We start from the raw sequence: 60,948 nt of genomic DNA, 5'->3' as shown, positions 1-60,948 counted from the left end.
GTAAGATTTACACCCTCTCCCCCGGATTTTCCCCCGGATTTCTCCGGGATCGGTCGCGTTAACGTACTGGATGCCTTGCGGCGCCCGTCTCCGCCAGTCCGTGGACATTCTGAAAGACCAAGGAGCTATTGAAATTAGAAACATTGAAAAACATTGAAAATTCATGTCAAATTGTGTGAGATGAAAATGGACAGACTAAAGGGTGTGCAATGTGTAGGCCCACTGAGTGAACATTCTGAACTTTGTTTGAAGTCAGTAGGTCACATGACCAAGGAGCTATTGAAATTCAAAAACTTAAATAAATAATTTAAAAGTGCGAGATGTAAATCGACAAAAATAAGTGTGTGCAATGTGTGTCTTTTCCATCGGGTTAACTAGAAGCAGCTTTGAAAGTTTTAGGAGTAATGGTTAAAGAGCTATTGAAATTTGAAATGTTTTATTTGTCACTATGTTGACGGTCCCTAACTGCTGTTGGTGGATGTAGGGAAAACTACAGGCGAATATCCGTTGAATATCCAACTTTAATCTGTCTTTACCTCGGTGAATTCAAATGGGTACAAAAGTTGATAGCTATTTAACTAATTTCTGAAGTTGACCCAGGCTGTTGCATGACTTGCAATTGACAAACTTGCTAGCAAGCTAATCGGTGACTTCTTCCTAAGAAACCACAAAATCTATTATTGTACATTTAAAAAATGTATACATTTCTTCTAGGGCAACACATGTAGTCCCATCCATAAACACACATATCGATCTAGCTCGCTCACTTAGGATGTCATTGTTCATTTCGACATCCAGCTGTTATCAAGCTAGACAGCTACTCACAGCTGGATGTCATACCTCATCAATGTTATGATCACACAAGTGACCTTATGGCTCTGTCAAACTACTGATCAAATAAACATTTATAAATCTAATGTAGATTGTTGTTTTCCATACATTAGGGCACAGGTGTCAAACTCATTCCACGGGGGGCCGAGTGTCTGCGGGTTTTCGCTCCTCCCTTGTACTTGATTGATGAATTAACATCACTAATTAGTTAGGAACTCCCCACACCTGGTTGTCTAGGGCTTTATTGAAAGGAAAAACCAAAAACCTGCAGACACTAGGCCCTCCGTGGAATGAGTTTGACACCCCTGCATTAGGGTAATCCTGCTGACAATGTAAATAAAGACAATAAAAGGTTAATCCAGAGAGAATGAACATGCTGAGAAAACAAAACAATCAGCCCACCCATTTTCAGCATGTCCGATGCAGTCAGGAGAAACCCACTGTAATTATTTTTGTGCCAGCACAGCAGAAGCATATTTCTATTGTTTTGATTTTGCAACAAGTATAATGGTTTGTCTGTCAAAACAGAGGAATTTCTTAGGCAGCAAAATACCAGGCTTTAAGGCATTCCCTTATGTAGCTATTGCTTGTGGGTGAGGATTAGTCTATGGACAGATAATCTTAAAGTTTGAAACTCTGCCATTTTACTGTTCACATAGGGCCCGATTCAGACTTAGGAAACGTCCTATGCATGCCTTTGCTACACACATCCCAGTAGTTGGTATTGGGCACATGAGTGGAAAGGCTAAAGCAACCGACAGTAGACGAAAGTTGAGGGGTGAGGTCCGGGGAGGTGCAACTGCGACAGCTGAAAGTCGGACTCTAATGTGGTTTTCCAACACCAAGGCTCAGATCAATCCTGCAGTCAGTGGTGATTTTAGCATGTAAATCTTGGTGGGGCAAAAAAACTAATATATAGTAGAAGTAGGAAGTTTACATACACCTTAGCCAAATACATTTAAACTCAGTTTTTCACAATTCCTGACATTTAATCCTAGTAAAAATTCCCTGTTTTAGGTCAGTTAGGATAACCACTTTATTTTAAGAATGTGAAATGTCAGAATAATAGTAGAGAGAATGATTTATTTCAGCTTTTATTTCTTTCATCACATTCCCAGTGGGTCAGAAGTTTACAGACACGCAATTAGTATTTGGTAGCATTGCCTTTAAATTGTTTAACTTGGGTCAAACATTTCGGGTAGCCTTCCACAAACTTCCCACAATAAGTTGGGTGAATTTTGGCCCATTCCTCCTGACAGCTGGTGTAACTGAGTCAGGTTTGTAAGCCTCCTTGCTCACACACGCTTTTTCAGTTCTGCCCACAAATTGTCTATTGGATTGAGGTCAGGGCGTTGTGATGGCCACTCCAATTCCTTGACTTTGTTGTCCTTAAGCCATTTTGCCACAACTTTGGAAGTATGCTTGGGGTCATTGTCCATTTGGAAGACCCATTTGCGACCAAGCTTTAACTTCCTGACTGATGTCTTGAGATGTTGCTTCAATGTATCCACATAATTTCCCCCCCTTATGATGCCATCTATTTTGTGAAGTGCACCAGTCCCTCCTGCAGCAAAGCACCCCCACAACATGATGCTCCCACCCCCATGCTTCAAGGTTGGGATGGTGTTCTTCGGCTTGCAAGCCTCCCCCTTTTTCCTCCAAACATAATGATGGTCATTATGGCTAAACAGTTACATTTTTGTTTCATCAGACCAGAGGACATGTCTCCAAAAAGTACGATCTTTGTCGCCATGTGCAGTTGCAAACCGTAGTCTGGCTTTTTTATGGCGGTTTTGGAGCAGTGGCTTCTCCCTTGCTGAGCGGACTTTAAGGTCGATATAGGACTAAATTTACTGTGGATATAGATACTTTTGTACCTGTTTCCTCCAGCATCTTCACAAGGTCCTTTGCTGTTGTTCTGGGATTGATATGCACTTTTTGCACCAAAGTACGTTCATCTCTAGGAGACAGAACGTGTCTCGTTCCTGAGCGGGATGACGGCTGCGTGGTCCCATGGTGTTTATACTTGCGTACTATTGTTTGTACAGATGAACGTGGTACCTTCAGGCGTTTGGAAATTGCTCCCAAGGATGAACCAGACTTGTGGAGATCTACAATTTTTTGTCTGAGGTCTTGGCTGATTTCTTTGGATTTTCCCATGATGTCAAGCAAAGAGGCACTGAATTTGAAGGTAGGCCTTGAAATACATCCACAGGTACACCTCCAATTGACTCAAATGATGTCAATTAGCCTATCAGAAGCTTCTAAAGCCATGACATAATTTTCTGGAATTTTCCAAGCTGTTTAAAGGCACAGTCAATTTAGTGTATGTAAACTTCTGACCCACTGGAATTGTGATAAGTGAAATAATCTGTCTGTAAACAATTTTTGGAAAAATGACTTGTGTCATGCACAAAGTAGATGTCCTAATCGACTTGCCAAAACTATAGTTTGTTAACGAGAAATTCGTGGAGTGGTTGAAAAATGAGTTAATGACTCCAACCTAAGTGTATGTAAACATTCAACTTCAACTGTAAGTGGAATGCATGCCAGCAATGCCACTACACAACACTAAACAATATATTAATTACACTATAACGGTGACAAAAGGTGCCCACAAACTGTTAGGGCCTACACATAAAGCTGTCCCAACAGCAGTCCCAACATTTTACCACCGCTATACCTGGTTATCAGCGGAGCCTTATCTGGCAGTGAAACAGTTCATTCAGCCTCATTTACTACCATTAAAAAAAACATAGCTAATATGGATGACTTGCTTAAACAAATGTGGTTTCTAATGACAATTGAGATGGACAAACTATGGCGGTAAGGGGATGACAAGCGGATAAGAGGTTAGTTAGTCAATGTAACTATTTGTTCAGCACTTTTGAAATGTACAGCAGCAGAATTCAGAACATGGGTCGTTCTTACAGTGCTCTCCCTGTACACCAAGTTAGAACCGTATAAAGGGAGCATATAAGCAGACAATGAAAGCTCTTACAGTATTCAATGATTACATTTCTCTAAAACAGGTTATAGGCTACAGTAGAACAGTCAGAACAGTATGCAAAATGAAGAGGGGTAAATAGACTAAATTATTAGGGTGAGGCACATGGGCTACTAACATCTTACTACACAACATACACTTAGTATTACATTCTTAGCTACAGTATAATATGCCCGGCTAAGGGCATATTACATCATTTATGAAGCAGCACACAATACATTTTTGGACTCACATTGTTGTGCTTGGCTCACTTGAACAGGAAGGTGGCGGGGCGGTCCTCCGAGTTAACATTGACAGCATGGTCAATGTTGAATGTTTATCATTTTAAACTTGGAAAAGAGCCCCTTAATCCCAGATCTGGGACCACACAGCTAGTCACTGATTCCTTCCAAACCACTCTTTATGTAATGTTAATGTCCAATGGCCAATGAGCACTGATACACTTATCTATAATTTCTCTTCATATGACAAGGATTAAAAAGGATTTGCCAGTAGATTGTCGACTTGATTCATGATGACTGCTAGCTAAGATTTTGAAAGTATGACGTTGACATGATCAGTCCAATCAAAGCTACTGTACATATAACGTGATTTGACGTCATTTTATCTCTGGCCAATGACCTTGAGCCTTCTTTAATGGGCACTTCTATGGCAGCAGCCAAAGGGCAAGAATTTTCAAGGTTTCCTCTTACACTTGGCAGTGACGTTAAGTCCCCATGAGTGACAGAACACTGAGCCAATCACTGCGCAACGCTCCGTATTTTCTGCTGGCTTGCCCCACCATCACAGAAAGCACTGAGCTAGGCTGAAACACCTGCATTTTGGAGCTGCCTTACTCAAGAAAACAAAAAAAGAGACCATCTTTGTATGCGGCTTTATTAACTCAATAATATATATTATTTTTTACATTGTTTGCAAACTGATATGTGATACGTATTAATGCCAAAATAACAGGCAAGCCCAAGCCCCCGCAAAAATGTTATAATTATTTGTAGTTATTTTGGCTAAAAATGTGGGGCTCAGAACAGGTGTGGTTCTGTCTGTACAATGTACAATCAATTAGTGAGAAAGAACATCAACTCCATGTAGGGGCAAGTCGGACAATTTTATTCCCATCATGCACCACACTTTGAAAGGCGGTGACCAACGATGGTCATCGACATGACAAAAGTGATCCGTTTGAAGACGCCCAATCAGACTTACCTTACGCAGGCATGTAATGTGCTCTACATGTGTGGCTACCTTGCGGGCACTGAATAAATTCAGAGGAAGAGGTGAAGTGTGAGGGATAACTGGGCCCAAAATCTGGCTTCACCAGCTGGTGGAGTCTTTCATTTATTTTTTTGCTCACCAAGCAAGGAGTTTTTGTATAGAGGGCAATGCGTGTCGAATTTGGTTTGCAAAATGTAAAGGTTTATTTGCTATGTGTGGCTTATTTGGTTGATTAGAAGTTTCGTAGTGATTAGGTTGTTACAAGTGTACTGATACAACTAGGACACGAGACATCCCGACAACTTTCAGAATAAAAAACTTCTATATCGGAGTTGTGTCTGGTCACCACAACCACAGTCATAAATCCCGCCAAGTTCAATTTTTTTCTTGAAATATGATTTTAAACTTAACCCTAACCACACTGGTAACATTATGCCTCAAGCTAAATTCAAACCAAAAAGCACGTTTTTTTCCCATAAATGTTTACAATATAGCTAATTTTGACATGGTGGCTGTGATTACTAGTGGAAACCATTGTGATGGGCATTCAATCGCATATCTGCACTCTCATTGGCTAGAATGGTCCCACCTGATCTTGCCTTCTCCAGACTGCCTTCCATTTTTCAAGACATTTATTTTAATTGTTAGAGTGGCCACTTGAGTAATCTGTGACAAATATGTTATTATAAACTGGGTGGTTCGAGCCCTGAATGCTGATTGGCTGAAAGCTGTGGTATACCACGGGTACAGTATGACAAAACATTTGTTTTTACTCTTCTAATTACTTTGGTAACCAGCTTATAATAGCAATAAGGCACCCCAGGGGTGTGTGGTATATGGCCAATATACCACGGCTAAGGGCTGTTTTCAGGCACTCCACGTTGAGTCGGGTGGTATAGCCGTGGTATATTGGCCATATACCACACCCCCTCGGGCCTTATTGCTTGAATCAACCGCTAAAAATCCTCCCACTTGCCGGCCAACAGATTCTCATTGGGGTTTCAATTTCATCTTAAAGTTGCACTATGCAGAAATCGTGCTGCCATTTCCTGGTTGCTAAAACTCTAATAGTTTTAAGATGGTACAAAGATTCAACACTATACTGTCTAAACCACTGTGAAATATTTTCCATAACCAAAAACATTGTGTCTGCTGTTTAAAGCTGCTGTACAAAACCGAAAGTAAAAGATGAAAAAACAATTGACGTCGCTCACATAGAACAGATCTACAGCTTCTTAGACTTGATCTATAAATCACATTTCAAAAAGCCATCCCTTTAAATGTGGTGTACCTTTATTAATTAGAATTTGTTGACAGACTCAGTAGAATACATGGAGAAAACGGGTTTAGAATATACAGTGCATTCGGAACGTTTTCAGACCCATTCTCCACATTTTGTTACCCTACAGCCTTATTCTAAAATGGATTAAATAAATAAAAAAAGACCCCATAAGTTTTTTTATTTTTTGCAAATGTATACAAAATAAAACAGAAATACCTTATTTACATAAGTATTCAGACCCTTTGCTATTGGACTCAAAATTGAGCTTAGGTGCATCCTGTTTCCATTGATCATCCTTGAGTTGTTTCTACAACTTGATTAGAGTCCACCTGTGATAAATTCAATTGATTGTACATGATTTGGAAAGGCACACACCCGTCTATATAAGGTCCCACAGTTGACAGTGCATGTCAGAGCAAAAACCAAGCCATGAGGTCGAAGGAATTGTCCATAGAGCTCCGAGACACAGATCTGGGGAAGGGTACCAAAAATGTCTGCAGCATTGAAGGTTCCCAAGAACACAGTGGCCTCCATCATTCGCCCGGCGAAACTGAGCAATCTGGGGAGAAGGGCCTTGGTCAGGGAAGTGACCAAGAACCCGATGGTCACTGACAGAGCTCCAGAGTTCCTCTGTGGAGATGGGAAAACCTTCCAGAAGGACAACCATCTCTGCAGCACTGCACCAAAGCAGGCATTTTTTAGTAGAGCAGCCAGACGGAAACCACTCCTCAGTAAAAGGCACATGACAGCCCGCTTGGAGTTTGCCAAAAGGCACATAAAAGACACTCAGACCATGAGAAACAAGATTCTTTGGTCTGATGAAACCAAGACTGAACTCTTTGGCCTGAATGCCAAGTGTCACATCTGGAGTAAACCTGGCACCATCCCTACGGTGAAGCATGGTAGTGGCAGCATCATGCTGAGGGGATGTTTTTCAGCGGCAGGGACTGGGAGACTAGTCAGGATCGAGGGAAAAATGTATGGAGCAAAGTACAGAGAGATCCTTGATGAAAATCTGCTCCAGAGTGCTCAGGACGAAGGTCTACCTTCCAACAGGACAACAACCACCATCGATAAAAAACAGTACTGTGCAGCCGTCTTCATCAACCTGGCCAAGGCTTTCGACTCTGTCTATCACCGTATTCTTATCGGCAGACTCAACAGCCTTGGTTTCTCTAATGACTGCCTCGCCTGGTTCACTAACTACTTCTCAGATAGAGTTCAGTGTGTCAAATCGGAGGGCATGTTGTCCGGACCTCTGGCAGTCTCTATGGTGGTGCCACAGGGTTCAATTCTCGGGCTGACTTTCTCTTTATATATCAATGATGTCGCTCTTGCTACTGGTGATTCTTTGATCCACCTCTACGCAGATGACACCATTCTGTATACATCTGGCCCTTCTTTGGACACTGTGTTAACAAACCTCCAAACGAGCTTCAATGACATACAACACTCCTTCTGTGGCCTCCAACTGCTCTTAAATGCTAGTAAAACTTAATGCATGCTGTTCAACCGATCGCTGCATGCACGTGCCCACCCGCCTAGCATCATTACTCTGGACGGTTCTGACTTAGAATATGTGGACAATTATAAATACCTAGCTGTCTGGCTAGACTGTAAACTCTCCTTCCAGACTCATATTAAGCATCTCCAATCCAAAATTAAATCTAGAATCGGCTTCTTATTTCGAAACAAAGCCTCCTTCACACGTTGCCAAATATACCCTCGTAAAACTGACTATCCTAACGGTCCTTGACTTCAGCGGTCATTTATAAAATAGCCACCAACACTCTACTCAGCAAATTGGACACAGTATATAACAGTGCCATCCGTTTTGTCACCAAAGCCCCATATACTACCCACCATTGCGACCTGTATGCTCTCGTTGGCTGGTCCTCACTACATATTCGTCACCAAACCCACTGGCTCCAGGTCATCTTTGCTAGGTAAAGACCCGCCTTATCTCAGCTCACTGGTCACCATAGCAACATCCACCCGTAGCAAGCGCTCCAGCAGGTATATTTCACTGGTCACCCCCAAAGCCAACACCTCCTTTGGCCGCCATTCCTTCCAGTTCTCTGCTGTCAATGACTGGAACGAATTGCAAAAATCACTGAAGTTGGAGACTTATATCTCCCTCACTAACTTCAAGCATGGGCTGTCAGAGCAGCTTACCAATCGCTGCAGCTATACACAGCCCATCTGTAAATAGCCCATCCAACCAACTACCTACCTCATCCCCGTATGTTTTTTTCTGCTCTTTTGCACACCAGTATTTCTACTTGCACATCCTCCTCTGCACATCTATCACTCCAGTGTTAATTGCTAAATTGTAATTACTTCGCCAATATGGCCTATTTTTGCCTTTCCTCCTTACTTCATTTGCACACACTGTATACAGATTTTCTATTGTGTTATTGACTGTATATTTGTTCATCCCATGTGTAACTCTGTGTTGTTGTTTTTGGTCGCACTGCTTTGCTTTATCTTGGCCAAGTCGCAGTTGTAAATGAGAACTTGTTCTCAACTGGCCTACCTGGTTAAATAAAGGTGAAATAAAAATAAATACAAAAATTGAGAGGATCTACAGAGAATGGGAGAAACTCCCCAAATACAGGTGTGCCAAGCTTGTAACGTCACACCCAAGAAGACTCACGGCTGTAATCACTGCCAAAGGTGCTTCTACAAAGTACTGAGCAAAGGGTCTGAAAACAAGCATTTAAGATTCATTTAAATAAAATGTGCAAAAAATGTAAAAACCTGTTTTTGCTTTATAATTATAGGGGGGAAAAACTACTTCATCCATTTTAGAATAAGGCTGTAACAAAATGTGGAAAAAGTCAAGGGGTCTGAATACTTTCCGAATGCACTGTAGGCCTCAATAAAGGAAAGCCATCTAAATGTATCCATATTAGTCAGTTTAAGCACCAACTTGTAGATTGAAAAGTACTCTGATCTTGTAGATTATTTAGGCACATTTTAGGGTTATGAAAGTGTTTGGAGACGCTTTACACACTAAATATATTGATGAATTAAAAATAGTGGTTTGATTCATCCTGAACGTTGCCATATTCATGTTCAATATTCATGCTTGAGAGAGAAATGTCAAAAATACAATGTCTAGTTATATAGAGCTCAGTGATGAGGCATAGGAAGTAGTATACTTAGCAACAGTATTCAATGGATATCTTTATTCCATGTAAAACAGGAACACCGCTCACTAACTTTACAAATTAGATTTTTCGAATGCACTCACAAATACTAACACTTTGACAGTGTCTCTGTTCCACAGGTTGGGGACACTAATGACCATGATGGCTGTGGGACTGGGGTGAAGCCACTTCTAGATGCTTATCTACAGTCAGTGTACCGCTGTTCCCCTCCTAATGGTTATAGTTAGGATGCGAGGGGAGTACTGATCCTAGATCTTTGCCTATGGGCAACAGAGGCCTTCTCTCACCCTTTGCATTCCATCTAGTCCATCGTTCTCATGGAACTCCCAGGAGCAGCATATGTCTAATGTTTAAACAGAAGGGTTTGAGGCTATAGTAACAGTACATTTCAGATCTAATCTGACACCACCCTATAAGAAACATTACTTTCATTAACAGGGTCAAACTCCAATATATAAACTTTGCTCACATAGTACACTCTGTATAAAACATATTCCAGGACTGCAATAAAGTCGTATCAGTTATCCATACCCCTTGGCTGCTAACCCCTTGTGAATGTCAGTCAGTAGAACGTTGTGCCAGGGAGAGAACACCACATTTACAAGCGTACATTCCGTTTAGCGCATGGTTGGCATGGTAACTGCTGCAGCCTTAGTCGTGGCGTCCTCAGCCTTCCACTGTGAAGTCACCGTCTTGATCTGAGTGTAGAACTGAATGCCCTGTAGCGACAACACAGGAGAGGAGACAGTCAACCACAGAAAATTCCACCTCATATATAGTTGTCTGAAACAAAAACGTAGGATCAATATGATCGTATGATAAAATCGGTGGGTGAGAAAAAATTGTGGGCTTGTGCTGGTCATTTCCGGTGTTGAGCTAACCTGTTTTCCGTAGAAGTTGGTGTCCCCCCTGAAGGAACCCCTGGAGCCGGTAAAGGAGAACATGGGCAGGGGGACGGGGATGGGCACGTTCACTCCAATCTGACAGACATACAGATCACATTATGAATCAAGGAGATAAATGTCGACAGAGAAATTACAGGATCCATGAAGAAGCCTTGTGCATTGTTGCAAAATAGTTCTGTGAACAATAGATGGTTGTCCCTCAGAATCTTAAATCCCATTAAAAGCAGATTAAACCCCCACTGAGTAACCACAAGCTATGAATCACCAATTTATCAGGAAATGAAGTCATCCAATGATCAATGGGAAACTACTTGCAATGCTTGACATCAAATCACACAGGTCTTACTTTCCTAAGCACCTACCGGAATTCTCTGAACGTTGAACTATGGCTCACCTGTCCGACATCCACCTCGTGTGTGTACTTGCGGGCGGTAGCGCCGTTGGTAGTGAAGATGGCGGTTCCGTTGCCATACTGGTTGTTGTTGACCAGGGAGATGGCATCGTCCAGAGTGTCAGCCTCCAGAACCACCAGCACCGGCCCAAAGATCTCCTCCGTGTAGCACTTCATCGCTGGCTGGGGAGGGGAGGGGGAGGAGGAGTGGGAAAGCAGGAGATTAAGCTCCCTGTCAGTGTTCTACAGGATATTATGTCAAGAATAGAGATTGGGTGGACTATCATGTATTATTATTGCAGGCCTTCCAAATGAGTTGAAGGCAAATCAGCTTTGAAAGGAAAGATCCAATATAATAAGTGAAGTGGTATGACTTGTGGAAGGGGATACACAGAACTGTATGAGCTGAAGATTCACACCCGAAAACCTCAAGGATAGTGAACGTGAGAAAAAGTGGAAAGTTGCAGTCAGGTTGACAAAGGCACTGTGTTATCTTCCCTCCATATAGACAAGATTACACAACCATCAATGTGACTAATTGTTTATCAGCCAAGATCTCCATATAGCAGGCAGACGTCGCTGGTCAAGTCAGGCCTCTTAACTCCAGCCAGACATTAACCTACAAGCAGGGGTTGGAACTGTTTCAGGGAACCGAACCAAAAACAAGAAGAACATTGAGGAAAGGAAATGGATCTCTAGTATTCCAGAACAGAACCATTATTTTCAAATCTTGAGAACCGGTTAATAATGTTATTTATTGTTCCAAAAATATTCCTAATGTCTAGTGTAATATAAATATATTTCAGTGCTAGTAATAGCCTAAACACTTTCCAATTCATGACATGATGCCCAGCGCTTCAAGCATGCCCCCTCCATGTCCACCCCTCTCGCTCTCCCTACCGGTAAAATTTCAGTTGCATTTCACGCCTGCACTTATCTGTCCATCAAACAACGAGCTTACCGGTTCCATAGTAAGCTGCTCTATATCTGCTAATTAGTGGATTTCACCAGATTAAAAAATATATATATACACGTAAATTAACTATTACTTTTCTGGGGTTCGAACCGGTTCAGAACTTTATTATGCTGGTCGGAACAAAATAAAATAGGGATTCTGCTCGGAACAGAACAGTTGCAAAATAAATCATTTGGTTCCAACCTCTGCCCACAAGAGGGGCTTTGGTTAGCTAGTACTGCAGGATAAGGGTTAAATACTCTTATCTACTATAACAGTGAGTTACAGAGCTACTACAGGCATGTCAGAAGTTTGAACGTTAATCTCCTTTATGTGAAAGTGTCATTCCCACTGTACCAAGGTTCAGCGTTGTTGTGAGATACTCCAGTGATGTAAACCCAAATATAAACTTGGTGGTTTTAGCCTTCCAATGCTGATTGGCTGAAAGCTGTGGCATATCAGACCGTGTACCACAGGTATGACAAAACATACATTTTTTCTGTTCTAATTACGTTGGTAACCAGTTTATAATAGCAATAAGGCACCTCGGGGGTTTGTGGTATATAGCTAATATACCACTGCTAAGGGCTGTATCCAGGCACTCCGCGTTGTGCCTTGGATGAGAACAGCACTTAGCCGTGCTATATTGGCCATATATCACACCCCTATTGCTTAAGTATAGAGGTGCGGTGGTTCACTAAAAGTTACATGATGTAATGTAATAATGTAGCCGGATTACTTGTAGATGAGGAAACCTTGGCTTTAGCTCAGCTACTGAAAGTCAATCACTCAGCTGACCAAAATTCATAGACCCCGCCCCCCTTACCGTTACGTTGCCGATGATAGTGGGTCCTACGAAGTTTCCATTCTCGTATCCTTTGACGTGGACATTGCGTCCATCCAGCAATAACGTAGCTCCCTCGTCCACGCCACTCTGGATCAACATCTCAACACGGGCCCTGGCCTCAGGGGAGATCAGTGGACCCACGTCAGCACCTGGCTGGTCACCTAGATACACCCACACAAAGGAAGAAAACATGGAATTAGAATTCATATGATGGACATTCCAATTCTGAGCAATGTTGCATGATACGGTATGTGGACTGGAGCTAGTGGTCCTATTGGATGTACTGTTTCAAATGGGGGAAAAACACTAGCAAGTCTTAAATTCACACCGGGGTTAGTGAGTCTTTTAGGTAAAAGGGTGAGGTACCTGCATTGACACGCAGGGCTTTGGAGCGCTCCACCAGCTCTGGGAGCCAATCACGAGCTTCGCCTACCAGAATGGCAGTTGAGAGAGCCATACAACGCTGTCCTGCTGCGCCGAAGGCCGCGCCCACCAGCTGGTTCAGAGTGTTCTCCTTGTTGGCGTCAGGCATCACCACACCGTGGTTCTTAGCTCCCTACAAGCCAGAACACATGGGTTGTTACATTTACTGCAATACATTTTAGGAACGTGCAAAGACATACAGTAGACCTATGCAATAAGTATCTCAAGAAAAACTCAAGGATCGACAGCCATCTATTGTCTCAGTCTTGATAGAACTATTCATCTTGCAGTATGGTTAAGGCCACAGTAAACTATTTAAAAGCTGCTATGTAACTTTTTGGGCGACCCAACCAAATTCACATAGAAAAGCGAGTTATAGATCTGTCATTCTAATTGAAAGCAGGTTTAGTGGTAAATCTTCTATGTGCGCTATTTCTATGTTTTGCATTCTGAAGTTTCGTTATTTGCGTCTTTCGGTTTTGAACACTACAAACAATTGAAAATACAATATTTTTGGTTATTGAAAATATATTTCACAGTGGTTTAGATGCTACAATGATTGTCTACAAACTTGTTTTGTCACAAACAAAATATGTGAATTATTCCATTTTTTTCAACCGGGAAATGGCGGAGCGATTTCAGCATTTTGCACTTTTAAGGCAGACATGTTTCTTAAATGCGTAAGGGATTCTTCAATGATTTAATCCCCAATTGACCCCATTCATAGAACGGTTGCTGGTCATCATATTTACCATGTTGGACTGCACTCTCTTGCCGTTCTTGGATCCTCTCTCGTAGATGTACTCTCCTGCCTGGTTGGAGCCCACAAAGCTGATGGCCTTGATGGCTGGGTGGTCACAAATGAAGTTCACAGCTACAGAAAGAGGTCAAAAGTCATCTAATTTCACTCATCAGCATCATCCCATCATCATTACATGGCACTGTAAGGGCACAAGATGGGATGGTGTAATCACCTTGGAAATGAAACAAACAACCTTTCTTATATGGACTCCTTTCCCCTAAAGCACTTAAATACATTACCTACACACATTATGCAAAACGTTTAACATAATGCTTGAGGTATATCAGTAGTCTGAATGGTCTTGTAGATGCAGCACTAACACACATGATCAGCATAGCCTGCTTCATTGCATCCTGGGAAACAGGACACACACTTCAATAGCATGTTTTATAAAGACTAAGCACACACACAACCCCGTCTCACCAGCGTGCTGTCCATGGATGATGTTCAGGGTCCCGTCGGGCAACCCTGCATCCTGCAGCAGCTTGGCCAGCAGCATGGTGCACCCTGGGACACGCTCGGAGGGCTTCATCAGGTAGGTGTTGCCACACACCATGCCAATGGGGAACATCCACAGAGGAATCATGGCAGGAAAGTTGAAGGGGGCGATGCCGGCACACACCCCGATGGGCAGGCGGTAGGTGTAGGTATCCATGTCTTTGGTGATGGAGGGCAGGGTCTCCCCCAGCATCAGGGAGGTGATGCTGCAGGCGTGCTCTGCCACCTCTAGGGGGCAGAGAGGAGCAGAGACACGTGAGAAAAGCCAGTGAGCTGAAGGTCAAACAGTACATGTGGAGGTAGAGATCAGAGTAGGGGTGAAAGAGGGTAGGCAGAGGGTCAAATACGTGTGTTGCTAAAGGAGATCAAGAGATCAGAGATCAAGAGACTCCGATACAGAGACTCCGATACAGAGATCAGAGATACAGAGACTCTGATACAGAGATCAGAGATACAGAGATTCCGATACAGAGATCAGAGATACAGATTCCGATACAGAGATCAGAGATACAGAGATCAGAGACTCCGATACAGAGACTCCGATACAGAGATGCAGAGACTCCGATACAGAGATCAGAGATACAGACTCCGATACAGAGACTCCGAGACAGAGACTCCGAGACAGAGACTCCGAGATACAGAGATCAGAGATACAGAGATCAGAGATACAGAGACTCCGATACAGAGATCAGAGATACAGAGACTCCGATACAGAGATCAGAGATACAGAGACTCCGAGACAGAGACTCCGATACAGAGATGCAGAGACTCCGATACAGAGATCAGAGATACAGAGACTCCGAGACAGAGACTCCGAGACAGAGACTCCGAGACAGAGACTCCGAGACAGAGACTCCGAGACAGAGATCAGAGATACAGAGATCAGAGATACAGAGACTCTGATACAGACTAGAGAAGACTAAAATAAGCATTTATTGGACAAGTTCTTGTAGTAGCCATCTCCCCGTTTCAATTAAACATTTTCTCCCGTTTCCCATGCCAACTTAAGGGGACTGTCTACTCACGCAGTCCTCTGAAGACGTCTCCCTCCGCGTCGGCTAGAGTCTTGCCTTGCTCCAGGGTGATCAGCCTGGCCAGCTCTTTCTGTAAACATTAATGTTTTAGGACCTGGTTATTGTTAAGAAACATGTATGCAGGCCCGATTTCAGACCAGGGGCTTTCCTTACAATGTTTTCCTTGATGAGCTGCTGGTATCGGAGGAAGATCTGCTGGCGGGTGAGGATGGAAGTCTCGGACCAGGAGGCATAGGCCCTGGAGCAGGAGTCTACTGCAGCCAGCATCTCCGTGTGGGTGGCTTTGGGCACACGACTCACCACCTCATTAGTAGCCTGAAGTAGGGAGAGAAGAGGGACAAGAGATGACCAGGTCATTGTGAACAGAGACCAACTACATCTGGGGCCTGTCCAGAAAGGTGTAACTTTTAAGAAACTTGAGATAAAAATGAACTGTGTACAGGGATAAGTGTCATGACATGTAGAATAGAGTCCGATAGCATTTCAAAATGTTCTATTTGTCAGGGCAAGCCTGATGACGAACAAGATCGGCAACCACCACATCCTCAAATGTTTGGTTATAATCATATGATTTGCCTGCTTAATTGCCTCCACAACTTAAAAACGGTCTGAAGTAAAATGTATACAAGTGTTTTCAATCTATATGACTCAGGAACTGACAATCTAATCTTGAACTTACTAAACTGCTGAATTTTCACTCTGTACCCAAAGTATCAGATGTCTCACTGTTCAATTGAAAGTTTTACAGGTTTATAAAACAACCAAAATCTGTAATGATGCATGTATACGTAATTCAGAATGACTATATAATGTTTAGACTCAGGAGAATTTGCCTTTTATGCCATGCTCTACCACCATGCTATTGCCTTGGCTTTTTTAGCCACTTGCCTTTTTATGGAAAATATATTTCGGTAACCAAAAATATTGTATTTTCAGTTGTTTGAAACTGGTGTACAAAACCGAAAGTAAAAGACGCAAAAATGAATCTTAACGGGAAGCATAGAAATAGCGCACATAGAACAGATCTACCGCTTCTTAGACTTGCTTTCAATGAGAATGACAGATTTATAACTAACATTTCTATGTGAATTTGGTTGGAAATGTTGACAAACTTTAAATTAAAAGCTGGATTGTCTTGAGTCAATAAGTATTCAACCCCTTTGTTATGGCAAGCTTAAATAAGTTCAGGAGTAAAAATATGCTTAACAAGTCACAAGTTGCATGGACTCACTGTGTGCAATAATAGTGTAACAATTTTTTAATGGCTACCTCATCTCTGTATCCCACACATACATTGTAAGGTCCCTCAGTCAAGCAGTGAATTTCAAGCACAGATTCAACCAAAGACCAGGGAGGGTTTCTAATGCCTCGCAAAGAAGGGCAACTATTGGTAAAATAAGCTAACATTGAATATCCCTTTGAGCATGGTGAAGTTATTAATTGCACTTTGGATGGCGTATCAATAAACCCAGTCACTACAAAGATACAGGTGTCCTTCCTAACTCAGTTGCCAAAGAGGAAAGAAACCGCTCAAGGATTTCACCATGAGGCCAATTGTGACTTTAAAACAGTGACAGACAGGTCATAAAATTTACTTTTTGGTTCACCAGCCACTGTGGCGGGTAGATGTAAAAATCTACCAGGCACACATTTTTACCAGGCAGAATATTTTTTTTTACAAAGATGAACATGCTTTGTAATGTTTCTAAAACAATACATGCATTACTAGTAAGTAACTAACTAATGTGGTATATTGTTTAGATACATTTTTTGTGACCTGAGTCTTTTAACCAAATTACAGTATCAGATACAAAAACGTTCACCTGCCCCTTTAAGGGCGGAGGTGACTGTAATAGCACGACTAGAGTCATGTTTGTGCATGTGAGATTGAGTCTGACTAGAACCATTGTCTTCTCTTCCCTAGCAGTTGAAACTCAAATAGAAAAACAACCTAGCTTGTGAACAAAATGTAAATAGCCAAGAAACACAAGGACAAAGTCTCACTTCAGTAGACTTTAGTTTCAAGTAAATTAGACCAACTTTTACGCCTGTGCGCAGCGCTTCTAATAATGAATCTTTCACTAAGCTCTTCACCTCCGCACGGGAAGCATTATTCATTCGTAGTGCTTTGACTGCGATTAATAGCTATGAAACAAAAACAGCATCAATTCTTTGAACAGCTACTGCAGCATTTATTTTACTAGAAATGTGATCACACTTGACTATTTGTATTCACAATTGCGAGTGAAATGCTTGCAATGTGGATCCCTGACCACCCGCCAACGAGGCTGGTGAAATAGATAGATGTTAGATGTCCTAACCGACTTGCCAAAACTATAGTTTGTTTACAAGAAATTTGTGGAGTGGTTGAAAAACGAGTTTTAATGACTTCAACCTAAGTGTATGTAAACTTCCGACTTCAACTGTATGTAAGATAGTTAAATAAAAAGCAAAATTATTGATTATTATCATTTGTGCCCTGGTCCTTCTTTGTCACTTCCCACGAGCTGGGTTGTGACAAAAACTCACACTCATTCTTATGTTTAATAAATGTATAGTGTTGGTGTGGGGCAGGCTTACAATGATGGCAAAAAACAACATTTGAGAGTGCGCTGACCCTGGTGCTAGAGGGGGTACGCAGCTGGAGCTTGAATGTTTGAAGGGGTATGGGACTATAAAAATTTGGGAACCACTGTCCTAAAACACAAGGCCAATTCTACACTGAAGTTGTGGACCAAGAAGACAGTGAATGTTCCTGAGTGGCCAAGTTACAGTTGTCTTAAATCTGCTAGCAATGATCAACCACCAATTTGCCAGAGCTTGAAAAAAAATTGTAAGAATATTGGGCAAAATCTGCACAATCCAGGTGTGGAAAGCTTTTAGAGACTTACCCAGAAAGACTCACTGCTATAGTTGCTGCCAAATGTGATTGTAACGTATTGATTCATGGGCTGAATACTTATCTAATCAAGATTAGTGTTGTATTTATTTTTTTAACAAATGTTTGAATTTGTCCCTTACTTTTTGAGACTATTTTGCATAGATCATTGACAACAATTAAATCAATTTTAATTCCACTTTGTAACACAAAATGTGGAAAAAGTAAAGAGGGTGTGAATACTTCCTGGAGCAAGACAATGACAAGTTTACATGAAGTAGATGCAGACAGGCCCCCCAGGCCTGAGTTAGTGAATGTGAGTGCATAAACATGTCAAGGTTCAATTGAACTGGCTACGAAGAATAGGCTCCCATTTCTTCACTTTCCAAATCATACATATTAAATGACACCCTAAAGAGTTCTTCATCTCCAGCTCCCGACCGGTTTACACATTGCTTTTTAGTGTTTGCATGAACTCCCGTTGTGATGTGTGTGTGTTAATGTAGAAATACTTACAGGGTTGTGAATGTCCAGCCATTCTGAGGTGTTTGACTCAACAAACTTGCCGTCAATGAACAACTTGGTGGTGGGCTGCAAGGTTGCAAAAGCACAGGGGGACAATGCGGTCATCCACCATATCAAATCATCATATCTGCACATGTCTAGATTGTATGAGCATGTATTCTAATATACAAGTCTTCTGTAGTTACAAACACTCATAAATGTAGTTATGATTGCATGATGTTAACTCACCACGGATGATGAATAACACATGCGACCCATCTGAAGGGGTGCCTGTAAACGAGAGAAAACGATAGTTATCGGAGTTGTAACTCCAGTTTTACAGTATGAGTGGAGCGGAGCCCCATAGGGGAGCTCTGCTCCTAGTAGTTTTCCACACTGCCTAGGCAGCAAATAGCCGGAGAGAAAAAATTATGCACACATCTGCAGCCAATAGGAGTATAGGTGTCCCTATATAAGGGGACGCTTCCCCTCAATCAGCCTCCCGAAAAATGATCTTCAGCGAGACTGGGGGTCGGCAGGGCCTTAAGTCCTATGGGACTCCGCTCCACTCATAGAACTGGAGTTACTACTCCGGTAACTATCGTTCTATATCGTGGAGCTCCGCCCCATAGGACTCCTAGTGGTTTAAGGTGGAGCGCAACGCTCCAAAATATATTCCCTGCCGAACCGAACACTTCCCAAACTTTATGAAAAGGTCTGGTCCAGTAATGGCTGCAACCAAATCCCGCAACACTGTAACACACTGTGAAAACAGACTGTGTCACAATGTACTGCGTCCTCGGTCTAATCCGCACTACTCAGTTCAGAGGCACCGCCAATGACTAGTGGGCAGAGAAAGCAGAATATGAGCCATAGAAATCTGTAAAAGCAGATAGATGAACTCAAAACTTTGTCGGCATTCAAAATTGGTCAAATAGTACTGTAACACCTGTTACAGGAACTATATCCCTAATCCATCCGCCCAAACACAGTCATAGACTTGTGGGCAGGACAAAAAAAACATGACTCTACTGTGCCATCCCAGCCAGGAGGAATGTCATGTAGTCATTCTAATAGGAGAAAGCGGACCTGATGGAAACCATGTCCATTGATCCTGCCTTTTTTGTCTTAATTCTAGCCTTCTCATCAGCAAAGCTGAGTACAGACTGAACCGATTTAGAAGACCTACTCACCGATTCCTCAGTGTAACCCGCCACACTCAATCTATAGGCAAAGCCAATGATTCGTGGGCAGATAATAGAATATGGGCCAACTACTCTGCCTCAGCAGATACATGACACCTCAATGTTCCATCAATTCCAGTGACCGGTCTAATAGTAAAGTAACACCAGTTACAGCACTATTTCCCTCATCACTCCGCCCCTATACAGTGATACACTGGTGGGCAGTCTAGACATTCTCTGCTGTACTGACAGTGTCAAACAAAGGTCATGTGGCACGTGTCTTACTCTCTGACAACTAAGAGAGCGGACCTAATGGGAACCCTGCCCAATAGTCCTCCATCTTTTCTTAACTCAAATTCTCCCTTCAGCCACACTGAGTACAGAACGAGCTGGAGAGTTAGACGACATGTCTAAACTAGAGGTCGACCGATTAATTGGAATGGCCGATTAATCGGGGCCGATTTCAAGTTTTCATAACAATCGGAAATCGTTATTTTTGGGCGCCGATTTTTTTATTTTTTTTACACCTTTATTTAATAATCTTTATTTAACTGGGCAAGTCAGTTAACAACACATTCTTATTTTCAATGACGGCCTAGGAACGAGGCAGAACGACAGATTTTTAACCTTGTCAGCTCGGGGGATCCAATCTTGCAACCTTACAGTTAACTAGTCCAATGCTCTAACACCTGATTACATTGCACTCCACGAGGAGCCTGCCTGTTGGTGAATGCAGTAAGCTAAGGTAAGTTGCTAGCTAGCATTAAACTTATCTTATAAAAAAACAATCAATCAATGACTGTCATTGCTCCAATGTGTACTTAACCATAAACATCAATGCCTTTCTTAAAATCAATACACAAGTATATATTTTTAAACCTGCATATTTAGCTAATAGAAATCCAGGTTAGCAGGCAATATTAACCAGGTGAAATTGTGTCATTTCTCTTGCGTTCACTGCATGCAGAGTCAGGGTATATGCAACAGTTTGGGCCGCCTGGCTCTTTGCGAACTAATTTGCCAGAATTTTACGTAATTCTGCCACCCGTTAGATAAAATACGGAACGGAATAAACGTTTTGTTTTCGAGGTGATAGTTTCCGGATTAGTCAAAGGTATATGGTTTAGAGAGAAATAGTCGACGCATTATAATTCCTGTAATAACTTGCGGCTGAATTTGAAAGGGGTTCCTTCGTTATTTTACCGTTCATGTCTTCCATAGAGAATGTCTTGATCTACTTCAAATAAGGTCTGTTTCGTGCAGGCTTAAACCGCCTCGACGTTTTGATACCCGTGTAAATCTCACTAGGATAAGGTAACGTTTGTCAACATATTTTCATAAATCCACTCTACAATTTTTTTAATCTTCGCTTATATTTAGCCAATATTGATCAGAGTTACCTTGTCCTATGGATATCTACACAGTTATAAAATTGGCACGGTGATGTAAGCCTACAGGAAACACAGACCTTATTTTAAGTGAATCTAAAAATATCCTATGCAATAAATGAAGGAACCGCTTTTCAGATTTTGCTAGGTGTCATGGGAATTATGACTCGCACTTTGGTTGTCAATTCTTACCCTGCCCATTATTAAAATAGGATTTCCTGCATATAGAAATTAAGGTTTTTGTTTTCAACATTCATCACAGGTAACTTAAACTCTATTTTTATTCAAACAGTTGAGAATATTTGTCTCCTAAGCAGACTCTTCAGTATCATTGTCACTTCAGAGCTGTGTGCGTATTTATGTATTATATTAAGTTAAAATAAAAGTGTTCATTGTTCATTCAGTATTGTTGCAATTGTCATTATTATAAAAATGTGTGTATGTGTATGATATATATATATATATATATATATATATATATATATATATATAAAAACATTTTTTTTTTTTTATAAAGATCGTCCGATTAATCGGTATCGGCTTTTTTGTCCTCCAATAATCGGTATCGGCATTGAAAAATCATAATCGGTCGACCTCTAGTCTAAACAGGTAGAATCGGACAAAAGGAGACATGACGATCAAGACGCCGCTGCACAAATATCCTCTACCCCTGTTCCTCTGAAAAGGGCCGCAGGCGCCGCTACTCCACGAGTGGAGTGGGCTCTGACGCCATGAGGCAGTGGCCGTTCTGCCGCCTCATAAGCCGTCTCAATTCCTTCGCAAAGCCAATGAGACCGCAGCTGTTTTGAAAGTGGTCCACCAACTGTACTAGCACCGTGACACACAAACAGCTGAGGGGATGACCTAATCATTGCCGTGCGCTGCACGTATAGCACGCCAAGGCGCGCACCGGGCACAAGCAATGAAGCCTCTCCTCTCTCCGCTTCGCATGGGGAGGCGGGGGCGGAGGGAGAAAGCCCATAGCTCAACGGTCTGTGACTTATATGAGCTCTTAATAACCTTCTACATAAATGCCGGGTTAGGACATAACACCACTCTGCTCAAGTCGCCATTGATGGCAAGGCAGTCGGGTCTCATCGAAAGAGCACACAAATCACTGACACGCTTGGCTGTAGTCAAGAGAGAACATTTTCAGAGACAACATCTTGAGGGAGATTTGATTCAATGGCTCGAACGGCATGTCGCAGAGCGCCTTGAGTACCAAAGTTAAATCCCACTGGGGCAGCATGGCTCTAACCGCTGGCCTAAGCCGCCGCGTTCCCAATAGAAACCATTTCACTAGAGGGTGGCTGAAGACGGTGACTCTGCCAAACCCCTCATGAAATGCTGAAATTGCTGCCGCGAATACCTTAATGGTGGCGGGTGAGCGCTGCTTGTCAAACATGAACTGTAGGAATGAGAGCACGCTCTCAACCTGACAGCACAAGGGGTCCACATTCTCTTTGGCACACCATTGTGGAAACACGTTCCATCTCCTGGCATACGTCCTGGATGTGGAACTGGCACGCGAGCCCTGTATCGTTCTGATTACTGAATCAGATAACCCAATGCGCTCTACGCAATTGCTCTATCATGCCTGCCACCTGAGACATCGCGTCCTCTTGATGTGGAATTGGCCATGATGGCACAATCAACATTTGAGTCATCTCCGCATACCACGGAGTCCCTGGGCGATCGGGGGCTATCAATATGATTGACAGCCCTCCTGTTCTCATGCGGGCTAGCAATGGGAGAACGCAGGACAGCGGTGGCAATGCATACAGGAGAACATCTGGCCACTGGTGCGCAAAAGCGTCTATCCCTAGTGGCGGTTCATCCTGGGCTCGTAGGGAAAACCATAGGGGACACTGCGTGTTAACACGTGACGCGAACAGCTCCACCTCGGAACAGGTCCACCCCAAACCATTCCCATATTTGGAGAACAATGTCGAGGTGCAGCTGCCACTTGTCGTCTTGGGGACCGCCTCGAGACATGAGGTCTGCACCGACGTTCTGATAGCCTGGAATGTGTGTTGCTGTCAACGAGCGAAGGTGCTCGTGAGCCCACAGCCACAATTCCTCCGCCAGCCGGTGGAGTGCAGGAGACTCCTCCTTGCCGATATATGTAGGCTACTGTGGTTTGGTTGTCCGACCAGAGCAGCACGTCCTGACCCCGTAGGGTAGACAAAGTGGGTCAGAACCAGTAGAACTGTCTCCAACTCCAGGAGGCTGATGTGGTGTTCCGAGGGAGGTCACACACCTACCGCCAGAGCCTGACATGTCCCTCCCATCCAGTCAGACAAGCGTCTGTAAAACATTGGAATGTAGGAGGACACTGCCTATTGGGACCCCTTGCGTCAGGACGCACGTCTCTCCAACAGTTCAGGTCCGCTCTGAGCGAGAGGGGAACTACCAAAAAAAACAAAACGATGACGGTGCCTCACTGGGTCCAGTCATAGTTGGGCAAACCCTTGCTGTATTCTGTGCATGTGCAGAAGTCCCAGATGAACCACGGAGTGGGCAGACGACATGAGTGTCATGACGGAATGCGCCGTCACCATGTGATTCGGATAAAACCTTCGTAGGGCTAGCAACAAGGCAGCCCGCCGAGGATCTGACATTCGAGCCTTCATAGCCAGTGTCTAGCTATAAGCCCAGGTAGACAATCCGATGACTGGGCCAAGGCGTGCTCTTTTCCAAATTCACAGCGAACACCAAACGTGTGAGATGAATCACTGTCTGTGTCGTGTGTATGATCGCCAGCTCTGCTGGCGGGGCAAGAACCAGTAGGTCGTCTAGGTAGGCTAGTAGCCTTAGCCCTTGACGAAGCAACGGTTCCAATGCTGCCTCCGCGCATTTGGAAAAGTTGCGAGGTGCCAGGGCGTACCCGAACGGCATTATCGTACGCCACCCCTTGGAAGGTGAAACGCAGAAACTTCCTGTGACGCGGATGCACCGGCACATGAAAGTATGCATCCTTTAGGTCTATGCTTATACAAAAGTCTTTGTTGTGGATACATTTACATTTACGTCATTTAGCAGACGCTCTTATCCAGAGCGACTTACAGTAGAGTGCATACATTTTATTACATTTTACATACTGAGACAAGGATATCCCTACCGGCCAAACCCTCCCTAACCCCGGACGACGCTATGCCAATTGTGCGTCGCCCCACGGACCTCCCGGTTGCGGCCGGCTGCGACAGAGCCTGGGCGCGAACCCAGCCCAGCCTGGGCGCGAACCCAGAGACTCTGGTGGCGCAGCTAGCACTGCGATGCAGTGCCCTAGACCACTGCGCCACCCGGGAGGACACATTAGAGCAGACGTTGTCATAAGCATTCAAAAGGGCCATTTGGCTACGCTCTCGTTGAGAGTGCGTAAATCCAATATTGGCCTCATTCCCCCCATCTTCTTTGGCACTAGGAAGTAGGGTGAGTATAGCCCGCTGTTCCTTTTCTCTTGGGGAACTACGGTGACCGCCTCCTTCGCCAAAAGTTCTGTAATCTCTTTCACAAGAGCGGCTACTTTCTCTGGCGTCTCCATCACCGTCTCCACCACGCCCGAAAACGGGGGAGGAGTTCGGTGGAATTAGATGGCATAACCCTTCTCCAGCGCACGACTTAGCCAGGAGGAGAGGGTGCAGCTTCGCTGCCACTCCGAGTAATGCTCTGAGAGCGGGAGAGCACGAAGCCGTAGGAAGGACCTGTATTCCTCTATGGCCCAAGCCGTCGCTGTCCCTCGACACTGAAGTGGTGGGACAGCCCAGGGTGGGCCCCGCACGAAAGGGGGAGGAAATATTGACGCATTCTGTGAGAAACGGGGGCGCCGACCCTTTGGTTATACTCGTAACCTTGTGGTTCCAGCCCTCTGTGAACGCAGGATGGGTCTGAGCTACACTAACTGGGACGCCTGCCTGAGTTAATGTGCCGTCTCCCAACAGCGATTGCGTCATCGGCCCAACATGGGGCTGTGTACGCAGACTGTTCTTTAAACCCCTAGCCACCTCACTCCTGAGAGTGTGTAGGGTTTTGTATGAGGTATAGCATGACGGCTTATTAAGAGTGTCCGTCTCGCTTCCCTCATGTCATTCCCACTCACAACGTCCTCCTGTGTGTGCTCAGCTACGTACTTGTAGTGGGCTGTGCTACACACAGTGGTGAGAGGAAGAGAGAGAGATAAATTGAGACCGCTCAGGTTCCTTCTTGTTATGGAAAATAGGTTATCTTGTGACAAAGTCAGAGGGAACACATTCTTTATTAACAAAGGACACATTGGCTCCTCCAACCCTGTTGGGGGATGAACAGTGGGCGTTGTCACCTGAAGTGCTGCGCGCTCTCCTGCCCTCTCCCACTCGTCCCATCATCGTCTCTTCTGACTGCCTCTTCTGACTACACCAGGTGCTGCCGCTCGACGGGCTCTCTGTCTGGCAGTAGACCCAGGACTACTGGAGACGGTGGAGCGAGGGGATTCCTTTGAAGTTGCTCGAGACCCTCCTGCTAATGGCAGGTGTCTAGACAGCTGCTTTTTATCCTCCTCAAGCTTCCCGAAACGCACCGTCGCATCTTTGAAGGCTGCTCCGAAGAGACCACTGTCAGAGATGGGAGCTTTCATTAGGGCGGCTTTGTCAGTCTCCTTCATAGCCGTCAAAGACAGTCAGAAGAGTCGCTCCACGACCACCGAAGTGGCCATGGACCTCCCCGCACATAGAGCCAACGCCTATGTGAGATGGAGGATGGCACCGGAAATCTTCAACGCTTCCTCCATCTCCTCTCCCGACAGCTCAGTCCTACCCGTGGTGAGACAGGATAGAGGCTCCCAGGAGGGCAACATTATTAGCTGCTGCTATTGCCTGTACACCTAGAATGAATGACTTCTCTACCAGCTGTGCTGTGAGTCGGTCCTTAGTCGTAGGTAGTGTGGGTTTCCTGGACGACGGCCAGGAGCTCGAACCTGGGGCGAGGTACGCGGCTAGGGCGTCCTCGAGCCTAGGGATCTCCTGAGGCCATTTCCCGTCCACTTTGGTGAACGGGGTGTACGCCTTCGCCAGTGCTCTGGCCATTAAAGGCAACTCCCATGCACCCTACACATATTTAGTGAGAGAGGGCATGGCCAGTGCCGAAGGCACAGCCACCAGTCTTTGTCTAGAGTAAGGGCCGCCCACCATCATATCCACTTCCAGAACGGAGGGAATGGAGGGGGGCAGTGTAATCTCCAGACGGCTCGCGGCCCGCTCAATGAGCCCTGTAAAGTCAGAGTGCAGAGAGGGCGTTGCATAGGAGGCGGCTGCTGAAAATTCAGAGCCTGTCTCTTCCTCGCCCAAGGATGAGAAATTCCCCTCGCTCTCCCTAGGGAGGGGGGGGTCATTTCAGCTTTGGTCAGTAGACAGGGTTTTTCCGGAGAAAAACCCAGACACTTCCCAACGTCCTCGTCATCTCCGGAGACACCGTCGTCATATGATGCCTCAGAATCTGAGGCTAGCACAGACGTAGCATCTTCCAGAGGGAGATCTCCCTTGAAAAATGCCCACCGCTGTTCCCTCTCCTTTCTTTCTCTCCTTTAAAGAAAGGAGGGTGCAGCTATGGCAGTCCGGGGATCTGTGTGGCCGCCCCTAGCGTGCTGCAAACCCAAACACATGAAACATAAGTCGTGTGGGTCCGTAGCCGCCATAGTGGCGCAGCGACACTGAGCTCTTAAAAGAGCTTTTGGGGTGGAAAAGGCATGCTCATGAAGGACAACGTGGAGACTAGGAAATTGACAGCGGGTTTGTCCTGAGTCTTCTCTCTAGGCGTCTTCAGTCCAGTCCTGTCGCTGAAGATAATGGGAGGCTGATTGGGTCACCTGTGCTCCTATTGAGTTTTTTATTTATTTAAATTTTACAGGGACAGTGCACATGAATCAACGTTTCAGTAAAAGTGCCGGTTTAAGCCAGCCGGCTAATTTTCAACCACAGTCCCTGGGCAGGTTATTAAAAACAATTACAATATAGACAATCATTGAGCAGTGTTCACATGCAGAGCAACATAGGACAAGCAAGACATAGCATACAGCCAGAGCAACATAGGACAAAAAGCAGCAAGACAAAATTCATAAAAGCAACAAAGTGTTTCCACACCTCACAAGCTACAGACAACAGACAACATAGAAAGCGGCAATACACAGCTAGGGATTATGTTCACAAATCTGATTGACCTTTAGCCATGTCTTCATGCATTTTGTGAAAGTGTGATATGTGGTGCAGTTATGTGTGTCTGATGACGGTGTATTCCAGACATGGGAAGCTCTCACAGAGAAAGGTGCTTTTCCTTAAGGGAACTATACAGTCACCTCTCATGGCAGACCTTGTAGATCTGCTGCCATATGTTTGGGTTTTCTGTTTAACAAAAATACTGTGTGGAGGGGGAGCCAGGCCATTTTGGATCTTGAATACAAGACATGCGTCGGTGTATTGCACAAGATTTTCCCAACTCAGGAGCTCATGCTTTCTGAGGATGTAACAGTGATGATGGCTATTTGGCTTCCTATCAAGCACTTTGAGAGCCTGTTTGTAGACAGACTGAATAGGTTTTAATGTTGTACAGCAAGCTTGGGCCCAACTAGTCAAGCAGTATGCTAAGTGGGGGAGTATCATAGATTTGAAGTACAGTTTTGCTACCTCTGTAATCAAACAATTTCGTATAAATCGGAAATTAGCTAGGTTGAATTTGGTTATCTGAATTACCTTTTTCACATGATTTTTAAAAGAGAGGTTGGAATCAAGTATGATGCCAGGGTACTTAATCTGATACCACCTGGAGCTTCTCCCCTGACACGAAGACATCTGGCTCAGTAGCATCTGTTGCCCTCTTTGTGAAGAACATGCAAACAGTTTTTTTTCACATTGAGAAGCAAACATGAGTCACTGAGCCACTTTGTAACCTGGACCATTACAGTAGTGAGTTCTTGTGCAGCTTGTTGTTTGCTCTTTGCATGCACATATATCACTGTATCATCTGCATACATTTGAACTTCAGACCCAGTACAGACAGAAGGCAGATCATTAATGTACAGACAGAAGGCAGATCATTAATGTACAGGCTGAACAGGAGGGGCCCCAGTATTGACCCTTGGGGCACGCCCACATCATAGCTAAGAGTGGGCGACAGCTCATTGCTCACTCTGACACACTGAGTTCTGCCTTCAAGGTATGATTTCATCCATCTCAAGGCATCGGGGGAAAAGTTGAACTTGGACAATTTTGTGATGAGAATCTCATGGTTAACAGTATCAAAAGCCTTCCTTAGGTCCAGAAACACAGCCCCAACAACGCCCCCTTTGTCCATCTTGGACTTCACATTTTCCAGAAGAAAGCAGTTGGCCGTTTCTGTGGAGTGTTTCGCTCTGAAGCCAAACTGCATGGAGTGTAATGTGAAGGGGCTGTTGTTGAGGTGGGCAATCAGTTGTTCTGCTACACACTTTTCAACAACCTTTGACACCACAGGTAGTATACTAATGGGCCTGTAGTTACTCACGTCAGCAGGGTCGCCCGATTTAAAGATGGCCGTTATTATTGGCTGCAGGTGTGTACATAATTTTTCAGGCTATTCGCTGCCTATGCAGCGGGGTAAACCACTAGGAGCAGAGCTCCACGATATAGAACACATAAGGATCACTTTTCAATGTTTAGTTTCCATTGGCTAAGATCCAAAAGCCTAACTTTCTGCAAGACGACTAGCTAAGCTAACTATGTGGCATTGTAGCTAGCTAGTTGAACTCGAGAGCTAACGTTAACTTGCCCAATTGCATGCTACAGAAAATAGCTATATGTTGCAATGCCAAGGGGGGAAATAATTATAAGTGTATGTTTCGACATCGAAAAGTGTGGCACCAACTAGCGAGCTAGCTAACGTGCCATTCTAGCAAGATAGCTAGTCAGCCACTCAAGCTTCAAACAATGCATTTAGAAAAGCTGCACGAGGTATGTGGTTTACCTTTTTGCTCCATAACGACCTTGCTAGTATCCCTGCCATGGTTGAAGCAACTGTGATTGCTTTTAGCCCAAAAGTACGCACTCCCCAGCTGGTCAGACCCAAAATACAGACACCTCTAGACACTAGAAAAGGTTAGCAGACTAACAGTCACACAATCATGGCGTCAAACTGGCTGAGGACGTAGAAAGAGCAAACGCTGAAATGTTTATCTGCTCTTTCACTGAGACAGCAACGTTGGGCCACATTGACGAGCGCAGCAGATGCTTTAACAATCTGTGAAATTGGCATGCATGATTCCCGTGAATAGGACCCAATCTGGGCGGGACAATAGCTTGGGAAAGAACCAATCAGTAGGCGAAAACGAAAAAACTCCCCCAAAGGTATGAAGCGCATTGGCTGGCCTTTAATGATTGCGACCAGTCGACGCTGACACGAAAATGAGTGCTCTGTTACATGTCTTTCATTGATCCCAAGTAGAGTCCATCATTCTAATTTACACCATTTTTTTCATTATCGAACGAAGGCGTGAGAACAAGTGTCTTCTTTCAAACATGGTAGAATACATTAGAATATTATTGAATATCGTAGAATATAAATAGAATAGAGCATATTCAATTAGTCACTTGAAATTACTTTTACTTATTTCGGATTCCACTATTTATAATGTGACAAACACTTTTTATATTGACCTTGGTCTGAGTTTTACTGCTATAAATAAGTTACATCAGGATACATTTGAAAGTATTTCAGTGCTTACCTAACATGTTATATTTATGAGATAGATACATTAGCACCTTTCCCGACAGGTGGCAGTTTCTATGGTAACAGACACACAGGCAAGATGGCCTTCCTTCACTGGAGTTGCCAGGACGTGGCAAAATGGATAAGATCCTTAGGATATCCACATTATACAGTGAGTAAACATATTAAGTTAACAATTAAGTGACTTAGTTACTAATTTCTTCACAATGACAAGTAACTTTCCAGTTTTATTTTAGCTAGCCTAACATCAGAGTAACTTTATAATAATGTGGCTTAGACAGAAGCAGTCTAGGCGTAGGCTACTTTGGTGATAGAGAGACACTTATTCAACAGCTCTGTCTTTATCCCCCCAGGCCTGTTTCACTGAGAACCTCATCACAGGTAAAAAGCTGATTTATGTAAATTGCTGCTATCTGCCAAGATTAGGAATCACAGACTTTGAGGATATGAAGGTAAGGAGATGGTCCTACAAAGCTTTCAAATTCTAAGCTTTTATTTGACTTACTTTTAATTTAGATAGAGTTATTTTTGAATGAAAAAGTCTGAATGGAAAGTAGAAATAGGCTAGACTCCAGTAATCTCTGCACTAAAACTTACTGGGAACGCCAACATGAATGTGTGCAGGATTGTTCCAACCCAAATAAGAAAGAATTGGACAATCTTCCCATCTCAGTTGTAGGCTAATTTTTAATGATGGGCTGCACAACATGCTATATCATGCACAGCCAAATGCAGAAAATCAGATGCAGCACAGATAATAATTGATATTTCAGAGGCCAACTCACCAGGTGATAGCAGCTAAACTGGACCAGGGTTTATATTTATAATGTGCATGGTGATGCTCTCATTTATAGCCTATTATTAATGCTTGTGGGAGTTAGGGTTATCAGCCCTGAACACCCCTGTAATCAGGAGTGTGCAACAAACTGATTATTGCAGATAGAAATACTATGAATAAAGCTGCCATTTCTTCCTCACTCTACACTCTTAGATTCCAAACGGGTTCTTCGGCAGTCCCCACAGGAGAACTCTTTTGGGTTCCAGGTAGAACCCTCTGTGGAAAGGGTGGAACCTGGAACCAAAAAGGGTTGTTCAACGGGTTTTCCTATGGGGATAGCCGAAGAACCCTTTTAGGTTCTAGATAGCACCTTTTTTTCTAAGAGTGTATACATTTCAGAGGGGCATGTCTATTCTAAAATGCAATACATTTCTATCTAAACGTTCTACAACGTACCCTACTGAACGTGACACTTATATTTTAGTAGCCTATGGTTTGACTCAGCTCCTCCTCCCTGTGTTATACCCCCCTGTAGGCCATCTCTGCACATGTGCGTGAGCTGCTGGGGACATCAGAGCCGCTGTGGAGCCGCAGCATCGCAGACCCCCCCAGAGACAGCATGGGCCTGTTCCTGGAGAAGAAGAGCAGAACAGGGGACTGGGCCGATTCCTTCACCTACACACAGTTCCTCGACAGGAAACAGTGAATGGAATCTGTCCGTCTGATAAAAGAAACATGAATGAATGAGCTGTCTGTCAGTGTGTTGTTTGTAAGATGACGTTAGTTGTGAATGATGAGACAATAATGTTCCATTCAATTACAGATGTTGAGACACTATTTCAAGACAGCGTTTTGTAAGGCACTTTGTGATTAAATTGGTGTTCTGGGGTGTGCATTTAGTTTTTCAGATGATTTCATTTGTAATAATGTGATTGTGGGGTAACAGCTGGTGAAGTGAAGGGCTTAGAACTATGACCCTGTAGTTAGTGCACTACCTGCCGTGCCAAAGGGTCTAGACCTCCTGACATAGTGTGCATAAAAACAGATAAATATTCTAAGCCAAGGGCCCCTTAAGGCTATGTTCCACTTATGCATGGACCGACAGAGTATGAAGGTTTATTGAATGAAATGAATACTCAATTGGTCCATGAACAGTTGGCACACAGTTTCCTCATTACAATGTCCTTTATTGATTAACTAGGTAATGCAAGGTACAACAACAGGATGTCGTTTTCTGCATTCTAAAATAATGTATTAGACAGAGGAAAACTCAAAAGGCTCTTGAAATTACCACAGATCCCTTCATTCCAACACCTTGGGCACAAGCTGTCCTTGTTGATCTGAACCGTGCCTGTATACAGTGGCTGAATGAGGCTGTATTGATCTGCAGTAGAGATCCTCAGTGTAGTGCTGTATTAGATGAAACCCAACACTTTGTGTATTATGAATTGCTGTGGTAAGAGGCAGGAATGTATTTGTTCTGAGGAAGAGTCATATTTCCTGTTAAGAGAACGCACTCAGAGAACACCTGTATTAAGTGCATTTTCAACGTGAAGAAGTACAGAAGATGATAAGATGACATCAGAGGTATCATTCCCAGGCATCTTCATCACTTCTTCATGCCACAATACCATGTTAGCCCGCTGATCTAAAGCCTACACAGCTCAGGTAGCTAACGCAAGTCTTCAGGTCTCAAGCAAGGTTGTAAATCACTGAAGCACCTCCATTACATAAACACATCAGCAATAGCCTGTGGCTAGCCCTGTGCTTTAGCCTGAGGAGTAGGTGCCAGAGGCAAAGCAGGGAGTGCCAAGGCGGTTATAGCCAACCTGTCATTTTCTTGCCAAGGTGGTTATAGCCAACCTGTCATTTTCTTGCCAAGGTGGTTATAGCCAACCTGTCACTTTCTTGCCAAGGCGGTTATAGCCAACCTGTCATTTTCTTGCCAAGGTGGTTATAGCCAACCTGTCATTTTCTTGCCAAGGTGGTTATAGCCAACCTGTCATTTTCTTGCCAAGGTGGTTATAGCCAACCTGTCATTTCTTGCAAGGTGGTAGCACTGTCATTTTCTTGCCAAGGTGGTTATAGCCAACCTGTCATTTTCTTGCCAAGGTGGTTATAGCCAACCTGTCATTTTCTTGCCAAACATGAGAAGGATGTTGCCTTGTATAATGCAGAAATTGTTAGGTTGAAAGATGCTGAAATTAGCATATGGTATAAGGCTGTTCTTCAATTTGCCAGTACATGATACACATTGTAAGGATATTATATATAGGGTCCTAACCACAGGTGCCTAGGCTACAGTTGCTGTTATTTGTGTGCTTTATTTGTTTGCAGAGCTGCAGCAGATCTATTCTTATTATGCACCAATTAGATTGTGTGTGTGTATGTCTCACTGCATCAAATCATTGAGCTTAATTGGCTTAGTGCTTGCTCATAAATGTGGTGAGCTCATAATTATTTGTGATGATAAATAAGATGGTAATTCATATTTATTTTATATACACTGCTCAAAAAAATAAAGGGAACACTAAAATAACACATCCTAGATCTGAATGAATGAAACATTCTTATTAAATACTTTTTTCTTTACATAGTTGAATGTGCTGACAACAAAATCACACAAAAATTATCAATGGAAATCAAATTTATCAACCCATGGAGGTCTGGATTTGGAGTCGCACTCAAAATTAAAGTGGAAAACCACACTACAGGCTGATCCAACTTTGATGTAATGTCCTTAAAACAAGTCAAAATGAGGCTCAGTAGTGTGTGTGGCCTCCACGTGCCTGTATGACCTCCCTACAACGCCTGGGCATGCTCCTGATGAGGTGGCGGATGGTCTCCTGAGGGATCTCCTCCCAGACCTGGACTAAAGCATCCGCCAACTCCTGGACAGTCTGTGGTGCAACGTGGCGTTGGTGGATGGAGCGAGACATGTTGTCCCAGATGTGCTCAATTGGATTCAGGTCTGGGGAACGGGCGGGCCAGTCCATAGCATCAATGCCTTCCTCTTGCAGGAACTGCTGACACACTCCAGTCACATGAGGTCTAGCATTGTCTTGCATTAGAAAGAACCCAGGGCCAACCGCACCAGCATATGGTCTCACAAGGGGTCTGAGGATCTCACCTCGGTACCTAATGGCAGTCAGGCTACCTCTGGCGAGCACATGGAGGGCTGTGCGGCCCCCCAAAGAAATGCCACCCCACACCATGACTGACCCACCGCCAAACCGTTCATGCTGGAGGATGTTGCAGGCAGCAGAACGTCCTCCACGGCGTCTCCAGACTCTGTCACGTCTGTCACATGTGCTCAGTGTGAACCTGCTTTCATCTGTGAAGAGCACAGGGCGCCAGTGGCGAATTTGCCAATCTTGGTGTTCTCTGGCAAATGCCAAACGTCCTGCACGGTGTTGGGCTGTAAGCCCAACCCCCACCTGTGGACGTCGGGCCCTCATACCACCCTCATGGAGTCTGTTTCTGACCGTTTGAGCAGACACATGCACATTTGTGGCCTGCTGGAGGTCATTTTGCAGGGCTCTGGCAGTGCTCCTCCTTGCACAAAGGCGGAGGTAGCGGTCCTGCTGCTGGGTTGTTGCCCTCCTACGGCCTCCTCCACGTCTCCTGATGTACTGGCCTGTCTCCTGGTAGCGCCTCCATGCTCTGGACACTACGCTGACAGACACAGCAAACCTTCTTGCCACAGCTCGCATTGATGTGCCATCCTGGATGAGCTGCACTACCTGAACCACTTGTGTGGGTTGTAGACTCCGTCTCATGCTACCACTAGAGTGAAAGCACCGCCAGCATTCAAAAGTGACCAAAACATCAGCCAGGAAGCATAGGAACTGAGAAGTGGTCTGTGGTCACCACCTGCAGAACCACTCCTTTATTGGGGGTGTCTTGCTAATTGCCTATAATTTCCACCTTTTGTCTATACCATTTGCACAACAGCATGTGAAATTTATTGTCAATCAGTGTTGCTTCCTAAGTGGACAGTTTGATTTCACAGAAGTGTGATTGACTTAGAGTTACATTGTGTTGTTTAAGTGTTCCCTTTATTTTTTTGAGCAGTGTATATATTTGCATACTATAGGAATACTGCATTGTCAGTTGAGTTCTGACTAAATTAATGAATCAGTAAACTACAGTTTTAAGATTGTGCTGGGAAGCACTGCATCTGTCTGGATAAATGCACAAATGGTCCCTAGTGCTGTGGGCACCCTCTATTACCATTCCAAGCACAGCACCTCTAGTCACCCGCGAAATGGAGCTGGCTCGGTGGCGGGGAAAGGTTGACAGTAGTCAGCGACTTCTGTGACGTCCAGACCGGAGGACACATTGGATCTGGCGGGGTGTCCGTCTGAATTAGGTAGCGTTGAGCCAGCATATCATCCGCGGACCTGCCGACAAAAAGCGATGCAAACATTTGGCTGCTGTAACGCGATCCTAATTCAGCACCCGCCGTCAGTAGACAGCGCCGAATAGATAGCTGCCTGTCTCTTCAAAGGCGTTTTCTCTGCTAAACGGTGCATGCGGGTGGAATGCGCAGAGTCAAGCCACTGTGTTGAAGCTGGAAAGCGGCACCATCAAAGCGACAGCGGGACCCTATTCACCTGCAGTTTTTTTTTAGATAGGCAACTTCCAGTGAGCATTTTCCACGAAGATAAACTGGGGAAGGAAAGCGTTGGAATGTTGCTTTGTATGCTGGTCATGGATTTCTTGAAGGGCATCAGTGGTTTCGATGGCCATTGTCACAGACTATTGTAGGATCCAGCGCAAATTTTTTGGTGTCCTGAGTCAAGGAACCCCCATTTACATTGCACATAATTCTGTCAAAATGCATTGGCGCTCATAACAGCATTTGGGGAAGAATGTACGCGGTACTACCCTGGATCGAACATAACTGATGTTCCGTCTTCAAGGTAAACGTTTACCTATATTTTATAGCCTACCATACATTAAACGTTAGCCTCTGCATCACATTGCTGTTGAACTCTTTTGGGGAATCGCATTTGAAGAAATTGCATGTGGAGCAGTGGTACAGTTTTTAGTGCAATGAGGCTCCCATCCCAATTTCCTCTCTCACGCCGGAGTAGGCTATGTGAAAACGTGAGTAATCTCCTAAATAGTATGGTTGAAAAGCTTTTTTATTTTTTTTATTTAACTAGGCAAGTCAGTTAAGAACTAATTCTTATTTACAATGACGGCCTACCCAGACGACGCTGTGCCAATTGTGCGCCGCCCTATGGGACTCCCAATCACGGCCGGATGTGATACAGCCTGGATTCGAACCAGGGACTGTAGGGCGCCTCTTGCACTGAGATGCAGAGCCTTAGACCGCTGCGGCACTCGGGAGCCCCATAACACTATAACACTGCAAGGTCAAAAATTCCCATCATATGATGAGAAAGGCGCGGTCAGATTAAATGTGTATTTATAGAACCCCATTGCTTGCATGTTGAGGTTTTTCTTTTCTTTTTCTAGGTGAAATTGAGAATCATGTAATGTACCCATTATCGTCTTGTCCACTTACAGATGCATGGTGGATCACATCAGATTGAATTAAGATATGAATTGACTGCGCTCGTGCTCGGCATGATATGAGTTCTTATCAGTCCAACCAAGATAACGTGCAGTGCTAAGAGAGAAGGAAATATGCCCACGCTTAATTAATGCCATAAACGTCCCTTACTAAAATGCAAATGAGGCATTTGTGATTCACTTGTTATGTTGTTATATAGCATATAATAAATTGGCCTGGATTGACTAAAGTAGCCAAATTAATTAACGACTGGACAAGGTATAGGTTAGTCAAACAGATTTATGTTGATACAGGTCTCTGACATGTGAATATGTGACCCTAATGAGTTATAAACGTGTTTCTTATTTTTGTGTCTGTGTTGGATATCATCTATCTTATTATTCATGGGAGCCTGAGAGGCACCATTGTGACTGGCACACCATAACCCCTGAATGCCTAATTTCACTGATTCTGTTTGCTGACTGCCAGAAAGGCTACAACTTCATCTTTGATTACTTTCTATATTCAATATCACACATTAACAATATTCATCACCACATAGCCTTCCCATTGAAGACAATGCTTATGTCTTTCACAAGCATGATTCGTAGTCTAAAAAGTGAGAGATGTGCATAGAAAATAGTATAGTTCCTTCCACCACCAACCCATAAAAAGAGCTGTGGCTTGGGCTTAAGCAGAATGAGCACATCGACCAATCTATTGCCTACGCCACAGTAGCTTGCTGAAAGCACAACATATTCAATAGGAATTGGATGTATTTGCCAGGAGAAATAAGCATTCTCTATAAAAAAACAACAACAACAGATGCATTTTTGAATCTTCAGGCCAAAGGGAAAAGGAAGGCTCACACCTCAATGAACAATTCAGAAAGCTCTCAAGGCAGTTCTATTGATACAGCGGGGCCTGTTCACTCAGCATGCTAAGATGCCCTTCTCCATGGTGAAACTGAACCAGCAACACCCCAGACCTCACAGCCCTTTGGGATCTCATCCACTAGAGAATGTAGCTGGCAGCTCATTACATCCAGGGTTAAGCTCACTTAAACCAGGTTACTTATCTTATATCAGTGGGAAGAAAATGGGAGGTATGAAGCATTATTTTATGCCTCCGTGTCTGACGGTGTGTGTGTGTGTGTGTGTGTGTGTGTGTGTGTGTGTGTGTGTGTGTGTGTGTGTGTGTGTGTGTGTGTGTGTGTGTGTGTGTGTGTGTGTGTGTGAGTGAGGGAGTGAGTGAGGAGTGAGAGACAGAGCGAGTGAGAGTGTGTGTGTGCCTACGGGTTTGTGAAACAGAGACTGTGTGTTTGTTGAAATAGCAATTTATATCAGTGTGTCTGCCAACCTTAATGCCAACACGATTAAGGTTGGCAGCTCTTGGGTGACATTCTTGATACCATGGCAACACCAAAACAACACTTTGGGCTGGCATGTATTTAAAGGTTCATTCTCAGACAACCCAATACTGCATAGAGCCAGTACTATTGTATTTTATTGACCTTTTGGATTCCAATTCTACTATTGCAGAGAGGTATACTACGATTGAAGCTAGATCTACTCAGGGTTTTCTAAAGTTAGCCAGCTTCAGTTAGCTTCACATTCCAGCTCAGGCTTTATCCGTACTACGACAGTGGATATTGCTTGTCCGCCTAACGCTAACTATAACAGTCTTGTAACTGCGTGTGCAGGTCGCACATAAATAGTCGAACACAACTCTTCATTGAAACAAGCGAGTCAGTGCCACGTTTTTTGTATTTGTTGCCGAAATCAAAATGAGAGAAGTTGTCTTGCAAATTCAGCAACTAGGTGTGAAATAGGCTTTTTGAAGTGTCGTCTTTACTTTATTACTTATCGTTAATGCCGTCTTTGGTGTGCTTATCAATGCACCAGCACCTTTTTCCCTCACTCCTATCAATACAAAATTGTATTAAGGCACAAACAAGTTTTACTGTGTGTGAAGTTTCAAATGCATTCCCAATTGATAAATGTCTAATGTGATAGGTATTCCTCAAATGAAGAGGATGATAATGCAATCTTTGCCAGATGGAGGGGATCTGATTTCATTGGTACTCAAACAAGGGGCCAGGGTTCCGGTCTGGAAGCACGCTTTGACAGCACCTACAGTATTGTTTCGGTACTGCAGTTTATCTGAATCACGGCCGAGAAAGACAATTCCCATTGACCGCCCCATAGACAAGTCAAATTTGAACATTCCTAATAAGACACTTTAGTCATCACCTTTGTACACCAAACATGCATTGAATTATTCAAATTATTGTCGCTGAGGCCGATTTTTTCCCCCCATCACTCACAACTGAAGATATTCATGCTCTGATGTCATGACCCCAGCTAGCCAGGGTACGTTCCGGTTGGCTTGTTTAGCTGTCCGCGTGCTCTGTCAGAGTCCCGGGGCATGTTGGCTAGTGCGCAGGCGGAGTAATCCCAGTAAGAAAGATGGCAGCAACCACGAAACAGCATATGCGAATGTGAGTAGATTACATTGTAATTTCTGTATTGATTTGTTGTTAATAAAATAAAATGTAATTTTTTAAATTATTTTTTTATTACATTGACAACAAAGGTCGGGCATCTCGGAGGCAGTCTCTAGTTGTTATTATACCTCACTGCTCTCAACTCGCAGCTCAGCCACTTCCTTCAGGATAAATGGAGTTAGCACTGTGTTAGCCTGTGTTAGCCCGGGAGCAGGTTTGTATAGTACACACACACACACACACACACACACACACACACACACACACACACACACACACACACACACACACACACACACACACACACACACACACACACACACACACACACACACAGGATGATGTGTTCAGGTCTGACCTACTTAAACCATTTAAACCCAACCTGACAGTTTAATTAAGGAATGTTTTTAATCAAACTATCTAATGTGTTGAACAATTCCCTCCAGGTCAACAAATCAGAAAGTGTTTACATCAGCATAAGGGTATTTGGAATGCTACCATGCCCTTAATCTGTTTCTCCTTGTGAAATATGAAACAACAAGTACAAAAGTGAAAATAAATAAACAGAAATATAGGTTGTATTTATAATTGTGTTTGTTCTTCACTGGTTGCCCTTTTCTTGTGGCAACAGGTCACAAATCTTGCTGCTGAGATTGCACACTGTGGTATTTCACCCAATAGATATGGGAGTTTATAAATATTTTATTTATTTTCATATTCTTTGTGGGTCTGTGTAATCTGAGGCCTGTGTGTCTCTAATATGGTTTTACATTTGGCAGGAGGTTAGGAAGTGCAGCTCAGTTTCCACCTCATTTTGTGGGCAGTGTGCACATAGCCTGTCTTCTCTTGAGTGCCAGGTCTGCCTTCAGCGGCCTTTCTCAATAGCAAGGCTATGCATTTTTGTAAATTCTTTTCTGGATTTTAATAATTAGCGGGTATCGGCCTAATTCTGTTTTGCATGCATTATTTGGTGTTTTACATTGTACACAAAGGATATTTTGCAGAATTCTGCATATAGAGTCTCAATTTGGTGTTTGTCCCATTTTGTGAATTCTTGGTATGTGAGTGGACCCCAGACCTCACAACCATAAATCTTTAATTTTTTGCCAGATCCTAATTGGTATGTTAAATTTCTGTTCCTTTTGATGACATTGAAAGCCCTTCTATCCTTGTCGCTCAGATCGTTCACAGCTTTGTGGAAGTTACATGTGGCGCTGATGTTTAGGCCGAGGTTTGTATAGTTTTTTTTGTGTGCTCTAGGGCAACTTCTTAGGTCGCAGGATGGGGCTTGGGCGGGTGTAATAGTGGGGGTTGGGCCTGTTGCTCTGCTCACGGCCTGGGCATATGTCCTGCCGCAGGGGTGGGGGGCATGGGGTGGGCAGAAGAGACATAGGTCTGATATGGGGGGGCTATATTGGGTGTGGCCAGGGTTTGCTTGGTGTGTGGCTGGTGGTTGTCTGTGTTAGTGGCCTGTATAGCCATAGTCAGCTTCACGTTCGTTTTGTTGTTTCTTGTTTTTGTTGGCGACATTCATAAATAAAAAGAAATGTACGCTAACTACGCTGCACCTTGGTCCGGTCATTTCCACCCTGACGACGTTCGTGACAGAACTACGCACCACAAACGGACCAAGCAGCGTGGTAAGGAGGAATGGACATGAGAGGACATCCTGAATGGGAAAGGATCCTGGACGTGGGAGGAGATCCTGGCGGGAAAGGATTGCCTGCCCTGGGAGCAGGTGAAGCAGCGAGGAAAGGATTGCCTGCCCTGGGAGCAGGTGAAGCAGCGAGGAAAGGATTGCCTGCCCTGGGAGCAGGTGAAGCAGCGAGGAAAGGATTGCCTGCCCTGGGAGCAGGTGAAGCAGCGAGGAAAGGATTGCCTGCCCTGGGAGCAGGTGAAGCAGCGAGGAAAGGATTGCCTGCCCTGGGAGCAGGTGAAGCAGCGAGGAAAGGATTGCCTGCCCTGGGAGCAGGTGAAGCAGCGAGGAAAGCGGAGGCAGAGAGAAAAAGGGCCCAGGATTCCACAGGGTCACGGCTGGTACAAAAGACCGGGAGGCCACTCCCCAAAAAGTTTTTTGGGGGGCACACGGGGAGTGTGGCAGAGTCAGGATTCAGACCTGAGCCAACTCCCCGTGCTTACCATAAGGAGCGTGGTACTGGTCAGGCACTGTGTTATGCGGTGGAGCGCACGGTGGCTCCAGTGCGAGTTCACAGCCCGGTGCGCTACATTCCAGCTCCCCGCATCGGCCGGGCTAGAGTGGGCATCCAGCCAGGACGGATGGTGCCGGCTCAGCGCATCTGGCCGCCAGTGCGTCTCTACGGCCCAGGATATCCTGCGCCGGCTCTGCGCACTGTGTCTCCGGTGCATCTGCACAGCCCAGTGCATCCTGTGCCAGCGCCCCGCCTTTGCCGGGCGAAGGTAACCATCCAGCCAGGATGGGTTGTGCAGGCTCTACGCTTGAGACCTCCAGTGCGCCTCCACGGCCCAGTGTATCCGGTGCCTACTCCAAGAACGAAGGCTCCAGTGATGATCCACGGCACGAAGCCTCCAGTGATGATCCACGGCACGAAGCCTCCAGTGATGATCCACGGCACGAAGCCTCCAGCGATGATCCACGGCACGAAGCCTCCAGTGATGATCCACGGCACGAAGCCTCCAGTGATGATCCACGGCACGAAGCCTCCAGTGATGATCCACGGCACGAAGCCTCCAGTGATGATCCACGGCACGAAGCCTCCAGTGGTGATCCACGGCACGAAGCCTCCAGTGATGATCCACGGCACGAAGCCTCCAGTGATGATCCACGGCACGAAGCCTCCAGTGATGATCCATGGCACGAAGCCTCCAGTGATGATCCATGGCACGAAGCCTCCAGTGATGATTCATGGCACGAAGCCTCCAGTGATGGTCCATGGCCCGGAGCCTGCAATAAGGATCCATGGCACGAAGCCTCCAGTATTGATCCGCTGTCCGGAGCCTGCAGCGACGGTCTCCAGTCCGGAGCCTCCAGCGACGGTCCCCAGTCCGGAGCCTCCAGCGACGGTCCCCAGTCCGGAGCCTCCAGCGACGGTCCCCAGTCCGGAGCCGCCAGCGAGGGTCCCCAGTCCGGAGCCGCCAGCGAGGGTCCCCAGTCCGGGGCCTGCAGCGAGGGTCCCCAGTCCGGGGCCTGCAGCGAGGGTCCCCAGTCCTGGGCCTACAGCGAGGGTCCCCAGTCCGGGGCCTGCAGCGAGGGTCCCCAGTCCGGGGCCTGCAACGAGGGCCCCCAGTCCAGAGGCGCCACCAAAATGGACCTGGTCATAAAGGCTATTCAAGTCCATGGTGGAGTGGTGGGCCAGGTATACATTAGGTTTTGAGGCACAGTCTCATGAAATGCTTGTATTCACCTGCTGTATGGTGGCAGGGTGAAAGTATTTTCGTGGTAGCAGAGTGGAGATATACCCTGACGAAGACAGTTTGTCTGTCGAAATGTTGGACATTACATTTTTGCATCTGAGCTCCGAGAGAGTGCGGCTCTCCTTTATTTTTTCAAGCAAGTTGGAGATAACCACTTGTGCGTTGGGGATAGTAGAATAAGCTTTTTCAATCACTCCCTTGAGTGCTGTTGACACCTTTTCCTGCTGGGCCCTCAGGTCATTTGTGCCCGTGTGAGTTAAGATGTGGCTGGGGTCCCTAGTCTGTCCTCTGACACAGCTCCAGGGCATGCCTAGTGTTTAGGCACCAGAGTTTAGCCACTTTGTGTTTGGGAAAAAGTTTATTCTCTTTGAGTCAATGAGGAGCACAATCTCTGGCTTTTGTGTGTCCTCAGTGGGTGTGGGGGGGTTGTCAGGAGGGCTATCGGGGGAGCTGACAGGAGGGCTGTTAGGGAGGGTGGGGTCTGTTGGGTTGGTGGGTCCTTGTTGTCTGTCCCATCGTGGTGTTGAGGTTGTGGTCCGGGTCTGTGGTGGGCTGTTCTGCTCTCTGTCACACCTCAGCTTTCTGACCTCGTCCTTCAGTGCCATGTGTACCTCTTAAGTTCTCTCACCTCAGTCCGTAGAGCAGCCAGCTCTCTCAGACAGCCGTCCATCTCCACCTTCTGCCCTTCGGGTCTTGTTTGGGGGGTGTTGTTGTGCTTGCCTGTTTTGTAGGCTTTTTCTGTCTGGATTGTGTGAACTAGATCTCTGAGCTCCACCATGTCTCTCTCCAGCTCTGTGAATGTATCCCTCTCAATGATGGAGGAGCAGTGCAGTTGTGGGACCTGGGTGTGTTCAGTGCTGGGGGGTGACTCTCCTCATCTGCAGGACAGTTTGAAGAGATCAGACTCACTCAGGATGGGTAAGTTATCACAGAGAGAGAGCTTTTCCTGCTATGCGCTCTCTTTGATCCCGTAAAATTCCTGCTGGAAATGTATGAAGATGCCCTGCACCATTACTGTCCCAGACGTTGACAGAGGTTGTTTCAATTTTCTCAATATGGTTTCCATCCTGGGCCAATACCCTCTCTCTTGACATAGGGGTAGTGTACTCTTATAGCACTGTGCCATGCCAGGGGATGGTCTGTGTGGAATATTAAGTTGCTTACGTTCCCCTCTTTGTAGCTGTCAGCAAATAGTGTCTCTGGATTGTCCTTGAGGAGCTTTTTTTGTACTTATTCCTTGCAGGGTTATTTTTAACATCCAGGGGTACTGTATTGTAATGACCATGACCTCTGGACAGGGATAAGCCATTGGGGCTTCAAAAACCTCTGCATTTGAGTGGGGGGCGGTGACTCTCCTGCCATTTTTGGGCTCAAGAGTTTTCACATATCTGACTTCACACTTCAGTGCTAATTGAAGGTGCCGCCAGGTCTCTTCAATTAGCTTGGTTGAGCTTGGTAGCTTAGTATACTTATTAACTTAGCTTTATATAACAAAATAACCTAGAGATTATTGTATTTTACTTTTTGGCTTCAGAAGTAGCTTCAGACTGAATATTACTCACTCAGTTTTGTGTTGGATGGTATTTCCAGGTTCTGCTGTGTTTCTTCTGCAGATTTTGGTTTGTTAGAAGTTTTTTCTTGATAGTCCTTAATAGTAATCGTCAATTCAGGTAATTTTGTCCAAAATCAAGGTTTTAGATTTATTTCGATTTTGACTGAAGGTTTTCATTTTGAGGTTAGTATCCTGTATAAGTCTCTCCCCCCCCCCCCCCCCCCCTCTCTTTCTCTCCCCCTCTCTCTCCCCCAGCCTAGCAGCAGAGTGTGATGATGCAGTAGCTTTCTCTACATGAGCCCCAGCATACGTTAGACCATCTGAAAACAGATCCCTCGTGACCTGACTGGGCCTGCTGCAGAAGGAAGTGTGTGTGTGTGTGTGTGTGTGTGTGTGTGTGTGTGTGTGTGTGTGTGTGTGTGTGTGTGTGTGTGTGTGTGTGTGTATGCATGTGTATGATGCTGCATAAGGCTTTTTTTCATGGGTGATCACTGCCCCAGGGAAAGCATACAGTAGATATCCTCTACTAGAACAATGGTATGCTGCTGCTGCCTCTGAGTGTCTCTGTATAGCTGGAGGTTGTCTAGCAAGCTGCTTTCAATTAGGAACATGTGTTAGTGTGTGTGCGTATGCGTGTGTGTTTGTGTGTGTGTCTCTTCACAGTCCATGTTGTGCCATGAGGTGTTTTTTAAATCTGATTTTACTGCTCGATTGAGTTACTTGATGTGGAAGAGAGTTCCATGTAGTCATTGCTCTGACTTGGGGACTGTGAAGAGACCCCTGGTGGCATGTCTTGTGGGGTATGTATGGGTGTCTGAGCTGTGTGTTTTCTGTGTTTTCGACACATCAATACCTCTCACAAAGACAAGTAGTGATCGTGTGTGTGTGTGTGTGTGCATATGTTCTCTATGTTTTCTAAGGGTTAACATTCTAAGATTGAGTAAATTATTAATTCAATAATTGATTGATTATCAAGTTATATGTTCATTTAGGTGATGAGTGTGGCTTGCTATGCAAATTGCTGTGTAGAAACCCCAACGTAAAGGATCGGCGTCCCGTCAACGGGACAGTTGTAAATCATGCAGCGCCTTTTGTCACCATCGCAGATTTTAGAGAAACAACAAATGTCGGTACATATAAGTGTCTTATATCGTCTGAAAGCTTCAATTCTTGTTAATATAACTGCACTGTCCAATTTAGAGTAGCTATTACTGCGAAAAAAATGCCATGCTATTGTTTGAGGAGAGCTCCTAACAACAAAACACTTTTTTCACCGTGAAAGGTTTGATAAATTCACCTCAGAAGGTGAAATGTATACTTAAATTCTGAAATCTTGCTCTGATTTATCATCCAAAGGGTCCCAGAAATAACATGAAGTGTCGTTTTGTTAGATGAAATCCTATTTCATATCCTAAAAAGTTCCATATAGCTTATAGGTGTCAAGCACAATCGATTTTGTACTTCCACTCGTTCAATTTGCAAAGAAAGGAATCTGTGAAAATCTCACCCTAAATGTTGTTTCAACCAGTCAAATCGCGTTCGTATGTATTCCTCAGAGATCCTAGAACATAACGAGACTTCCCTATATCATTAGGGGTGTAGTATATCCTATAGGACACCATATTTGGTCAGAGAGCGACGCCTTCATGGCACACCGATGACGCGGGTGGTCTTCATTTTATCGACTGTGTCTTTGTCAAATAAGCACTAATCGGGGTCAAACAAAGCTAGCTAGATAGCCAATGAGCTGGGCTCTACGGGAATATCCGTGTCTGTTGCAAAATGTAAGTGCTATCCTTTTGCGACAACATGCCTTTTCCTTTTGGACCAAAATTATAAGAATATATAAAATGATATTTTATAAGAACAAGAATTATAAAATTATAAGAACATTTTGCAAATGTTGAACTTATAATAGAGCTACTAATACTGGAAAAGCTAAATCAAAGTCCAAGTATACAGATTTGACGATATTCTGGCAGAAAAATGTCATATGAATGCCAATGTCTCCTTTACGATTTGCCCAAATGTACCTGTGTGACTTCACACTAAATGTTATGTAGTTCGCTCATGCGTCAAGTTATCCGGCTGAAACTTTGCACATACACTGCTGCCATCTTGTGGACACCCTTGGAATTACAGCCAGAGTGATGGCTAGAACTGGGACCTTTCTCTTGCATTTCAAAGATGGTGGTTGAGAAAAAAAAGTTTGTATTTTCTTCTACCAGATCTTGTGTTATAGTGTTTCCTTTCAAATGGTACTAAGAATATGCATATCCTTGCTTCAGGGTCTGAGTTACAGGCATTTAGATTTGGTATGTCATTTTAGGTGACAATTGAAAAAAAAGGGGCTATCCCTAAGAAGTTTTAAAGGCAAAATTAGGTAGACAGGCTCCGACATGGATTTCCTGCTGCTCCCCATGTCTCGGCGATGGGGTTGTCCCTTTGTCCTTACAAAACGAATTTAGCAGAGATTACTGTCGTAACCATTCTCTTCATGTTTGGCTGAGTTTTCACAGGTGAAAAAAGCCCCATCTCTACAGGGTGAATCAATATCACGTCTCCAGTGCCATTTGAGTCGGAAAGTAGCAGGTCCGCCCCGCCTCATTGCACATCCAGAGGCCGTGCCATGCACAGCAGAAGGCTGGTTGGCACACACACACACACACACACACACACATAAACACACACTCACACACGCATACTAGCTCACTATATCTCTATCACATACACAAACGCACACACATGCAAACCCTTATATACACACATCCACTTTGGGTCAAGATCATTTGCAATGCTTAAGGAGTTATAACTTGTCCATTTCACAATTACACCACAGTCCTTTAGTCATTGACTTTACTTCGGACGTCTCTGCTAGGGCTACTACTACACTTTCACCAGCACCAGCCACCAGAGCAGTCAACACAGGACAGGGAGTCAACACATTTCTATAACTGTTGTACTCAGTAGTGGTAAAAATATCTATAAAACAGGGTCATAAACTTGTTCTCTAAGGGAATTTGATGTATCGTAGTCATAGCAGCAGTGTTCATTGGAATGTCAGGTCAGGGAGACAGTGTGTGCTCTGCTCTCTCTAAAATGATATTGCTGTGATTGATGACAAAATTTGCCCACGAAGGACCACCACACCACCTTCCTGTTCAAGTGAGCACAGCACAACAAGGTGAGTCCAAAAATGTATTGTATGCTGCTGCAAAAATGATGTAATATGCCAGGGAGATATGTATACTGTAGCTAAGAAAGTAATACTAAGTGTATGTTGTGTAGTAAGCTGTTAGTAGCCCATGTGCCTCATCCTAATAATCTGGTCTATTTTCACCTCTTAATTTCGCCTACTGTTCTGACTTGGTGGTGCACATCTAGCCTTTGACCTGTTTTAGAGAAATGTAATCATTGAATATTGTAAGAGGTTTCATTGTCTGCTTATATTCCCCCTTTATTTATCCTACAGTTCTGACTTGGTGTACAGGGAGAACACTGTAAGAATGGCCCATGTTCTGAATTCTGTCGCCCTACATTTCAAAAGTGCTGAACAAATAGTTACATTGACTACGTCCGTCCTAGCTCGCTCATTAATGTCTTAATCAAAATTACGGATTGTCTCTTATCCGCTTGTCGTTCCCTTATGCCATAGTTTGTACATCTCAATTGTCAGAAGACATCACATTTGTTTAAAACTTCTTGACACTAGGGGGGCGCCATTTCGACTTTGTAATATTTAGTTCCCAATATTAAACTGCCTCGTACTCAATTCTTGCTCGTACAATATGCATATTATTATTACTATTGGATAGAAAACACTCTTTAGTTTCTAAAACCGTTTGAATTATTTCTCTGAGTGAAACAGAACTCATTCTGCAGCACATTTCCTGTCAGGGAGTGAGATTTCAGAAATCGAGGTCCCTGTTCTGAGGCCAGTTTATAAGTCCCCATGTAAGCCATCGGGCTACATGCACTGCATACGTCTTCCTCTAGATGTCAGTAAGCGGGGAGAATTTGAATGGAGTGGATTGCGCAATCTGGGGCCCTTTATAAGACCGTGGAACGGAAGTACCGTCCTTTTCAACGGTGCGCCTGACGCATGAAGACATCACAATGGCGTCCTGCAAACGCTTTCGTTTTAGTAGTTCTATATCTCCGGTCATGTTTTTATTCGTTATAGGTGTTAAAGACATCATAAGGTAGTTAATTTAAACCGACTTAGCAGTTTATAGCAGTTTATTGCGATTTTCTGGGATTTCTTTGTCATGCGCTTTCACGAGTTGGACACCTCTCCAGTTGGTGGCTAACATTAGCGGCTATTTCGACCGGACAAGAGGACATCTTTCAACCCAAAGACGATTGTTCTGGAGAAAGGACACCTTGCCCAAGATTCTGATGGAAGCTCAGCTAATAGTAAGCAGTCTTTATGCTGTTAATTCGTACTTATGTTGACAAATGTCAGATAATAATTCCGCCATGAATTATGGTGCGGTCTCGCTTTAGCGCACGCTGTATGCTTGAAGTAACGTTAATTTTAGAAATGTAACCCAGCGATTGCATTAAGAACTAATTTGTCTTTCAATTGCTGTCCAACCTGTATTTTTTAGTCAAGTTTTGGAATAGTTACTGATTAGAATAGGTGCCTCTTCAAAGATTTCTCCTGCCATTTTCTGGGCAGCTTTGCTACTTTTCTCATTGTATAACCACGATTTGTGCCGCTAAATATGCATATTTTCGAACAAACTCTATATGCATTGTGTAATATGATGTTATAGGACTGTCATCTGAAGAATTCTGAGAAGGTTAGTGAAAAAATTAATATCTTTTGGTGGTTTATACGTAATCGCTATGTTTGGCTTGAATCAATGCTGTTGTGATGTTTGCTATTGTGGTATGCTAATATAACGCTATATTGTGTTTTCGCTGTAAAACACTTAGAAAATCTGAAATATTGTCTGGATTCACAAGATCTGTGTCTTTCAATTGCTGTACGCTGTGTATTTTTAAGAAATGTTTTATGATGAGTAATTAGGTAATACACGTTGCTCTCTGTAGTTATTCTAGTAGCTTTGGTGAGAGTTGTGATGGTGGCTGCAATGGTAAACTATGATTTATACCTGAAATATGCACATTTTTCTAACAAAACATATGCTATACAATAAATATGTTATCAGACTGTCATCTGATGAATTTGTTTCTTGGTTAGTGGCTATTTATATCTTTATTTGGTCGAATTTGTGATAGCTACTGATGGAGTAAAAAACTGGTGGAGTAAAAAAAGTGGTGTCTTTTGCTAACGTGGTTAGCTAATAGATTTACATATTGTGTCTTCCCTGTAAAACATTTTAAAAATCAGAAATGATGGCTGGATTCACAAGATGTGTATCTTTCATCTGGTGTCTTGGACTTGTGATTTAATGATATTTAGATGCTAGTATTTACTTGTGACGCTATGCTAGGCTATGCTAGTAGCTTTTCTACTGATGGGGGTGCTCCCGGACCCGGGTTTGGGAGGTGTTAGAGGTTAAGCAAGTCAGCCATATCAGTTATGTTTTTTAAGAGGCAGTAAATGAGGCTGAATGAACTGTTTCGCTGCCAGACAAGGCTCCGCTGATAGTCAGATGTAGCAGTGGTAAGGTGTTGGGACTGCTGTTGGGACTCTGCTGTTGGGATAGGTTTATGTAGGCCCAAGTGCAATTAATGTATTGTTTAGTGTTGTGTTCTGTAGTGGCTTTGCTGGCATGCATTCCAGATTTATTTTTATATTTTAGATTTACATGCTAAAATCACCACTGGCTACGAGACTCGAAATTGAGCTCAGGTCCATCCTGTTTCCATTGATCATTCTGAAAATGTTTCTACAGCTTGATTGGAGTCCACCTGTGGTAAATTCAATTGATTTGACATGATTTGGAAAGGAGCACACCTGTCTATATAAGGTCCCACAGTTGACAGTGCATGTCAAAACACAAACCAAGCCATGAGGTCGAGGGAATTGTCAATAGAGCTCCGAGACAGGATTGTGTCGAGGCACAGGTCCGGAGAAGGGTACCAAACAATTTCTGCAGCATTGAAGGTCCCAAAGAACACAGTGGCCTCCATCATTTTTAAATGGAAGAAGTTTGGAACCACCAAGTGTCACAGTTTCTGTGTTATTTGACTGTTGTTTCCTTAGGTTATCCCTGGAGGGCACCCTTACCCTGTTTTCTAGTTTCCAGGTTACCCTGATTATAATTTATTGGATTCACCTGTGTTTAATTACTTTCTCTGTTCACCTGGTTGCCTTGTTATTTAGGTTCCTTAGTTGGCCTGTATCTTTGCTTAGGTCTAATGTTTTATTAGTGTGCGCTTGTCTTGTTTCTGTTAAGACTCTAAGTAAAAGTTCTGGATTTACCCTTATCTCTGCTTGCTGTGTTTCTCTGCGCCTGGGTTCGAGTTTGTACTAGCATTATTGCTACAGTAGACCTAAGCCTACAATGGACCCAGCAGAGATTTCTCAGTCGTCCGAGGAACATTCAGAACTCCACCATTTACGGTCGGCTCTCACCCACCATGGAACCGTGATTGGTCGCCATGAGGCGCAGCTGCAGACATTGTCGGATGATTTAAGACATTGTCGGATGACAGGCAGGCCAGTCTAGAGGAGTGGGCCCACTCCAGGACCGCGAAGCAGACCGCAACAGGCAAGAACATCCGGTTATCGGCACCCCCCCCGGGGTTCGGCTGGGAATGCTGTGCCTCCCGGACCTGTTTCCCTATACCCCAGCTGAGTGTCGTTGCCAAGCACGAGGTGGGAAGGATGGTCTCAGGCTCCAGGGGTATTAGCCGTGGGGCTATAACGGCGAGACAGTGCATCCGGCTTGACATTCTTGGATCCTGGCCGATATGAGAGGGAGAAGTTGAACCATATGAACAGCAGGGCCCATCTAGCTTGCCTGGAGTTGAGGCGTTTGGCGGTGAGGAGATACTCCAGATTTTTGTGGTTTGTCCATATGATGAATGGGTGTTCCGCCCCTTCCAGCAAGCTCCGCCCCTTCCAGCCACAACTCTTTGTGTTGATCCTGTATTGCCGTTCCGCTGGCAATAGCCCAGCTCTACGTAGTTGCATATGCTCGGGAAGCGGTGACTCAGCCCTCTCCTTCGACTCTCAGGGAAAGTCGGGAGGCCTCGGGTTCTCTAGGCAACGGGATCGTCAAGAACTTCCATGACGACTCGGAGGCAAGGTGGAATCCCTGGACGTGCGAGCGAAGTCGAATTTCCTCTCCCTCTGTCGTGCCCATAATTGCCCATCGATTCATATGATCAAAGCGATGAGGGAATCGAGATCCGTAGGTAACTCCCGAGCAGCAAGCTCGTCCTTGACCTCCTCCAAGACGCCGTGCAGTAACATATCGAACAGTGCTTCCTAGTTCTAACCAGTCTCCGCTGCCAACGTCTTGCCGAAGCTGGATTAGCTCCCGGGCAGCTTCTCTCCCGGAGAACGGGGCGTAAAAAACCTTCTTCACCTCTCCCACGAAACTCTCCAGACTAACGCATATGGCCGGCTGCTGTTCCCATACAGCAGTAGCCCACGTGAGACCCCTCCCGGACATCAGTGTGATGATTGGAACGATCCAAGGGGAAGGAGGAGGGCCGAAGCTCGAAAATGTGGGCACACTGAGCTAGAAATGCAGACAGGTGCTCGACTCTCCATTGAAGCGTTCCCGGGGGGGTTAAACGGGACTCCCGAGAAGGTGGATTGGCTGATGAGATGTTGCTGCTAGCAGCTGGGTTACTGAGGGGCTGTGGGGTTACCACCGTGGTAGGCTGCCTCCCAGACAGCCCGTGGAATTGCTCCAGCAAACTGTTCAATGCCCGGTCATGGCGTTGAGCCAACGTTTGGACCCCCTCCATAAGGCCACGAAAAAGTTCCTTGTACCTCCCGACGGTGGCTCCTTGGGAGGAGATGGTGTTGTGCAGCTGGCCCAGGTCTACTGGGTTAGTCATGGCCAGTTCGTACTATCAGGATAAGGTAAGATCCAGATGCAGACTGTGTCGAAGTAACAATATTTATTACAGCAACAGGGGCAAAGGTACAGGATGGCAGGCAGGCTCAGGTCAGGCAGAGGTCGGTAATCCAGAGACGGGTTAAAGGTACAGGATGGTACAGGCAGGCTCAGAGTCAGGGGCAGGCAGAGTGGTCAGGTGGGCAGGCCCAGGATAGGCAATGGTCAAAACCAGGAGGACGAGAAAAGAGACTGGGGAAAAGCAGGAGCTGATACAAAAACGCTGGTTGACTTGACAGACAAGTTGAACTGGCAACAGACAAACAGAGAACACCGTTATAAATACACACGGGACAATGGGGAAGATGGGCGACACCTGGAGGGGGGTGGAGACAATCACAAAGACAGGTGAAACAGATCAGGGTGTGACACCTGTTGTATGATTGTTTTGTTCTGTTTTGTCTGAACCCCAGGAAGAGTAGCCACAGATAGAACAATAAGCCAGATATTTTACCAGATGTATATATGTGAAGCATCCGGTTGCCGTTTCCACTCGCTACCAAATATGGTGATGAGAGGAAGCCCAGTGGCAGGCATTGTGAGAAGATGGAGCAAGATGGATTTTGGCCGACATTCTGCTAATTTTCTCATCAATGAAACATTCGATCTCCATACAGTTTTTTTCTGTTTCCAAAACTAGAATCTATAACAACCAAAGCAGACCCTGCTTTGTAGACTTTACCCTTTGCCAAAGTTTCAAAAAATTGCGTTGTTCAGGTGCAAGAGCGAATTGAGTTACTGCACACGTGCACTTCACAGAGTATGCGTTCCCTAACGGAAATATGCAAATAAATGCTGGAACGCGACAATAGGATCTCACTAGCTCATGCTTGTCTCTGCCCATCACCTTGCTTGTCCTGCCCACTATGATTAATTTGCTCCCATTGGAAACCACAGGCTCTGGTCTGTCTTGTGTTAGTTATAAATATCTTTGGAGTAGCTCTGGAAAAAGTAACAGCTAATGGAAATCCAAATAAACATATACAATTCTGTCTCTCTTGTTTCTACTTCATTGTTTTTGTGTGGGTGTATATGACGGCTTTGTTTTGGCATTTGATTGGACCCCAGGATCCAGGAAGAGTAGCGGTATCCAAATAAACGAAAACAATATTTTCTCTCCGGTCTCTACTTTGGTGTATGTTCCCATTCTGTCAGGGGAAAAAACTGACCTTGGATCAGTCTGGTGCAACTTCATCCAATTGCATGTTATTAAAATACTTTCTCTCTTGTCTCCTATTTGAGGTAAATTACCTTATATCAGTGTCTTGGGGTTATCTCCATTCAACATGTAGGATATTAAAATGCTTTCTCTTTCTTATCTATCCAGGTGTGTTAGCCTAACTGCAAAGCCTGATGGAGACCCTGTTAGTTTACCTGATGGTACTTGGCATGGCTGTAAAAGCCCACAAGGTCCAGGTGTGCCCAAAACGCTGTGTCTGCCAGATGCTTAACCCCAACCTAGCAACCCTCTGCGACAAGAAGGGCCTCCTCTTCGTCCCGCCCGACATCGACCGTCACACCGTGGAGATGCGTCTGGGCGACAACTTCGTTACGAGCATCAAACGACGGGACTTCGCCAACATGACCAAACTGCAAGACATGACGTTGTCTCGGAACACCATCAGCTCCATTTCGCCTCACGCCTTTAAAGATCTGGAGAACCTCAGAGCCTTGCATCTGGACAGCAACCGTCTGACGAGGCTCACCAACGACTCCTTCAGTGGGATGTCCAAGCTCCAACATCTCATTCTCAACAACAATCAGCTGATTCACATCCACATCGGGGCCTTCAATGATCTCACAGCTCTAGAGGAGTTAGATCTGTCCTACAACAACTTAGAAAGCGCCCCCTGGGTGGCCATCCAGAGAATGACCAGCCTCCACACCCTGGGCTTGGACCACAACATGCTTAGCTACATTCCTGAGGGAACCTTCTCTAGCCTGCAGAAGCTCAAACGCCTTGACGTCACATCCAACAAGCTCCAGAAGCTTCCGCCAGACCCAGTGTTCCAACGGGCCGGCGTCTTGGCCACATCAGGGAGCATGGGGCCGACGTCATTTGCGTTGAGTTTTGGGGGGAACCCACTGAGGTGTAACTGTGAGCTGCTGTGGCTGAGGAGGCTGAGGAGGGAGGATGATCTGGAGACATGTGCGGCTCCGCAGCACCTGGCTGGGCGATACTTCTGGACCGTGTCTGAAGAAGAGTTCCTCTGTGAGCCCCCTCTTATCACCAGACACTCCCAGGTAGGGCTGAGATGATACAGTCACAACACATCATTGGTAAATAGTATCGCGATAACCCAGTGATAACAGTATCATGATAACTGACAAAATATGCATTATCAAGCGTGTCACTGAACACACCTTTTGTTTTATAACACACCTTTTGTCCTCCCTTTCCAAGATAACCGCTTTTATTGCAATGATTGCCTAACATTGATTATCGTGCTATTGCAAATCATGATAACTGCTTTTGTCGCGATAACTCAATAATTATCGCAGAAGTAATATTGTTTTCCCTAACACCATCTAGGAGCTGCGAGCATTGGAGGGTCAGAGTGTATCTCTGCGCTGTAAGGCCAGGGGCGACCCAGACCCCATCATCCACTGGATCGCCCCAGATGGCCGGCTCATGTCCAATTCCTCCCGGGCTGCGGTGCACAGTGATGGGACCCTGGACATCCTTATCAGCACTGTGAAGGACTCAGGTGGGTGTCATTGAAATGTCTGTTATGGTGATTATGTTGAGTGTTTCTGTTTGTATGCTTTGGGTTTTAACAGCCCCTGAAGCCAGTTTTTTAGACCATATAATCCAAATCAAAATTATCCTTTGATGAACTCTGTTCTCTTGTTACATTTAGCTTCCCCTTCATTTGAAAGGAAACAGAAAAGCAAATAAATGTTCTCTATCGCTCCATCAGGCTCCTTCATCTGTGTTGCCTCCAACCCGGCCGGGGAGTCCCAACAAACTGTTGACCTGGTGATCGCCAAACTCCCACACATCACCAACAGTACTGTGGAGAAGGAACAGGACCCAGGTTCTTCTGATATCACCACGGTAACGAGGATGGGTGGTGGTGGGGAAGGCGGAGGAGTGGCGCCACTGGGAAACACAAAGACGAACCAGGAGAAGAAGGTGGTGATCGCTGAGGCCACGTCTACCTCGGCCCTGGTCAGGTTCAGCTTCCAGAGGAGTATACCGGGCATCCGAATGTTCCAGATCCAATACAACGGAACCTACGATGACTCTCTGGTTTACAGGTGAGCCTTGGCTTATATAGGCAGAAAAAAAGTTACTTTATCTTCCGTCCCTCTGTGTTTCATAATTTTCCTTCAATTCGCAAGAAGCTGAATGTATCTCACAGGAGAAACCATCCGAGCAAGCGAAACAGCGTCCCTCTGTCTCAGTATGTGTAGGCCGTCTATCTGATACTGTCTGGTAAAAAAGAATATGACATTGTTGCCACCCATAGCATTGAATACAAATGAAGCCAGCGAACATTTGACTTCCCTTGATAATTTTTAAAATAAAATAATAGCCAATCAGCTAAACTAAGTGAGCTCAACTGTGAATGGTCCTGGCGCACCAACAAAAGAAAGTGTAAAGGGAAGCCAGTTTGGATTTGGATTTGGCACACCAATGATGAGCCAAACGTCATTAACAGAAAAAACTTGAATTGTTGCATCTCATAGTGTCGTAGGGATGGTGCCAGGTTTCCTCCAGATGTGACGCTTGGCATTCAGGCCAAAGAGTTCAATCTTGGTTTCATCAGACCAGAGAATCTTGTTTCTCATGGTCTGAGAGTCCTTCAGGTGCCTTTTGGCAAACTCCAAGCGGGCTGTCATGTGCCTTTTACTGAGGAGTGGCTGCCATCTGGCCACTCCACCTTAAAGGCCTGATTTGTGGAGTGCTGCAGAGATGGTTGTCCTTCTGGAAGGTTCTCCCATCTTCACAGAGGAACTTTGGAGTTCTGTCAGAGTGACCATCGGGTTCTTGGTCACCTCCCTGACCAAGGCCCTTCTCCACAGATTGCTCAGTTTGGCCAGGCGGCCAGCTCTAGGAAGAGTCTTTGCGATTCCGAACTACTTCTATTTAAGAATGATGGAGGCCACTGTGTTCTTGGGGACCTTCAATGCTGCAGACATTTTTTGGTACCCTTCCCCAGATCTGTTCCTCGACACAATCCTGTCTCGGAGCTCTTCAGACAATTCCTTCGACCTCATGGCTTAGTTTTTGCTTTGACATGCGCTGTCAACTGTGGGACCTTATATAGACAGGTGTGCGCCTTTCAAAATCATGTCTAATCAATTACATTTTTCGCTTTGTCATTGTGGGGTATTGGGTATAGATTGATGAGGATTTAAAAAAATGTAATCGCTTTTAGAAGAAGGCTGGAACGTAACAAAATGTGGAAAAAGTCAAGGGGTCTGAATACTTTCCGAATGCACTGTAAATTCATACATTGTCATATTTAGCTTATGTGGATTCGGCAGAATTATAGGTCTAAGGTCTATAGGTGATTTGATGATGTTGAAATATTGAAGTTGAAATGGTGCTGGAATAGTGGAGGCAGCTCCTGTTTCATTGCAACTCTCTGTGGTTCTAAATCAATAGTTGTTTAGTAGTCCGAAAATGTCGGAAACATTAACTTGCTTGACCATACTGTAGTAGGTCATGTAACTGTTTGTTTGCTCTCCGGTTTTGTGATGAAACAAAGGTGTGGTTGAATTTATTCTGCCACTGTGTCTTCTTATTGTCTCGGCCTTAGACCTATATATCACGGTGGCAAGGGATATGAACTAAAAGGCTATAGAGCAAACAACACAATTATCACAACACAGACAGTAGGTTGTAATATAGCTATTTTCCTGGCTTGGCTTCCCCAGTGATTTTACCCACGTACCGCTGCTGTATATAGGGACTGTTTTTGGAGTCCTTGATGATTGATATTGATGCCTCATTTCAACTCTCAGAACCAGGCCCGAATGAGAACTAACAAGAACCAGGCACAATGATCTTTTGTAGTAGTTCCTGATTGGTGTTGAGTGACTATTATGTTGTTTAAAATGAATGTCAAATGTGCACATTCTCATTAATGATTAGCTACTTCTCTAATCGTGCAAAGTAATTAATTTACTGACATTCTTATTCAGTGACTTACAAAGTCACCTAGGTAACAGTGTGTATAAAGTACACACAACATGTACACCAATGATAATACCTAATCAACAGAATGAAAACAAAATGTCAGCACTGAGCTGTAGGGCAAAGCCGAGATGAAAGAGAAAGCAGCATGTTACAAAAAGCCTTAGAAGATCTTTCAGGCCTCTTCTGAGAAACCAGTCTACACAAGGCTCTTTCATCTGGCAACCCTTTCACTCCATATTTGAAGCTTATATTCATGACACGATATGACCATTTAACATACACTTTTATCCAAAGTGACTTACAGTCTACGTCAGGGCTGTTCAATTTCAGTCCTGGAGGGCTGAAACATTTTTCGTTTCTACCTGGTAGTTAATTGAGCTCACCTGGTTTTCTAGGTCTGAACCAGTTCCTTATTAGGAGAGGATGAAAACCAGAAGTGTTTTGGCCCTCCAGGACAGACATTGAACAGGCCTGGTCTACACATACTCTACATACATTGTGTTTATGAGGTCCATTTGTGAATGAATAACACACAGTTCTGGTCTTTCAAGCATACAGCGCCATAGCCCAACAACTGAGCCATTGGACCTATTGTGACGGTCTCTTCTGAGAGATGGGTGTGCATACAATCGTTCATCATTCATGCTTCCGACTTCTCACTGGGTGTTTTTGTGTCTCAGGGGCTTGGGTAAAAATAAAAAAAGACGAATCTCCGTTTCCACAATTAGGACAATGAAGTATTCTTTTTTATCTTCCACCCCTTTCACAACACATTAGCAATTCAACTTTTCATTGTGATTCTGTTACAATCCGAGACATAACATTCTCTCATCTCTGAACACTTCTTGCAATATGATTTAGAATTGGTCTGCAATTGTCCTAGTATGCTCTCAACTCTTTCATTCCACACTCTCTCTCTCTGTTTTCAGAATGATCCCTCCGAGCAGTAAGAGTATCCTGGTGAACAACCTGGCTGCCGGTACACAGTACGACCTGTGTGTGCTGGCCATCTACGATGACCTGGTGACCTCCCTGACCGCCACGCGGGTGGTGGGGTGCATCCACTTCACCACCGATCCCCAGTACCTCCGCTGCCACTTCATGCAGTCCCAGTTCCTGGGAGGGACCATCGTGGTCATCATCGGAGGGATCATCGTGGCGTCCGTCTTAGCCTTCATCATCTTCCTCATAGTGAGGTACCGAGTCTGTAACCAAGGCGATGAGGATAAGGTAGGAGTTTTGAGTATTGCTCTTTTCTTTGTTACTACTGTCTCTGTACTGTTGTTATTGTACAGCTGATGAGGTCATTTCTCCCTGGGGGATCAATAAAATCTCTCTCTTTCATAAGGCTTTGGAAATGGGTGAGATCCGGTCTCTGAGCAGTGATGGTCAGCTCCAGGGCTGTGGCGTCCCCAAGTCCATGTCCAAGTCTCTGTCCAAGCAGATTCTCTGTCTGGAGAAACCAGAGAAGGTGGATAAGGAGTATCTGAGGGTAGGCTTTCCTCCCCCTGAGCTGTTCAAGCAGCAGCGACCCCCAGTCCTGACCACCACCACATCCACCAAGCCCTCCATTCCTGACTGCCAGACAGATGTGGAGTTAGAGAACACAAACCGGAATAACTCAGCGGAAGCTAAAATGGTTGTTTCCGCCGTTTCCACAAAATGGACGAAGGTCGCTAGAGGGCCAAGGTCACCTGGGGGGTCCTCCCGCCACTACATGACAGTGCCAGCAGGGGGCGTGAGGGTGAACCGGCGGCACTCTCTGAACATGGACTCGTACAAGGAGTGCTGCTACTTCAGCCTGGTACAGCAGCAGCAGCCAAAGCCTGGTGGGGGTTTGCGCTCCAAACGCAGTCTGTCCATGAGTGGAGAACTGCCCCAGTTGGAAAGTGCAATGGCAAACATACGCAGAAGCAGAGACAAGCTGTATGGATCCGAGTGGCTTCTCGAAAGCACTCTATGATCAGGATTTTACAGGTTTATAGGGTTTCTGTTTTCTTGGATTGGATTTGTGGCCTGTGGTGGAGCAGACAGTGACTTTATACCTTGTTCAGACTGTTACTGTGGTCTTTTATCTGCAAGACCCACAGATTCCTCTTGTATTTCTGAAGACAAGGAGGCCGAACAGGGTTTTAAAGGGCAAATGTTTAACATTTGATTTTCGACCTTAAAGCAAGTATCCTCTCAAAGTCATCTTTATATTGACTTTGGATAAAACTGAAGAAAGGCACCAAAAAATGTATAATGCAACTTCATGTACAAAATTGTTAAGTTGTGTAACATATTATGCGATACACCCGTAAGTGTTCACATGGTATTGAATGTAGTTGGTCTAGCATTATTTAGAGAGAGAGGGAGAGAAAGGGATGGACGATCATACTTGTTATAACATTGCCTGTTACTTAAAGTGATTACAATCACTGTGTAGACAATGAATGGACATATTTCTTGTCATCAATTTTCCAAACGGTTGAAGACATGTCTTAATTAACTCGGTGGCATTTGGAGGGATTGTGAATGTGCAGAACGCCCCAGACAGAAGTGTAGAACAGAATGTACCCAGGCTGTGTGACATAGCACCCTATTCCCTATAGTGCACTCTGGTCAAAAGTAGTGCACTATATAGGTAATATGGTGCCATTTAGTCTGGTGACAGAGCTGAATATTTTCATCAAGCCGCACTAGATACACAGCACAATGCAGCATTCACGTTACCCGTCGGCATCGATTGAGCTTAATACTGCCCTCTTGTTTGAATCAATACATTTTATCACATAATTACACATAAAGACTTATGTTCATAGGATTATTGTCACAGCTGATATGATAGTTCAAACAAAGACAGGATGACAAGAGCGATAAAGGATGTGTGGTCCATTTTCATGTTTTTTACTATTATTAAAACATCGTTTGTCATGTCAGGCTAAGAATCGTTGTAAATTGACTTGTCGGTGAAGAGAAAACGAAAGCCACAAAACGGTATATGAGAAGTCGGCTCTTGATTTAACTGTTGTTTCTGTTTGATGTTTACCAGTATAAATAAACCAATGAGAAAAAGGAATCTAATGTAGTTTTAACCTTATGATATCTGTACAGTTATTGATATGCTTGTGACATAATTTACCAGGTACCTATAGAGAGCAATGTTGACTATTTGTAGGCACTAACTCCGCCATGGTCCGTTGAATGGGAAAATGTATAGAGTTTTTGGATAAACGTTGAAAATAAGGTCTGTGGTACACACAGGCTTAGGAGATCTTATCCGTTTTGTTCTATGACATAATATTCATCAGCTAACATCACTTTTTGTGAATTTTGAAGCATTTCTGTCATTTAAAACCAACGGATATAAAGTCTTCATAATTCATAAAGGTCATGTTAATTGACATATTATCTTATAGAACAAAACGTATAAGATCTCATAAGCCTGTGTTAACCTCAGATCTTATTTTCGGCATTTATTCCAAAACCCTATTCTTTCTCCATTAATTTTGCTCATAGGAATGACTGAACAAAACAGAGGTAAATCATTTCCGTTTTTTTAGGACTACAAGCTGTCAAGCTCTATTGTTGCTTTCTTAAAGGGACGCTCTGCAGTTACTTCATCAATATTTGGACTTCTGTGTTAATGAAATGTACCCATTGATTCTTGAAGAATATAATTTATAAATGCCCCATCAGCTTAGTTCAACTGTAGCCCATCAGACCCCAAAATAGAAGCTTGTTTCACTTCAATGTTTGTAAACAAAGAAAATGTAAACAAACAGGTCGTTTCCATTACAAACGACCTTTAATCTCGTGTCACGACTGAAAAACAAATGAGATTAAGGTTCAGTATAATCTTAAAGCATTTTAACTCTCCAACTCATCCCAAACCATCTCAATTGGGTTGAGGTCAGGTGATTGTGGAGGCCAGGTCATCTGATGCAGCACTCCATCACTCTCCTTCTTGGT

General features: G+C 44.5%; 3 protein-coding genes across 4 annotated transcripts; 2 read left to right on the top strand and 1 right to left on the bottom strand.

Annotated features, from left to right (window-relative positions):
• Positions 1 to 9,501: 9,501 nt before the first annotated feature.
• On the bottom strand, positions 9,502 to 29,547 carry LOC120019090 (methylmalonate-semialdehyde dehydrogenase [acylating], mitochondrial-like). The gene is made up of 12 exons (XM_038962340.1): positions 29,283 to 29,547; positions 18,992 to 19,033; positions 18,755 to 18,829; positions 15,514 to 15,675; positions 15,352 to 15,430; positions 14,252 to 14,554; positions 13,779 to 13,900; positions 12,970 to 13,159; positions 12,583 to 12,764; positions 10,805 to 10,984; positions 10,387 to 10,485; positions 9,502 to 10,224 (listed from the first exon to the last, which is right to left on the bottom strand). The coding sequence occupies exons 1-12, from the start codon at positions 29,319 to 29,321 to the stop codon at positions 10,123 to 10,125; spliced, it is 1,575 nt and encodes a 524-aa protein (XP_038818268.1). The 5' UTR covers positions 29,322 to 29,547; the 3' UTR covers positions 9,502 to 10,122.
• Positions 28,706 to 31,717, top strand: LOC120019091 (sterile alpha motif domain-containing protein 15-like). Of its 2 annotated transcripts, none has more exons than XM_038962341.1 (4): positions 28,706 to 28,739; positions 30,089 to 30,195; positions 30,398 to 30,496; positions 31,358 to 31,717. In XM_038962341.1, the coding sequence occupies exons 2-4, from the start codon at positions 30,124 to 30,126 to the stop codon at positions 31,526 to 31,528; spliced, it is 342 nt and encodes a 113-aa protein (XP_038818269.1). In that variant the 5' UTR covers positions 28,706 to 28,739; positions 30,089 to 30,123; the 3' UTR covers positions 31,529 to 31,717. The 2 variants fall into 2 exon arrangements, with proteins under 2 accessions (XP_038818269.1, XP_038818270.1); XM_038962342.1 differs by lacking the exon at positions 28,706 to 28,739 and adding an exon at positions 28,838 to 28,871.
• Positions 31,718 to 53,198: 21,481 nt separating this feature from the next.
• On the top strand, positions 53,199 to 55,110 carry LOC120019014 (leucine-rich repeat and fibronectin type-III domain-containing protein 5-like). The gene is made up of 3 exons (XM_038962201.1): positions 53,199 to 54,089; positions 54,379 to 54,553; positions 54,767 to 55,110. The coding sequence occupies exons 1-3, from the start codon at positions 53,199 to 53,201 to the stop codon at positions 55,108 to 55,110; spliced, it is 1,410 nt and encodes a 469-aa protein (XP_038818129.1).
• The last annotated feature ends 5,838 nt before the right edge of the window (positions 55,111 to 60,948 follow it).

The sequence above is a fragment of the Salvelinus namaycush genome, chromosome 24, assembly GCF_016432855.1.
Source record: "Salvelinus namaycush isolate Seneca chromosome 24, SaNama_1.0, whole genome shotgun sequence".
In the NCBI taxonomy this organism is placed as follows: Eukaryota; Metazoa; Chordata; class Actinopteri; order Salmoniformes; family Salmonidae; genus Salvelinus; species Salvelinus namaycush.
The sequence above is the reverse complement of the archived record's forward strand: the minus strand, read 5'-3'. Positions and strand labels throughout refer to the sequence as shown.

What these genes read in the sequence shown, in the direction of transcription:
- LOC120019090 (XM_038962340.1), bottom strand. Translation starts at nt 29,321, where the DNA reads ATGGCAGGGATACTAGCAAGGTCGTTATGGAGCAAAAAG. An exon ending in CATCCATGGACAGCACGCTG is followed by an intron (nt 13,901 to 14,251) that starts GTGAGACGGGGT and finishes CTCTTTCTGTAG; the next exon opens with CTGTGAACTTCATTTGTGAC. An exon ending in CTATCATCGGCAACGTAACG is followed by an intron (nt 10,985 to 12,582) that starts GTAAGGGGGGCG and finishes TCCCCTCCCCAG; the next exon opens with CCAGCGATGAAGTGCTACAC.
- LOC120019091 (XM_038962341.1), top strand. Translation starts at nt 30,124, where the DNA reads ATGGCCTTCCTTCACTGGAGTTGCCAGGACGTGGCAAAATGGATAAGA. An exon ending in TAGGATATCCACATTATACA is followed by an intron (nt 30,196 to 30,397) that starts GTGAGTAAACAT and finishes TTATCCCCCCAG; the next exon opens with GCCTGTTTCACTGAGAACCT. An exon ending in CAGACTTTGAGGATATGAAG is followed by an intron (nt 30,497 to 31,357) that starts GTAAGGAGATGG and finishes ACCCCCCTGTAG; the next exon opens with GCCATCTCTGCACATGTGCG.
- LOC120019014 (XM_038962201.1), top strand. Translation starts at nt 53,199, where the DNA reads ATGGAGACCCTGTTAGTTTACCTGATGGTACTTGGCATGGCTGTAAAA. An exon ending in TTATCACCAGACACTCCCAG is followed by an intron (nt 54,090 to 54,378) that starts GTAGGGCTGAGA and finishes AACACCATCTAG; the next exon opens with GAGCTGCGAGCATTGGAGGG. An exon ending in CAGCACTGTGAAGGACTCAG is followed by an intron (nt 54,554 to 54,766) that starts GTGGGTGTCATT and finishes TCGCTCCATCAG; the next exon opens with GCTCCTTCATCTGTGTTGCC.